The following is a 72,089-nucleotide window of genomic DNA, read 5'->3' on the forward strand; positions in this document are numbered from 1 at the left end:
TTGTGTGCATTTATGATGCATTTATGGTTAGGGTTATGGTTATGTTAGGGGTTAGTGTTAGTGTTAGGGTTATGGTGGTTATGTTGGGGGTTAGGGTTATAGGGGTTATGGTTAGGGTTAGGGTTAATGATTAGGTTAACTTTAGTATGAATAGTAGTTACTTGTCCAATTTATGCAAAATTTAGTTCATTTGTCCATTTGTGTTGGTTGGATGACATATATGGATTGATTATATTGTTTCCACTTTCTTAGATGCATAAGCTCGTAAATGTTCATTATTTGGACAAGTCGACATTTATGCTTGGAAATGACGATGAAGGGGAAGAGGCTATGTTTTTTGACACAAGTCCAAGCTTTGATGATCTTGTAGTTAAAGTGAGAAGCGTTTTACATTGGAATGACTCAAATGCCGTGGTTAAGCTTATTGGGAGGTATGACGTTGGATTGTGAGTAAAGTCCCGATTAAAGAGTATGCCCATCACCTCCCAATTACATTGGAATGTGTACAAGGAAAAAGTAGACGCATCACAAGACAAGTCTCTTGAGATCTTTGCCACAAAGGTTGATCCTCCTCCTCCTTTGCAAATTGATCTCAACCTCAATGCATCCTCCCCCATACATGATGATAGTGCCGAGGTGTATGTCCCCAATTGTTCTAGCCAACCACCAAGTAGCCAACCCAATGAAGATCATATCAATGCTAGCGCCATAGTACTCCGTCATGATGCTATTCCTCATGTTGAAGAAGATGCTATTCCTCATGTCGAAGAAGATGTTAGTGGTCATGTTGATGATGATGCTATTGTTGCTCAAGAGGATGCTTACTCGGAGAATGAAGAGATCCATTACAATCCAATTGGTAACTTGGATGTCATTGTGCGGCAACAAGACATGGACCGTTGATACGTCTCCAACATATCTATAATTTTTGATTGCTCCATGCTATATTATCTTCTGTTTTGGACATTATTGGGCTTTATTTTACACTTTTATATTATTTTTGGGACTAACTATCAACCAGAGGCCCAGCCCATAATTGCTGTTTTTTGCCTATTTCAGAGTTTCGCAGAAAAAGAATATCAAACGGAGTCCAAACGGAATGAAACCTTCGGGAACGTGATTTTTGGAACGAACATGATCCAGAGGACTTGGACCCTACGTCAAGAAATCAAACAGGAAGCCACGAGGTAGGGGGGCGCGCCTACCCCCAGGCGCGCCCTCCACCCTCATGGGCCCCATGTTGCTCCACCGACGTACTCCTTCCTCCTATATATACCTACGTACCCCCAAACGATCAGATATGGAGCCAAAAACCTAATTCCACCGCCGCAAACTTCTGTACCCACGAGATCCCATCTTGGGGCCTGTTCCGGAGCTCCGCCGGAGGGGGCATCGGTCACGGAGGGCTTCTACATCAACACCATAGCCCCTCCGATGAAGTGTGAGTAGTTTACCTCAGACCTTCGGGTCCATAGTTATTAGCTAGATGGCTTCTTCTCTCTTTTTGTATCTCAATACAATGTTCTCCCCCTCTCTCGTGGAGATCTATTCGATGTAATCTTCTTTTGCGGTGTGTTTGTTGAGACCGATGAATTGTGGGTTTATGATCAAGTTTATCTATGAACAATATTTGAATCTTCTGAATTCTTTTATGTATGATTGGTTATCTTTGCAAGTCTCTTCGAATTATCGGTTTGGTTTGGCCTACTAGATTGATCTTTCTTGCAATGGGAGAAGTGCTTAACTTTGGGTTCAATCTTGCGGTGTCCTTTCCCAGTGACAGTAGGGGCAGCAAGGCACGTATTGTATTGTTGCCATCGAGGATAACAAGATGGGGTTTTATCATATTGCATGAATTTATTCCTCTACATCATGTCATCTTGCTTATGGCGTTACTCTGCTCTTATGCACTTAATACTCTAGATGCATGCTGGATAGCGGTCGATGTGTGGAGTAATAGTAGTAGATGCAGGCAGGAGTCGGTCTACTTGTCTTGGACATGATGCCTATATACATGATCATACCTAGATATTCTCATAACTATGCTCAATTCTGTCAATTGATCAACAGTAATTTGTTCACCCACCGTAAAATACTTATGCTCTTGAGAGAAGCCACTAGTGAAACCTATGGCCCCCGGGTCTATCTCCATCATATTAATCTTCCAACACTTAGTTATTTCCGTTGCTTTTTTACTTGCTTTTATTTTACTTTGCATCTTTTTCATAAAAATACCAAAAATATTATCCTATCATATTCTATTAGATCTTACTCTCGTAAGTGACCGTGTAGGGATTGACAACCCCTTATCGCGTTGGTTGCGAGGATTTATTTGTTTTGTGTAGGTGCGAGGGACTCGCGCGTAGCCTCCTACTGGATTGATACCTTGGTTCTCAAAAACTGAGGGAAATACTTACGCTACTTTGCTGCATCACCCTTTCCTCTTCAAGGGAAAACCAACGCAGTGCTCAAGAGGTAGCAAGAAGGATTTCTGGCGCCGTTGCCGGGGAGTCTACGCAAAAGTCAACATACCAAGTACCCATCACAAACCCTTATCTCCTGCATTACTTTATTTGCCATTTGCCTCTTGTTTTCCTCTCCCCCACTTCACCCTTGCCGTTTTATTCGCCCTCTCTTTTTTCGTTCGCCTTCTTCCCGTATGTATCTTTGTTTGTGTTTCCATGTGCCTCCTATATGCTTGCATCTTCGCTTGCTGAAAATCTATTGATATGGATCCACTTAAAGTGTTCTACTTGGATCATCTTCGATCCTTATGCGCTCGTGCTGAAACCCCAACTAGCCTAGTTGATGGGAAATCTTTAGATGAGCATGCTCATTTTGTGCATCATCGTTTGTCTGAAAAAGGGAAGCTCTTATGGTATCATATAAATAGTTTGCTATGCTATGCTTTGTGTGATTTGGGTGCTAGTGTTTCCATGATTCCAAAAACTTTGTGCGATTTGCTAGGTTTCCGTGATTTTGATGATTGCTCTTTAAACTTGCACCTTGCGGATTCCACTATTAAGAAACCTATGGGAAGAATTAATGATGTTCTTATTATTGCAAATAGGAACTATGTGCCCGTAGATTTTATCGTTCTTGATATAGATTGCAATCCTTCATGTCCTATTATTCTTGGTAGACCTTTCCTTAGAACGATTGGTGCAATTATTGATATGAAGGAAGGGAATATTAGATTCCAAGTTCCATTAAAGAAAGGCATGGAACACTTCCCTAGGAAGAAAATAAAATTACCATATGAATATATTATGAGAGCCACTTATGGATTGCCCACCAAAGATGGCAATACCTAGATCTATCTTTGCTTTTATGCCTAGCTAGGGGCGTTAAACGATAGCGCTTGTTGGGAGGCAACCCAATTTTATTTTTAGTTTTTTTTGCTTTTTTACTTCTGTTTAGGAATAAATATTTAATCTATCCTCTGGTTAGATGTGTTTTTATGTTTTAATTAGTGTTTGTGCCAAGTTAAACCTATAGGATCTTCTTGGATGATAGTTATTTGATCTTGCTGTAATTTCCAGAAACTTTCTGTTCACGAAAATAATTGTTAAAAATCACCAGAACGTGATAAAATATTGATTCCAATTTCTGCTGATCAATAAACAAATTGTATAGGTCGTCCTATTTTGGCTGATTTTTTGGAGTTCCATAAGTTTGCGTTAGTTACAGATTACTACAGACTGTTCTGTTTTTGACAGATTCTGTTTTTCGTGTGTTGTTTGCTTATTTCGATGAATCTATGGCTAATAAAAGAGTTTATAAACCATAGAGAAGTTGGAATACAGTAGGTTTAACACCAATATAAATAAAGAATGAGTTCATTACAGTACCTTGAAGTGGTCTTTTGTTTTCTTTCGCTAACGGAGCTCACGAGATTTTCTGCTGAGTTTTGTGTTGTGAAATTTTCAAGTTTTGGGTGAAAGATTTGATGGATTATGGAACAAGGAGTGGCAAGAGCCTAAGCTTGGGGATGCCCATGGCGCCCCCAAGATAATCTAAGGACACCTAAAAGCCAAAGCTTGGGGATGCCCCGGAAGGCATCCCCTCTTTCGTCTACTTCCACCGGTAACTTTACTTGGAGCTATATTTTTATTCACCACATGATATGTGTTTTGCTTGGAGCGTCTTGTATGATTTGAATCTTTGCTTTTAGTTTGCCACAATCATCCTTGCTGTACACAACTTGTCGGGTGGTTGGTGCGACATATGCCAAAGGATGGCTTATCATTGTGGGAGCCAATAAAACGTCGCCGGTGCCTGGAAACGGGATGAGGCGAAGACATGCACGCCGGCGAATCTTACCCAGGTTCGGGGCTCTCCGAGGAGATAACACCCCTAGTCCTGCTCTGCGGGGTCTCCGCATGATCACTAGCTCGATAAAGAGTAGCTACAATCGCTCCTAGAGCTGTTGGGATCAAGGGAGAAGAAGAACAAGGCTAGCTCTTGCTTCTCTCTATCTATGGTGTGAGTGCGTGTGCTATGCTTGGAAGCCAAACATGCAGAGGTGCCAACTATGCTTGGGTGCGAACCCTTTGCATGGGTGCTCTGGGGGGTTTATATAGGCCTACCCCCCGGGGGTACAATGGTAATCCGACTGGGAACTGGCCCCAGCCGTCAGTGTCTACGCCTGCCGGCTTCTCCGCCGGCTGCTGGGTCCCGCCGGCCGGTGGGTCCCGCCGGCTGCCGGCTACTCGGTCGACAGGCCGGCCCCACCGCCTAGGGTCTTGTCGGCGGCTGCTTACTGTAGCCGCGCCTCTGATGATGAGGGCTTTGTCGAGGTAAGCGTGGCTACAGTGATCCACGTCGGGGGCTATCACTGTTGCCTCACCTCGTCTTGTCTCCTTAATGGGGCTCCTGCTTCGAGGAAGGGAGTCGCCGGCTTCTGGAGGCCGGCTATGCTCCTGGCCGACTAGGAAAAGCCGGGCCGCCTTCACGCCTCTCTCTGGTTAAAGGGGCCCGCGGTCCTTGGGCCGTACAGGAGGGGGTCGTGGATGACGTCGCGGCTGGCGTGGCTACAGTGCCGGGCCGCATGGGAGACATCCCTCCCGTACGGCCTCTTGTAACCATGCCTGCCTCGGGCTTCGGGGGTCGTGGGCCGCACTGTGGCCATGCCCCGTCAGGTCGTTGTTATGTAGGGGCGGTTGTGGTCTCGGCCGGCTTCTAGGAGTCGGCGTTCTTCTTGGCCGGCTTCTTGGAGTCGGTGAGGCTGGGTCGCCTTCCGGGAGTCGGCTTTAGTGGTAGCCGGCCCGGGAAGGCGGCCCAAATGCTTGGAGTGCTTGAAGGCCCAAAGGCCTGATAAATTTTCTGAAGAGCCAGGGGTAGCCGGTTTGGCTACCCGTGGCCACTTACTCCGACACAACTTTTGAGAGAGACACACATGATTCGGAAATTATTAGAATACTCTATGTGCTTCACTTATATCTTTTGAGTTATATAGTTTTGCTCTAGTACTTCACTTATATCTTTTAGAGCACGGTGGTGGATTTGTTTTATAGAAACTATTGATCTCTCATGCTTCACTTAGATTATTTTGAGAGTCTTAAATAGCATGGTAATTTGCTTAAATAATCCTAATATGCTAGGTATTCAAGATTAGTAAAAACTTTCTTATGAGTGTTTTGAATACTAAGGAAGTTTGATGCTTGATGATTGTTTTGAGATATGGAGGTAGTGATATTAAAGTTGTGCTAGTTGAGTAGTTGTGAATTTGAGAAATACTTGTGTTGAAGTTTGCAAGTCCCGTAGCATGCACGTATGGTAAACGTTATGTAACAAATTTGAAACATGAGGTGTTCTTTGATTGTCCTCCTTACGAGTGGCGGTCGGGGACGAGCGATGGTCTTTTCCTACCAATCTATCCCCCTAGGAGCATGCGCGTAGTGCTTGGTTTTTGATGACTTGTAGATTTTTGCAATAAGTACGTGAGTTCTTTATGACTAATATTGAGTCCATGGATTATACGCACTCTCACCTTTCCATCATTGCTAGCCTCTTCGGTACCGTGCATTGCCCTTTCTCACATTGAGAGTTGGTGCAAACTTCGCCGGTGCATCCAAACCCCGTGATATGATACGCTCTTTCACACATAAACCTCCTTATATCTTCCTCAAAACAGCCACCATACCTACCTATTATGGCATTTCCATAGCCATTCCGAGATATATTGCCATGCAACTTTCCACCGTTCCGTTTATCATGACATGTTCATCATTGTCATATTGCTTAGCATGATCATGTAGTTGACATAGTATTTGTGGCAAAGCCACCGTTCATAATTCTTCCATACATGTCACTCTTGGTTCATTGCATATCCCGGCACACCGCCGGAGGCATTCATATAGAGTCATACCCTGTTCTAGTATCGAGTTGTAATCATTGAGTTGTAAATAAATAGAAGTGTGATGATCATCATTTAATAGAGCATTGTCCCAAAAAAAGGCCAAAAAAAGAAGGCCCAAAAAAAGAGAAATAAAAAGGGACAATGCTACTATCCTTTTTACCACACTTGTGCTTCAAAGTAGCGCCATAATCTTCATGATAGAGAGTCACTTGTTTTGTCACTTTCATATACTAGTGGGAATTTTTCATTATAGAACTTGGCTTGTATATTCCAACAATGGGCCTCCTCAAGTGCCCTAGGTCTTCGTGAGCAAGCAAGTTGGATGCACACCCACTTAGTTTCTTTTGTTGAGCTTTCATACATTTATAGCTCTAGTGCATCCGTTGCATGGCAATCCCTACTCCTCGCATTAACATCAATCGATGGGCATCTCCATACCTCATTGATTAGCACCGTTGATGTGAGACTTTCTCCTTTTTTGTCTTCTCCACATAACCCCCATCATTATACTCTATTCTACCCATAGTGCTATATCCATGGCTCACGCTCATGTATTGCGTGAAGGTTTATAAAGTTTGAGATTACTAAAGTATGAAACAATTGCTTGGCTTGTCATCGGGGTTGTGCATGATGAGAGCATTCTTGTGTGACGAAAATGGAGCATGACTAAACTATATGATTTTGTAGGGATGAACTTTCTTTGGCCATGTTATTTTGAGAGGACATAATTGCTTAGTTAGTATGCTTGAAGTATTATTATTTTTATGTCAATATTGAACTTTTATCTTGAATCTTTCGGATCTGAATATTCATACCACAATTAAGAAGAATTACATTGAAATTATGCCAAGTAGCATTCCACATCAAAAATTCTGTTGTTATCATTTATCTACTCGAGGACGAGCAGGAATTAAGCTTGGGGATGCTTGATACGTCTCCAACGTATCTATAATTTTTTATTGCTCCATGCTATATTATCTTCTGTTTTGGACATTATTGGGCTTTATTTTACACTTTTATATTATTTTTGGGACTAACCTATTAACCGGAGGCCCAGCCCATAATTGCTGTTTTTTTGCCTATTTCAGAGTTTCGCAGAAAAAGAATATCAAACGGAGTCCAAACGGAATGAAACCTTCGGGAACGTGATTTTCGGAACGAACATGATCCAGAGGACTTGGACCCTACGTCAAGAAATCAAACAGGAAGCCACGAGGTAGGGGGCGCGCCTACCCCCCAGGCGTGCCCTCCACCCTCGTGGGCCCCATGTTGCTCCACCGACGTACTCATTCCTCCTATATATACCTACGTACCCCCAAACGATCAGATATGGAGCCAAAAACCTAATTCCACCGCCGCAACCTTCTGTACCCACGAGATCCCATCTTGGGGCCTGTTTCGGAGCTCCGCCGGAGGGGGCATCGATCATAGAGGGCTTCTACATCAACACCATAGCCCCTCCGATGAAGTGTGAGTAGTTTACCTCAGACCTTCGGGTCCATAGTTATTAGCTAGATGGCTTCTTCTCTCTTTTTGGATCTCAATACAATGTTCTCCCCCTTTCTCGTGGAGATCTATTCGATGTAATCTTCTTTTGCGGTGTGTTTGTTGAGACCGATGAATTGTGGGTTTATGATCAAGTTTATCTATGAACAATATTTGAATCTTCTGAATTCTTTTATGTATGATTGGTTATCTTTGCAAGTCTCTTCGAATTATCAGTTTGGTTTGGCCTACTAGATTGATCTTTCTTGCAATGGGAGAAGTGCTTAGCTTTGGGTTGAATCTTGCGGTGTCCTTTCCCAGTGACAGTAGGGGCAGCAAGGCACGTATTGTATTGTTGCCATCGAGGATAACAAGATGGGTTTTTTATCATATTGCATGAATTTATCCCTCTACATCATGTCATCTTGCTTAAGGCGTTACTCTGTTCTTATGAACTTAATACTCTAGATGCATGCTGGATAGCGGTCGATGTGTGGAGTAATAGTAGTAGATGCAGGCAGGAGTCGGTCTACTTGTCTTGGACATGATGCCTATATACATGATCATACCTAGATATTCTCATAACTATGCTCAATCCTTCTCTCCTCTTTTCCCCTCTGTTTTGCCCCATTTGTCGAATGTTAGCATAATATATCCAATTCTATCAAATATTAGAATGATCATCTCGCAAGCACATACATAACTCAATTCAACATAGTTCATTACATTCACGAATAACACATGTTCAAACTTATTAAAACATGACCCGGTTCGGATGACATCGGTTGAAACTAATAACTCATGCTCAACGGCACATTTTCTAAACAGGTAACATATTTCTCATACTTATCAGACATTCAATTTGATCGTCACGCGCTTGATTACGCTTCAGTTGAAATTCTGTGGATCTTGCCCAATGACCCAACACACCATTCGTTTCACGGAACCAAGCCCATGCAGCACGACGAGCGGGATTCTCTGACACGCCCTGTTTGATTGCCCATCCTATGACCTGGCCGGGTTTCCTCAAGTCCATCTCACGGAATTCTTCTTTGCTTGCAGTGAACGCAATCTCAACTGCCAAAGCGTGTCTGCAAGCATATTCCCGGTCTTGCAGCTCATCAAGCATCCTCTCTTTCTTCTTCACAAACTTTCGGAAAGCTTTTTTCTCCTTAGCATCAGAAGGTTCCTCGATAAAGTGATACTTGCTGAAATCCTTCATGGCTGCATTTGCCTCATCACAACTCTTCAACCATGCTTCACATTCCTTCTTCAAGCAACGGTGTCGCTCCGCCATGATCTTCTCACACGCTATGTTCATAGTCATGGATTGACTGTCCATCCTACATGAATATACGGGTCTTAGATGACATAAACCAAAACATAAAATAAATTCAGTAGAGTACAACACTTGGTTACTTGATATGACATACAACACCAAGTTCTTAATGAGTTCAAATGTTAAGGGTACAAGTCATAGTAGTTCAAATGACGACCAAGCATAGGGTGCATGTCATTACAGTCCAAATGAAAAAGATTACATAGCCTCATGCAATTCTATGCGGCGTACGGTCCCGGGTTGCAACAAATAACATCATTTCTTACTTTGACCCATGCCCAACGAGAAGCCCGGTTCTCGTCCGACGAGAATGGTTGGCGAACTAACCAATCAATGACCTGACCATGATTGCCCATGTCTATCTCAGCATATTCTCCCCTTGTCACACACAATGCAATTTGCATTGCAAGATCACGCCTACAATTTTTTTCCGCCGTCTTGAGCTTCTTCATCTGCCTCTCCTTTTTTGTTATAAAATTTCCGGAACGGTCTTTATTGAAATAATTATATGAAAAGGCCCAACACTCCGCATTCAACGCATCAATGGCTTCGATCCACACGTTCATCTTTTCCTCAATCAATTCGCGTTCACGGTTCGCCGCCGCCTCAGCAGAAGTTTCAAAGAAAACGAACGGTGCCATCCTACATTTCGAAAAGTTGCTATTAAAGTAACTTAGCTTTAATTGCTTTCTTAAGCCTAACCCAACCCCAATTATGTACATTAAGACTAGCACTAGATCTAGGTACACAAACTATTCTACAAGCAATTCTAAGCACATCATACATAAGGAAATCACAAACATAAACCTAAATGGATCATAGTAATTGATTTGACCACACCAAAATGATGAGCTAGGGTTTGCAATCAAATGAGCAAATGCAAAGTAAACAAAGATATCAACCAATCAAAATGAGGGGAAATGAGAGAGCCACCTTGAGTGATGAAAATGCTAAGAATCCACCGAAGAAATCTCAAACAAATGAGAGAGATTTGGGAGGCTCTTGTGCTTCAAAGAAAGAGGGGGGGGAGAGTTGAGCTCGGTGGAGAGGTGAAGTGGCCTGAATGAGTGGTTGAGGAGGGGGAGGAAATATCCAGCCCCTCCCCACCTTATCTACCACACAGGACCCTACCACCAGAGGGTCTGGCGGTAGGCTTCGGTAACCTACCGCCGTACCCGCTGGCGGTAGGCCCTTTTCCACGTCAGCGCCTGCCAACGGCCGTCAGTCGCCGTCAAAGGACCTACCGCCAGAGGGGACGGCGGTAGGACGTGCAAATCTACCGCCAGACCCCCTGGCGGTAGGCAAAAGGGTCAGATCCTGAAATATTTTCGAACGGGGGTCAGATCCTGATTTTGTTTGCAAAAAGGGTCAAAACACGAAATTTTGCCTCGTGGTGGTGCTACGCCACGGCGGTTCCTCCTTTGTTCTCTTCGTCCAAGGCTTGCTTCTCGGCGGCCCCATATCCTGACGGTCGTGGTGTCGCTCCTGGATGCCGGGGAGGAGGCCCTCGATGGTTAGGTTGCACAATGGCTTTGTGGCGGGCAGCGTGTCCGCGGTGGTGGCGTCTTCTTGGCTATGTGGGTAGCAAGGTGAGGGGTGGCCCTGGTGTCTTCGTGGCGACCCCTTGGTGTAGATCTGGAGGTCTGGCGCAGGCGGCCGCGCCCCCCTCATGGGCTGGGTCGAAAACCTTGAGTCCACGGGTGTCACTTGTGTGGGTCTGAGTGAAAGTTCTGCACTTCGGTGCCGGCAACGGCGGCACCTACAGTTGTGCTTCCCTCTGCAGGCGTTGCTAGGGGTCCCTTCACAGCGCCAGGGGTCCGGGAAGAAAACCCTAGTCTGTCTTTCAGGATCGACGCCGGTGGCGCCCGGCGTTATCACCCTCTTAAGGGCATCACCACCGACCCCTAGTCCGTCTTGGTTGTAGGTGGCCTATGGCGTCGGTTTTGCCTTTAACCTAGCGTAGTGCGTTCTCATCCCTAGCGTGGGGTGGATCCAGTGATCTCCTATCTTATAGACGTGTCCCCGTGGTTTCCATTATCGGTCCTTGCTATCTCTTGGCAGGAGCGACGCTCCACAGCCCTACGCGAGGGAGCTATCTCAACGGCGAGTCAGCCCTTTTCAGAGATGGCTCGGTGTCCGGTGCTTTCTCATGGTGGCACGGCTCCGTTCCTCTTGAGTAGTCATGGATGTAGTTTGTTAGGGGTGGCCACTCCTGTTTTTATGCTTGGTGTTGGGTTAGTGGCACTTGTGCCACTCGCCCAGTGTCGTTTTATTTTCTTTCGACCTGCTTGTATGAGAGTTTCCTCATCACTTTGTATCGGCTTGGCTGTTTGTGCCTTTATCTATAAAGGAGGCGAAAACCTGTTTCGTGATCAATGCAGACGCTGGTTTTTTTTTCCTCTCCAGAAAAAATGATGAGATCATCTAAGCATCCTTCCATTCTTATGCAAGATAATATAATAAACTTTATAGGTTGGAGGCCAATCAAATGAAGCTTCATCAGAGCATTGACCGTTCCACACATCACTATTTCTCTGAAAAATTATGTTCATGATAATTTTCAGTTAACCGTCCAGATAATATCTTGCACCGTCCTGCTGACACAGCGTCTATTTTGAAGTATATTTTCCCATGACAGTGCAGGACGGAGTGAAAGATCGAGATATCTTCTGCGTACATGAGGTTCGCAATTGTTCAGGAGTTGCTGAACACTAGAACTGACAAGGGGGTGATGAAACTAAAGAACATTTGTTTCTTTTATTATAAAACTTGAAGCACCTCCCCAGAGAAATCACAGACTTGAGCATTATTGTGACTACTCTAGTGCCCATGCTGTCAGAGATTGAAGGCATCAATCTGTTTAATAAGTTAAAATGATTGCAGAGTAAACAATTATGTTCTCTGTCCTAGTCTTCCGTTGGAAGAATAGCATATGAAATCGATCTTAGGCATCCATCATGTCAAGTAGTATAATGCCACAGAAAATTCATGCTGCATTTCACATCGTGGCTGCTGGAATCTCAGAGTAGGTTCAAGCCAAATTTGCTGAACTGTTTGACAACCATGACCAGTTTCAGTGTTGCTCACTGCAATTTGTTAGATTACTGTATAATGCGTAAGTCTACTCGACTGATGGCAGTGATTAGTACAGTCTACTGCTACTACTTGCATTTCCATATATGGCAATGACATGTTCTTGCCTTAAGCCTCAGGCAACGACGTGCTTCGGCGTGTTTCCCTTTCCACCAGAAGTCAATGGCACTAGTAACGAACAGATGGACAGTTCAGAAACATTGAGGCTGACACTTGATAAACAATCTCATTCTCATGATCTCATCTGCTCTCTCTAGTATGTATGCTGTATGCATTATTGAGTCTCCTCGTTGGGTAATACATCACTGTTCTGTCTCTAGTATCTAACTTGTCGACAAACCAGGGCACGTCTTCACCATATGGGTGGCAAGCAATACACTGACGATGCTTTTCCTTCCATTTCAACACCTAAAGCCTAATTTCTTGCAAGCCTTTGGCAGTGGCTGTGAATGATGGCAAATCAGAAGTCTGAATGGTACACTCATGTCAGTGCTTGACAATTGACATGAAAGAAAGCTCAGGTTAACTCTTTTCTGAAAGTGAATAAAGCAATATCTGCCTAGATACTTATCTTTAACTTTCGGCCTTTTTTTGCTGACTGACACATCCAAAGATCATAGCAAACGTCATCTGAAGCCACTGCCATTTAGCAGAAATTCCCGCTCTTGCTGCTGCTGAGATAAACCATGATTTGTTTTCGAGGTTAGACTAGTGATGGCCAGAATTTTGAACTATGCTTCAATGTTTTGCGTAAAGAAACACCAGGGAACCGTCTAATCTGGATGCCTAGAAACCAACAAAAATTAAGGCGAATCCATGGTAATCCTGAATGTATTATTCTGATGAGACTAACGTGAAGCTGAAATCAAGATGGAACAGGGCTGCTGGTGACTGGTCAGACACAAGTTGCAGTGTCCATGGTCACCATATGTCATGTAACCCAATCTTGTTTGGCTCTTCACTTTTGTAGGGTGCAGGGTCGGCTTTCTAGTCTTTCATGTACCTCACCTATGGTTTTTACTTTATGTGGCGCTGCTTAAACCGTGAACGCATCAAAATGGTTTTGCGTCAGTAAACGCTTCAAATTACAATGTAGTAATTCTTACGGAAATAAATAATATAAGTTTGGGTTTTAGTCAAGTACTGGTATGTGAACTCCACAGAATTGTCCTTGTAGTTCGTCAAATATTAGGATCATCAGAAAGGTTGTGAATCCTAAGAGTAAGAGTAGCCTCGCTCTCCAGTTCAACAGGGACAAGAAACTAGCCCATACGGTTCCAACAGAAGAAAAATCTCTAAGAACTTGATCAATAATCGGTAAAGCAGAAACATGAACCGAAGAATCAACAATCGGTGAAGTATTGCATGGATATGTTTGAAAGATTTCTGAAGCACTCTCCCTTCAACCAGCTTCATCTGGACTGTATCGCTGACAATGTGTTAGCCCATCTATAATTTTAGCGGATCCAGGCGGCTTTCCTCCAATGGAGCAAACCGTATGGAGCCCATATCCAGGCTTACTACAGCCAGTCAGGCATCTAAAGAAATCAAGCGAGTGGATTTCTGATGAGTAACATTGAATCTCTCCTAGTACCATATGCTGATCTGGTTTGGTTCGCGACCGCTTAGTTTGCTTCACTCCACCATCTCACTTGTTTTAAGTTGTTCACTACTATGTCACGGAGCCATAGAAAAGGGTGTAGTTTTGAAGGCAGGTGATGGGGACTGGGAGCGTATAAGTATCCAGTCCAATGCAAGTGGTTCATGGCTTCATGCATGATGGGTTTCAGTGCAGTCTTATTTCTTGTTTGGCACCAAAACAAATGAAGATGCGATGAGGGTGATGTGAACTAAAGTTTTGGAGACTCACACAGTTTTGTTAACTCTCCCTCTGTGTGCATACATTTTGGCTGCCCTCTTGGTTTGACTTGATCGACCCAAGTCACTCGGTAGAAATAAATGAACGTATGGAAAAGTTGTGGCTAAACATTGCACCCACGATGAACAATAAACTAAAAAAGTACTGAACAAAATCAAAAAAATCTGAAACTTTGTGGCTTCGATTATACCAAATGTTTTAGGTGCTTGCAAAATTTGGTGCCCAAGTGACACCTGAGAAGCTCCAAATAAAAAAGAACAAAATTTCTGCTCAGAAGGGCACAAAACTTTGAGTGGTAATTCTAGGTTATTTTTGTATGGAGGTACTTGGATGTCATTTGGCCACAAAATTTTGCAAGCTGTAATACACTTGGTCATCATTGAGGCCACAAAATTTTAGTTTTAAATATTTACTTTGCTAATTGTTTAGATTTTACTGTTACCATGGGTGCAATAAACCTGGGTTTAGAAAAACCTGTCTCATGAACATATTTGTTTGGATTTAATAACAAAAGATGGGATCTTGTTATTCGTAGAAATAATGGTCTTATTTCAAATGAAATACGCCACTTCTTTATATTTTCAAATTCATGAAGTTCTTAAAACCTGTGATATTTTTTTTTAGGTCCGCAAATGTTTTTGAAAGTATAATTTTTTAGATCTAGAAAAAGCTGGGAGGTTGATCTTTTCCTGAAACCAGCAGTTGCGGTTTTTCCCTGAACCAACGGCGAGCTAGAATGGTTTTTTTAGCGAGAATGCATGGTCATTGGTAGAACAAGCGTGCAACCGAGCGAGAGGCACTAACAAGCCGTAGCAGGTGTGCTCTATAGAGGCTTTTCTGTTGGGGAACGTAGTATTTCAAAATTTTGCCTACGATCACACAAGATCTATCTAGGAGAAGCATAGCAACGAGCAGGGAAGAGTATATCCACGTACCCTCGTAGACCGAAAGCGGAAGCGTTTAGTAACGCGGTTGATGTAGTCGAACGTCTTCGCGATCCAACCGATCAAGTACCGAACGCACGGCACCTCTGCGATCTGCACACGTTCAGCTCGATGACGTCCCTCGAACTCTTGATCCAGTTGAGGCCGAGGGAGAGTTCCGTCAGCACGGCGGCGTGGTGACGGTGATGATGAAGTTACCGGCGCACGGCTTCGCCTAAGCACTACAACGATATGACCGAGGTGTGAAACTGTGGAGGGGGGCACCGCACACGGCTAAAAGATCAACTTGTGTGTTCTAGGGTGCCCCCTTCCCCATGTATATAAAGGAGGGAGGGAGGAGGAGGCCGGCCAAGGGTGGCGTGCCCAAGGGGGGGTCCTACTCCAAGTAGGATTCGGCCCCACCCTTTCCTATTCCTACAAGGAGAAGGGGGAAAGAGGAGGAGGAGAGAAAGGAAAGGGGGCCGCCCCCCAACCCCTAGTCCAATTCGGTTTGGGTTTGAGGGGGCGCGCGCCTCCACATGGCTGCTGGCTCCTCTCTTCCACTAGGGCCCATGAAGGCCCATTAACCCCCCGGGGGGTTCCGGTAACCCTCCGATACTCCGAAAAATACCCGATACACTTCGGAACCATTTCGGTGTCCGAATATAACCTTCCAATATATCAATCTTTATGTCTCGACCATTTCGAGACTCCTCGTCATGTCCGTGATCTCATCCGGGACTCTGAACAACCTTCGGTACATCAAATCACATAACTCATAATACAAATTGTCATCGAACGTTAAGCATGCGGACCCTACGGGTTCGAAAACTATGTAGACATGACCGAGACACATTTCCGGTTAATAACCAATAGCGGAACCTGGATGCTCATATTGGCTCCTACATATTCTACGAAGATCTTTATCGGTCAAACCGCATAACAACATACGTTGTTCCCTTTGTCATCGGTATGTTACTTGCCCGAGATTCGATCGTCGGTATCATCATACCTAGTTCAATCTCGTTACCGGCAAGTCTCTTTACTCGTTCCGTAATGCATCATCCCGCAACTAACTCATTAGTCACATTGCTTGCAAGGCTTATAGTGATGTGCATTACCGAGAGGGCCCAGAGATACCTCTCCGACAATCGGAGTGACAAATCCTAATCTTGATCTATGCCAACTCAACAAACACCATCGGAGACACCTGTAGAGCATTTTTATAATCGCCTAGTTACGTTGTGACGTTTGATAGCACACTAAGTGTTCCTCCGGTATTCGGGAGTTGCATAATCTCATAGTCATAGGAACATGTATAAGTCATGAAAAAAGCAATAGCAATAAACCAAACGATCATTATGCTAAGCTAACGGATAGGTCTTGTCCATCACATCATTCTCTAATGATGTGATCCCGTTCATCAAATGACAACATATGTCTATGGTCAGGAAACTTAACCATCTTTGATTAACGAGCTAGTCAAGTAGAGGCATACTAGGGACTACTCACTGTTTGTCTATGTATTCACACATGTATTAAGTTTCCGGTTTATTACAATTCTAGCATGAATAATAAACATTTATCATGATATAAGGAAATATAAATAACAACTTTATTATTGCCTCTAGGGCATATTTCCTTCAGTCTCCCACTTGCACTAGAGTCATTAATCTAGTTCACATCGCCATGTGACTTAACACTAATAGTTCACATCTTATGTGATTAACACCCATAGTTCACATCGCCATGTGATCAATACTCAAAGGGTTTAGTAGAGTCAATAATCTAGTTCACATCGCTATGTGATTAACACCCAAAGAGTACTAAGGTGTGATCATGTTTTGCTTATGAGAGAAGTTTAGTCAACGGGTCTGCCACATTCAGATCCGTATGTATTTTTACAAATTTCTATGTCTACAATGCTCTGCACAGAGCTACTCTAGCTAATTGCTCCAACTTTCAATATGTATCCTGATTAAGACTCAGAGTCATCCAGATCGGTGTCAAAGCTTGCATCGACGTAACTCTTTACGTCGAACTTTTTGTCACCTCCATAACCGAGAAACATGTCCTTATTCCACTAAGGATAATTTTGACCACTGTCCAGTGATCCACTCCTGGATCACTATTGTACCCTCTTGCCAAACTCATGGTGAGGTACACAATAGGTATAGCATACTTTACAGAACCTATGGCTGAGGCATAGGGAACGACTTTTCATTCTTTTTCTATTTTCTGCCGTGGTCGGGTTTTGAGTCTTTACTCAACTTCACACCTTACAACTTAGGCAAGAACTCCTTCTTTGACTGATCCATTTTGAACTCCTTCAAAATCTTATCAAGGTATGTATTCATCAAAAGTCTTATCAAGCATCTTGATCTATCTTTATAGATTTTGATGCCCAATATGTAAGTAGCTTCACTGAGGTCTTTCATTGAAAAATTTCTTATTCAAGTATCCTTTTATGCTATCCAGAAATTATGTATTATTTACAATCAAAAATATGTCATCCACATATAATGTCGGAAATGCTACAGAGATCCCACTCACTTTCTTGTAAATACAGACTTCTCCAAAAGTCTGTATAAAACCATATACTTTGATCACACTATCAAAGCGTCCATTCCAACTCCGAGATGCTTGCACCCGTCCATAAATGGATCACTGGAGCTTACACACTTTGTTAGCACCTTTCGGATTGACAAAACCTTCTGGTTGCATCATATACAACTCTTATTTAATAAATCCATTAAGGAATGCAGTTTTGACATCCATTTGCCAGATTTCACAAAATGCGGCAATTGCTAACATGATTCGGACAGACTTAAGCATCGATACGAGTGATAAAATCTCATCGTATTCAACACTTTGAACTTGTCGAAAACCTTTTTGGACAATTCGAGCTTTGTAGATAGTAACACTACTATCAGCGTTCGTCTTCCTCTTGAAGATCCATTTATTCTCAATGGCTCACCGATCATCGGGCAAGTCAATCAAAGTCCATATTTTGTTCTCATACATGGATCCCATCTCAGATTTCATGGCCTCAAGCCATTTCGTGGAATCTGGGCTCATCATTGCTTCCTCATGGTTCGTAGGTTCGTCATGGTCTAGTAACATGACTTCCAGAACAGGATTACCGTACCACTCTGGTGCGGACCGTACTCTGGTTGACCTACGAGGTTCGGTAGTAACTTGATTTGAAGTTTCATGATCATCATCATTAGCTTCCTCACTGATTGGTGTAGGAATCACTGGAACTGATTTATGTGATAAACTACTTTCCAATTCGGGAGAAGGTACAATTACCTCATCAAGTTCTACTTTCCTCCCACTCACTTCTTTTGAGAGAAACTCCTTCTCTAGAAAGGATCCATTCTGAGCAACGAATATCTTGCCTTCGGATCTGTGATAGAAGGTGTACCCAACAGTCTCTTTTTGGGTATCTTATGAAGACACATTTCTCCGATTTGGGTTCGAGCTTATCAGGTTGAAACTTTTTCACATAAGCATCGCCACCCCAAACTTTAAGAAATGACAGCTTAGGTTTCTTGCCAAACCACAATTCATATGGTGTCGTCTCAACGGATTTAGATGGTGTCCTATTTACCGTGAATGCAATTGTCTCTAATGCATAACCCGAAAACGATAGTGGTAATTCGGTAAGAGACATCATAGATCACACCATATCTAATAAAGTATGGTTATGATCTTCAGACACACTGATGTCTACTACGCAACCTTCTCCTTGTAGACGTTGTTGGGCTTCCAAGTGCAGAGGTTTGTAGGACAGTAGCAAATTTCCCTCAAGTGGATGACCTAAGGTTTATCAATCCATGGGAGGCGTAGGATGAAGATGGTCTCTCTCAAACAACCCTGCAACCAAATAGCAAAGAGCCTCTTGTGTCCCCAACACACCCAATACAATGGTAAATTGTATAGGTGCACTAGTTCGACGAAGAGATGGTGATACGAGTGCAATATGGATGGTATATATAGGTTTTTGTAATCTGAAAATATAAAAACAACAAGGTAACTAATGATAAAAGTGAGCGTAAACAGTATTGCAATGCTAGGAAGCAAGGCCTAGGGTTCATACTTTCACTAGTGCAAGTTCTCTCAACAATAATAACATAATTGGATCATATAACTATCCCTCAACATGCAACAAAGAGTCACTTGAAAGCCACTAATAGCGGAGAACAAACGAAGAGATTATGGTAGGGTACGAAACCACCTCAAAGTTATTCTTTCGGATCAATCTATCATAGAGTTCATACTAGAATAACACCTTAAGACACAAATCAACCAAAACCCTAATGTCACCTAGATACTCCAATGTCACCTCAAGTATCCCTGGGTATGATTATACGATATGCATCACACAATCTCAGATTCATCTATTCAACCAACACAAAGTACTTCAAAGAGTGCCCCAAAGTTTCTACCGGAGAGTCAAGACGAAAACGTGTGCCAACCCCTATGCATAGGTTCATGGACAGAACCCGCAAGTTGATCACCAAAACATACATCAAGTGGATCACGTGAATATCCCATTGTCACCACAGATAAGCACGACAAGACATACATCAAGTGTTCTCAAATCCTTAAAGACTCAATCCGATAAGATAACTTCAAAGGGAAAACTCAATCCATTACAAGAGAGTAGAGGGGGAGAAGAAACATAAGATCCAACTATAACAGCAAAGCTCGCGATACATCAAGATCGTGCCAAATCAAGAACACGAGAGAGAGAGATCAAACACATAGCTACTGGTACATACCCTCAGCCCCGAGGGTGAACTACTCCCTCCTCGTCATGGAGAGCGCCGGGATGATGAAGATGGCCACCGGTGAGGGTTCCCCCCTCCGGCAGGGTGCCGCAACAGGGTCCCGATTGGTTTTTGGTGGCTACAGAGGCTTGCGGCGGCGGAACTCCCGATCTATTCTGTTCCCCGAAGGTTTTATGGTATATGGATATATATAGGAGGAAGAAGTACGTCAGGGGAGCCATGAGGGGCCCACGAGGGTGGAGGGCGCGCCTAGGGGGTGGGCACGCCCCCCTGCCTCGTGCCTTCCTCGTTGCTTTCTTGACGTGGACTCCAAGTCCCCCAGATTGCTTTGTTTCCAAAAATAACTTCTCCAGAAGGTTTCATTCCGTTTCGACTCCGTTTGATATTCGTTTTCTTCGAAACACTGAAACAAGGGAAAAACAGGAACTGGCACTGGGCTCTGGGTTAATAGGTTAGTCCCAAAAGTGATATAAAAGTGTTTAATAAAGCCCATAAACATCCAAGATGGATAATATAATAGCATGAATACTTCATAAATTATAGTTACGTTGGAGACGTATCAGCATCCCCAAGCTTAATTCCTGCTCGTCCTCGAGTAGGTAAATGATAAAAGAAAAAATTTATGAAGTGTGAATGCTAGCAGGTGCACAAATTTGATCAATGATAATTTCAATCACCTTTTCTAGCATCATTATATGTCATAACAGTAGCTCAACTCATAGAACTTTTCATGATCAAGTAACAAACTATTCACATGTTAAAGTATAGATCATAAACTTTCTTGAAAACTAACAAACCGTGTTATTAGTCATCAAACAATTACAATTCATCTTATTTTCAGGAAGAGTCTATGTCAGAGCTTTGATTCAGCAAACTTCACATACTCAACTGTCATTTAGTCTTCCACGATTGCTACCACTCAAAGCATATTTTTAGAACAAATAGTATTCATCGAACACAGAGAAAGATAGGGGCTTAATGTTTCGCCTCCCAACCTTTTACCTCAAGGGTAATGTCAACAATAATAATTCATGCTCAAATATATTTGAATGGCCATATATGCTTAGATCTTTCCATCACATGATGCTTGCCAACTAAAGTGTAGGTTGGAATGAGAAGGAATACTATTGACTCTTGCATAAAAGTAAAAGATAGGCCCTTCGCAGAGGGAAGCAGGGATTTGCAGAGGTGCCAGAGCTCGAAGCAAAAACAGAGATGAAAATAATTTTGAGAGGTATGCTTTCATTGTCAACATAACGACCAAGAGTTCTCAATACCTTCCATACTAGATACATTATAGGCGGTTCCCACGCAGAAAGGTAAATATTTTACTCCCCCTCCACCAACAATCACACTCCACGGCTTGTCCGAAACAACGGGTGCCGTCCAACTTTCAACAATCCTGGGGTAGTTTTGTTTAAATTACTTGCGAATTTATTTTTTATCTTTTGATCATAGGACTGGGCATCCTAGTTACCAGCCATTTTCTCGTGAATGATGAGCGGAGTCCACTCATCGTGAGAATAACCCACCTAGCATGGAAGATACTGCTAGCCCCTAGTCGCTACATGAGCGATTCGGGCATACAAAACAGATTATTATTTGAAGGTTTAGAGTTTGGCACATGCAAATTTACTTGGAACGACAGGTAAATACCGCATATAGGTAGATATGGTGGACACTCATGGAAGAAACTTGGTTCAAGGAATTTGGATGCACAAGCAGTATTCCCGCTTAGTACAGATATTTTGGCTAGCAAAGGATTCTAAATAGCAAGCACCACATGTTAGAGGATCCATAACAATATAACTTCTATACAAATATACCCAAGCATAACTCATTATGTTGTCTTCCTTGTCCAACTTCAATCAATTTGCTCAGGTTTGAAAATAATTAATGGGGCTCACAATCATAGAAGATGTCCAAGATAGTATATTATGTGAAATCTCTCTTCCTTCAATATTCTTTCATGAATTGTTCAAGTGACCAATACAAGGTTTGCTAACCTTCAAAAATTTTACCACCTCTACTTCTTATAAGTAAAGTCATTACTCCCCATGGGATAAGCATATGAAACATATATAATTTCAGATTTATGACATTCAAATCATTCAACCATTTACTCATAGGATATAAGTGAAGCACACGAGTAAATGACAAACTACTCCAAAAAGATATGAGTGAAGATCAATGAGTAGTTAAATAATTATGTAGCTAAGTGAAGACTCTCTCTCATTTAAGAATTTCAGATCTTGGTATTTTATTCAAATAGCAAGCAAGGCAAAATAAAATGACATTTCAAGGATGGCACACATCATGTGAAGAAGCAAAAACTTAGGTTCAACCGATACTAACCGATAATTGTTGAAGAAAAAAGGTGGGATGCCTACCGGGGCATCCCCAAGCTTAGATGCTTGAGACTTATTGAAATATTATCTTGGGGTGCCTTGGGCATCCCCAAGGTTGAGCTTTTGTGTCTCCTTAATTCCTCTCATATCACGGTTTCCTAAATCTCGAAAGCTTCATCCACACCAAACTCAACAAGAACTCATGAGATAAGTTAGTATAAACCAATGCAAAAACCTTATCATTTTCTACTGTAACAAATCACTAAAATTATGATTCAACATTTCATACTAAATGCCTCTGCATATTTAATTGTCCTATCCTCAAATAGAATCATTAAACAAGCAAACATATGCAAACAATGCAAACATAACAGCAATCTGCCAAAATAGTACAGTCTGTAAAGAATGCAAGATTCACCATACTTCCCTAGCTCCAAAAATTATGAAAGAAAATTCCCACTGTAGTAAATTTATCAGAGCTTATTATGCAAAAGGTTTCAACATTTTATCACATTCTGACTTTTCTAGGGAATTTTTACAACAGCGGTAAACTTTCTGTTTTGAAACAGCAACATGTATACTTGCAAAATAAGCATGGTAAAGGCTATCCTTGACATTTTTATTGAAAAATATAGATGCAAAACATTATTATAAATAAAATCAAGAAAAACTAAATAAAATAAATTGACGCTCCAAGCAAAACACATATCATGTGGTGAATAAAAATATAGCTCCAAGTAAAGTTACCGATGAACGAAGACGAAAGAGGGGATGCCTTCCGGGGCATCCCCAAGCTTAGGATCTTGGTCGTCCTTGAATATTACCTTGGGATGCCTTGGGCATCCCCAAGCTTAGGCTCTTGCCACTCCTTATTCCATAGTCCATCGAATCTTTACCCAAAACTTGAAAACTTCACAACACAAAACTTAACAGAAAACTCGTAAGCTCCGTTAGCGAAAGAAAACAAAACACCACTTCAAAGTACTGTCATGAACTCATTATTTATTTATATTGCTTTTAAACCTACTGTATTCCAACTCCTCTATGGTTTATAAACTATTTTACTAACCATAGATTCATCAAAATAAGCAAGCAACACAATGAAAATAGAATCTGTCAAAAACAGAACAGTCTGTAGTAATATGTATCAAACGTATACTTCTGGAACTCCAAAAATTCTGAAATAAATTGGTGGACCTGAGTAATTTGTCTAGTAATCATTTTCAAAAAGAATCAACTAAATATCACTCTCCAGTAAAAAAATTTAGCTAATCTCGTGAGCGCTAAAGTTTCTGTTTTTTTACAGCATGATCATAAAGACTTCACCCAAGTCTTCCCAAAGGTTCTACTTGGCACAAACACTAATTAAAACATAAAACCACATCTAACCAGAGGCTAGATGGATTATTTATTCCTAAACAGAACCAAAAAGCAAGAAACTAAAATAAAATTGGGTTGCCTCCCAACAAGCGCTAACGTTTAACGCCCCTAGCTAGGCATGATGATTTCAATGATGCTCACATAAAAGATAGGAATTGAAACATAAAGAGAGAATCATGAAGAATATGACTAGCACATTTAAGTCTAACCAACTTCCTATGCATAGGGATTTTGTGAGCAAACAACTTATGGGAACAAGAATCAACTTGCATAGGAAGGTAAAACAAGCATAACTTCAAGAGTTTAAGCACATAGAGAGGAAACTTGATATTATTGCAATATGTAGAAGCATATGATCCTTTCTCATAATAATTTTTAGTAGCATCATGAATGAATTCAACCATATAACCAGAACATAAAGCATTCTTTTCATGATCTACTAGCATAGAATTTTTATTACTCTCCACATAAGCAAATTTATTCTCATTCGGAATAGTGGGAGCAAATTCAAGAAAATAACTATCATGGGATTGAAAATTGAAATCAAGATGACAAGTTTCATGGTTATCATTATTCTTTATGGCATACGTGTCATCACAATAATCATCATACATAGGAGGCATGCTTTCATCATAGTAAATTTTCTCATCAAAGCTTGGGGTACAAAAAATATCATCTTCATCAAACATAGCTTCCCCAAGCTTGTGGCTTTGCATATCATTAGCATCATGGATATTCAAGGAATTCATACTAACAACATTGAAATCATGCTCATCATTCAAATATTTATTGCCAAACATTTTAATGCATTCTTCTTCTAACACCTTGGCACAATTTTCCTTCCCATCATACTCACGAAAGATATTAAAAAGATGAAGCGTATGAGGTAAACTCAATTCCATTTTTTTGTAGTTTTCTTTTATAAACTAAACTAGTGATAAAACAAGAAACTAAAAGATTTGATTGCAAGATCTAAAGATATACCTTCAAGCACTCACCTCCCCGGCAACAGCGCCAGAAAAGAGCTTAGTTGACGGGGTGTGAGTGCCGCTTACCTAGCCTCCCCGGCAACGGCGCCAGAAAAGAGCTTGATGTCTACTACGCAACCTTCTCCTTGTAGACGTTGTTGGGCCTCCAAGTGCAGAGGTTTGTAGGACAGTAGCAAATTTCCCTCAAGTGGATGACCTAAGGTTTATCAATCCGTGGGAGGCGTAGGATGAAGATGGTCTCTCTCAAACAACCCTGCAACCAAATAGCAAAGAGTCTCTTGTGTCCCCAACACACCCAATACAATGGTAAATTGTATAGGTGCACTAGTTCGGCGAAGAGATGGTGATGCAAGTGCAATATGGATGGTATATATAGGTTTTTGTAATCTGAAAATATAAAAACAGCAAGGTAACTAATGATAAAAGTGAGCGTAAACGGTATTGCAATGCTAGGAAACAAGGCCTAGGGTTCATACTTTCACTAGTGCAAGTTCTCTCAACAATAATAACATAATTGGATCATATAACTATCCCTCAACATGCAACAAAGAGTCACTCCAAAGCCACTAATAGCGGAGAACAAACGAAGAGATTATGGTAGGGTACGAAACCACCTCAAAGTTATTCTTTCGGATCAATCTATCATAGAGTTCGTACTAGAATAACACCTTAAGACACAAATCAACCAAAACCCTAATGTCACCTAGATACTCCAATGTCACCTCAAGTATCCGTGGGTATGATTATACGATATGCATCACACAATCTCAGATTCATCTATTCAACCAACACAAAGTACTTCAAAGAGTGCCCCAAAGTTTCTACCGGAGAGTCAAGATGAAAACGTGTGCCAACCCCTATGCATAGGTTCATGGGCGGAACCCGCAAGTTGATCACCAAAACATACATCAAGTGGATCACGTGAATATCCCATTGTCACCACATATAAGCACGGCAAGACATACATCAAGTGTTCTCAAATCCTTAAAGACTCAATCCGATAAGATAACTTCAAAGGGAAAACTCAATCCATTACAAGTGAATAGAGGGGGAGAAGAAACATAAGATCCAACTATCATAGCAAAGCTCGCGATACATCAAGATCGTGCCAAATCAAGAACACGAGAGAGAGAGAGAGAGATCAAACACATAGCTACTGGTACATACCCTCAGCCCCGAGGGTGAATTACTCCCTCCTCGTCATGGAGAGCGCCGGGATGATGAAGATGGCCACCGGTGAGGGTTCCCCCCTCCGGCAGGGTGCCGGAACAGGGTCCCGATTGGTTTTTGGTGGCTACAGAGGCTTGCGGCAGCGGAACTCCCGATCTATTCTGTTCCCCGAAGGTTTTAGGGTATATGGATATATATATATAGGAGGAAGAAGTACGTCAGGGGAGCCACGAGGGTGGAGGGCGCGCCCAGGGGGGTGGGCGCGCCTCCCTGCCTCGTGCCTTCCTCGTTGCTTTCTTGACGTGGACTTCAAGTCCCACGGATTGCTTTCTTTCCAAAAATAACTTCTCCAAAAGGTTTCATTCCGTTTTGACTCCGTTTGATATTCCTTTTCTTCGAAACACTGAAACAAGGGAAAAAACAGGAACTGGCACTGGGCTCTGGGTTAATAGGTTAGTCCCAAAAGTGATATAAAAGTGTTTAATAAAGCCCATAAACATCCAAGACGGATAATATAATAGCATGAATACTTCATAAATTATAGATACGTTGGAGACGTATCACACACCATTACGCTGTGGTGTTCCAGGTAGCGTGAGTTGTGAAACTATTCCATATTATTTTAAATGAAGACCAAACTCGTAACTCAAATATTCGTCTCCGCGATCAGATCGTAGAAACTTTATTTTCTTGTTACGATGATTTTCCACTTCACTCTGAAATTCTTTGAACTTTTCAAATGTTTCAGACTTATGTTTCATCAAGTAGATATACCCATATCTGCTCAAATCATCTGTGAAGGTTAGAAAATAATGATACCCGCCGCGAGCCTCAACACTCATCGGACCGCGTACATCGGTAAGTATTATTTCCAATAAGTCAGTGGCTCGTTCCATTGTTCCCGAGAACGGAGTCTTAGCCGTCTTGCCCATGAGGCATGGTTCGCAAGCATCAAGTGATTCCAAAAGCCCATCTGCATGGAGTTTCTTCATGCGTTTTACACCAATATGACCTAAACGACAATGCCACAAATATGTTGCATTATCATTATCAACTTTGCATCTTTTGGCATCAATATTATGAATATGTGTATCACTACTATCGAGATTCAAAAAACCATTCACCTTGGGTGTATGACCACAGAAGATTTTATTCATGTAAACAGAATAACAATTATTCTTTGACTTAAATGAATAACTGTATTGCAATAAACATGATCCAATCATATTATGCTCAACGCAAACACTAAATAACATTTATTTTAGGTTCAACACTAATCCCAAAGGTAAAGGGAGTGTGCGATTGTGATCTTATCAACCTTGGAATTACTTCCAACACACATCGTCACCTCGCCCTCAATTAGTCTCTGTTCATTTTGTAACTTCTGTTTCAAGTTACTAATCATAGCAACTGAACCAGTATCAAATACCCAGGGGCTACTATGAACACTAGTAGGTACACATCAATAACATGTATATCATATATACTTTTGTTCACTTTGCCATCCTTCTTATCCACCAAGTATTTGGGGCAGTTCCGCTTCCGGTAACCATTTCCTTTGCAGTAGAAGCACTCAGTTTCTGGCTTGGGTCTATCTTTGGGCTTCTTCATGGGAGTGGCAACTTGCTTGCCGTTCTTCTTGAAGTTCCCTTTCTTTCCCTTGCCCTTTTACTTGAAACTAGTGGTCCTGTCAACCATCAACACTTGATGCTTTTCTTGATTTCTACCTTCGCTGATTTCAGCATCGCGAAGAGCTTGGGAATAATTTTCGTCATCCCTTACATATTATAGTTCATCACGAAGTTCTAGTAACTTGGTGATAGTGACTAGAGAACTCTGTCAATCACTATCTTATCTGAAAGATTAACTCCCACTCGATTCAAGCGATTGTAGTACTCAGACATTCTGAGCACATGCTCACTAGTTGAGCTATTCTCCTCCATCTTGTAGGCAAAATACTTGTCAGGGGTCTCATACCTCTCAACTCGGGCATGAGTCTGAAATACAAATTTCAGCTCTTGGAACATCTTATATGTTCCGTGGCGTTCAAAACGTTTTTGAAGTCCCGGTTCTAAGCCGTAAAGCATGGTGCACTAAACTATCAAGTAGTCATCAACTTTGCCAAACGTTCATAACGTCTGCATCTGCTCCTGCAATAGGTCCGTCACCTAGCGGTGCATCAAGGACATAATTCTTCTGTGCATCAATGAGGATAATCCTCAGATCACGGACCTAATCCGCATCATTGCTACTATCATCTTTCAACTTATTTTTCTCTAGGAACATATCAAAAAATAAACGGGGAAGCTATACGCGAGCTTATTGATCTACAACACAGTTATGCAAATACTACCAGGACAAAGTTCATGATAAACTAAAGTTCAATTAATCATATTACTTAAGAACTCCCACTTAGATAGACATCCCTCTAATCATCTAAGTGATCACGTGATCCATATCAACTAAACCATGTCCGATCATCACGTGAGATGGAGTAGTTTTCAATGGTGAACATCACTATGTTGATCATATCTACTATATGAATCACGCTCGACCTTTCGGTCTCAATGTTCCGAGGCCATATCTGCATATGCTAGGCTCGTCAAGTTTAACCCGAGTATTCTGCGTGTGCAAAACTGGCTTGCACCCGTTGTATGTGAACGTAGAGCTTATCACACCCGATCATCACGTGGTGTCTCGGCATGACGAACTGTCGCAATGGTGCATACTCAGGGAGAACACTTGTACCTTGAAATTTAGTGAGATCTCATCTTATAATGCTACCGCCGTACTAAGCAAAATAAGATGCATAAAAAAGATAAACATCACATGCAATCAAATAAGTGATATGACATGGCCATCATCATCTTGTGCCTTTGATCTCCATCTCCAAAGCACCGTCATGATCACCATCGTCACCGGCTTAACACCTTGATCTCCATCGAAGCATCGTTGTCGTCTCGCCAACTATTGCTTCTATGACTATTCGCTACCGCATAGTGATAAAGTAAAGCAATTACATGGCGATTGCATTTCATACAATAAAGCGACAACCATATGGCTCCTGCCAGTTGCCGATAACTTTTACAAAACATGATCATCTCATACAACAATTTATATATCATCACGTCTGACCATATCACATCACAGCAAGCCCTGCAAAAACAAGTTAGACGTCCTCTACTTTGTTGTTGCAAGGTTTACGTGGCTGCTACGGGCTTCTAGTAAGAAACTCGATTCAACTAAAGCTGGAGAAACAGACACCCACTAGCCACCTGTGTGCGAAGCACGGCGGTAGAACCAGTCTCATGAACGCGGCCATGTAATGTCGGTCTGGGCCGCTTCATCCAACAATACCGCCGAATCAATGTATGACATGCTGGTAAGCAGTATGACTATTATCGCCCACAACACTTTGTGTTCTACTCATGCATATAACATCTACGCATAGACCTGGCTCGGATGCCACTGTTGGGGAACATAGTATTTCAAAATTTTGCCTACAATCACGCAAGATCTATCTAGGAGAAGCATAGCAACGAGCAGGGAAGAGTATGTCCACGTATCCTCGTAGACCGAAAGCGGAAGCGTTTAGTAACGCGGTTGATGTAGTCGAATGTCTTCGCGATCCAACCGATCAAGTACCAAACGCATGGCACCTCCACGATCTGCACACATTCAGCTCGGTGACGTCCCTCGAACTCTTGATCCAGTTGAGGCCGAGGGAGAGTTCCGTCAGCATGACGGCGTGGTGACGGTGATGATGAAGTTACCGGCGCAGGGCTTCGCCTAAGCACTAAGACGATATGACCGAGGTGTGAAACTGTGGAGGGGGCACCGCACACGGCTAAAAGATCAACTTGTGTGTTCTAGGGTGCCCCTTCCCCACGTATATAAAGGAGGGAGGGAGGAGGAGGCCGGCCAAGGGTGGCGCGCCCAAGGGGGGGGGAGTCCTACTCCAAGTAGGATTCGCCCCCCCCTTTCCTATTCCTACAAGGAGAAGGGGGAAAGACGAGGAGGATAGAAAGGAAAGGGGGGCCGCCCCCAACCCCTAGTCCAATTCGGTTTGGGCTTGGGGGGCGCGCGCCTCCACCTGGCTGTTGCCTCCTCTCTTCCACTAGGTCCCATGAAGGCCCATTAACCCCCCGGGGGGTTCCGGTAACCCGTTGGTACTCCATAAAATACCCGATACACTTCGGAACCATTCCGGTGTCCGAATATAACCTTGCAATATATCAATCTTTATGTATCGACCATTTCGAGACTCCTCGTCATGTCCGTGATCTCATCCGGGACTCCGAACAACCTTCAGTACATCAAATCACATAACTCATAATACAAATCGTCATCGAACGTTAAGCGTGCGAACCCTACGGGTTCGAGAACTATGTAGACATGACCGAGACACATCTCCGGTTAATAACCAATAGCAGAACCTGGATGCTCATATTGGATCCTACATATTCTACGAAGATCTTTATCGGTCAAACCACATAACAACATACGTTGTTCCCTTTGTCATCGGTATGTTACTTGCCCAAGATTCGATCGTCGGTATCATCATACCTAGTTCAATCTCGTTACCGGCAAGTCTCTTTACTCGTTCCGTAATACATTATCCCGGCCGCAACTAACTCATTAGTCACATTGCTTGCAAGGCTTATAGTGATGTGCATTAACGAGAGGGCCCAGAGATATCTCTCCGACAATCGGAGTGACAAATCCTAATCTTGATCTATGCCAACTCAACAAACACCATCAGAGACACCTGTAGAGCATCTTTATAATCACCCAGTTACGTTGTGACGTTTGATAGCATACTAAGTGTTCCTCCGGTATTCAGGAGTTGCATAATCTCATAGTCATAGGAACATATATAAGTCATGAAGAAAGCAATAGCAATAAACTAAACGATCATTATGCTAAGCTAACGGATGGGTCTTGTCCATCACATCATTCTATAATGATGTGATCCCGTTCATCAAATGACAACACATGTCTATGGTCAGGAAACTTAACCATCTTTCATTAACGAGCTAGTCAAGTAGAGGCATACTAGGGACTACTCTCTGTTTGTCTATGTATTCACACATGTACTAAGTTTCTGGTTTAATACAATTCTAGCATGAATAATAAACATTTATCATGATATAAGGAAATATAAATAACAACTTTATTATTGCCTCTAGGGCATATTTCCTTCATTTTCTACTATAGGAGCTAGCCGCCGAGAGAAAGAAGGCCGCGGAAGCTATGTCTCCCCTATTGTGAGATGGTAGCTCATCTCGTCTTTGGCGCGAGCGCTTGCTGGCCGACCCATAACATGTGTTCACTCTTGGCCACTGGAGTGCCCGATCTACGGGTAACATTTGTTAACAGTTGCTACTGGCCAATGAAATCATCTTGCGGCTTGATCAAAGGCAGGAGGACAGGAATCTTAATCCCCAGGAGCGATGGCTTGCTGAAATTTGGGGTGGGCTTTAGCCCATCTAGCAATTTCTGAAAAATCTCTAAGGGACCATGTGGGTTATTGGCACTAAGTGGAGTGGGAAGTTTAGTCCCACCCCGCTAGTGGAGAAGGAGTTGGACCTCTTTATAAGGGATTGTCTTCCACATGGTATTGGAGCTTCAGAATAGAAGAGGCCCTCGCGCACTCCTCCTCCGCCGCCCGCCTCACCACGCCTCGCCACGCCGCGGGTTGTGAGAATGAGCCGAGCCGAGCTCCACGACCCACGTCTGAGTCCGCGACAGCCCACGATCCGCCCACATCTCTCCACGCGGCTGCACCTATATAAGTGTGCGGTGTCTCCTAACCCTAGCTGCCACGACCAGATCGCATCTTCTCCACGCGCACGCCCACTGTCGTTTTTTTGCTGCTGCCGCCGGTGACTCCATCCCGTCCACCGCGTACACGGTCGATGGGAGAGCAGGTCTCTGAAACCCCGCCCCTCTGGTTCCTGTATGAGAGAGGGGCGAATAGGTTTTTGGGCAGCGACTACGCGACTGCTCGCTTCCGATCCGCTACTTCATCTACGTCTGTGTCGTCTTCGTCATCACGATGTCGCAGTCCGGCGCCAATCGTCTTGCCGCCGAGAAGCTCGAGGCCGCTGAGGCCACCACTGCTACCACCACCGCCGCGGCGGACTCTGCATGGCCTACTGGAGGGTATAACTCGTTTATCCCGCTCCTACTCTTTTCCGTTATAGTTGTGCTAGCGTTATATGTAGATGTATCTGCCATTAGCGTAGCATGTGCTTGCGTGATTCAATATCAGCATGTTGTTAATTTCTGTCAATGCCATGCTAGTGATTTATCTATGGATTAAATTAGTCGAAAAATTGCCTATTTACTCAGCAATCCAAAAACCTATTATGTGTAGGAATTTTTTGTCAAGTGGCTTTGCCGCTGCACTGAAACCAGATAAGTTTACCGGTACGTACTTTAAGTGTTGGCAGACTAAGACCACTTTATGGCTCACGGCTATGAACGTGTTCTGGGTCACCGGTGTCTCCACGGGAATGATTGCTCCTGAACAGAAGAAGGCGTTCAGGGAGGCCACCGTTGTGTTTCTCAGACCAGTTCTTAGCGTGATCGGAGATAAATTGGTCGACGCATATTTTACATGTGCATGTCGCCAAGGACTTGTGGGAGGCGCTCGAATCTAAATTCGGGGCCATCGATGCCGAGAGCGAGATGTATATTATAGAGCAGTTCCACGATTACAAGGTGGTTGAAAACCATCCTGTATTGGAGCAGGCTCATGAGATAATATGCATCATGCCAACAGAAATTGCCCGCTGTAGAAGTTCCTGGATCGATTTCCCGGCGTGGTCGAATTACACTTGTGCCTCCTAATAACGCCAAAGTGATTGCAAGGTACTGCATTTTCCACAGAAATGGAACCATCCAAATTAACAAGTTCTCGCTTGTCGTGGCAATGCATCCATATTGGAAAATTGGAGACACTGTTCTACTCATGCTCTACCAAGGCACAAGAGGGCTCTTCCTTTTCATTGACGAGACGCCGAGTCGCCGTGATCAAGCTGCTTCCAGCGGATAGTTGTGGTTGTTGGCCCTCAGCGTCTTAAAATGTGCTAGCTGTTGCTATGTTAAGTATGTAGATATGGACCATATGGTTGTTGGCCCTTAGCCTCTTAAAATGTGATAGTTGTGTGTGTGTGTGTTACTCAAATGCTGTTACCCAAGTTCTTAAATTTTCATGGAAAGTATTAGTATCGTACACAGTTCATTGATTTTAAGCGTGTGCCCAATGTCCAGAAGGCATACTAACTGTCTATATTGCAAATTCACACACATGTTAACCTAAGGAAACGTATGTGTAACTTACTAATCATCGCACATGAATACTTGCAGACGCATCATGTGCGATACTCCTAGCCACCACAAGCAACTAGTTTGCATTTTTCAAAGTTTTTTGTACACACAGAATCACACACGAACTAACTGTATTAACCATCTGTGTTGTAATTTCTCGTCGCAAACAGTTCATCCGAGTCGGCTGTTTGCCATGTATCACACACATCTTGTTTACACGACTCACTTGTGTTCTTTTGGCTCATCGCAAACAGTTCATCCATGTGAACTGTATGCCGCATATCACACACATCTTGTTAAGTTGAACCGTTTCTGTTGTATTCAATAATCGGAAACAGTTCGTCCGAGTGAACCGTATGCCGTATATCGCACACACATTGATATATCTGCCTGTTTCTGTTGTTCTACCTATTGTAAACAGTTCGAATGGATTAACCGTGTGCCCTGCATCGCACACGCAACTAAAATCTGAACCGTGTTTGATGGCTCCGCCATCGCAAACGTTTTGCACCTTTTTTGACGGTCTTTTACACCACCGTTTACGATTATTGCATCACACATAGTCTCGTTAAAGGGTCTCTGATCGTAGTGTCGCGTTAGCAGTATCCTGCAGTAGTGCCTGGGTGCCGTCGCAGGATTTTTTTTTGCTTGGCTCGTTGCAAAGAACAGATGTTGGGCTTCGGGCCGTCTTGCGGCAAGAGGGTTGCCGCACCAGTCGTGTTGCCCGACATGCTTGCAAGAGCTGAAAAGATGGATCACTTATTGGTGCAATGCTCATTTGCGCAGGTCATTTGATTTGATGTGATGCGGGTTAAAGTTTGGGAGAGCTTCACACCAACGCCTCAAGCTAAAATAGTGGATTGGTGGACGACGACAAGCGAGGTGGTGCCAGAGGTATCAAGGAGGGAGGAACACCCTAATCATCATAGTCTTGCACTCCATTTGAAAGGAGAGGAATCGTAGAGTGTTCGACAACGTGGCCATGACTAGGAACAGGCTGACGTTGCTTATCTGGGATGAATGGAGGGTGTGGTAGTTCGCGCGACGACACAAACTTGTTGGGCGTGGTACGGTGGGCTTTGGGGAGTAGTAAGCTTGCAATATAACCGATGTTGTGTGGTGCCTGGAGACCTCATAGGTCTTGGGCGCGCCATTGTAATATTTCAACTCTTTCTCTCTTAATGAATCGACACACAATTCTCATGCGCGTTCCACACAAAAAATTAGGTTTTGGGAGCAGTTTTGGAAAGCTTTTATGGGTCAGTTTTACAAGCTTCCACCCCTTCGCTCGACTGCTCATACGTAAAGGGCAACTAGCTGCTAGGTTTTGTTTACCTCCCGCCGCTGCCGGCGCCGGTCTGTCTCGTCTCTGTAGTCTTATGGCCATGGAGGCACGGTGGATCTTTGCCCTTGCCGGTGGGAGGGCCCCTTTTTATGTCTTTTTGAGTTTTGTTAGGGTTTTTGCTCTACTTAGAGAGGCGAGGCGACATCGGCTCTTTAAAGATGGAATAAGGTTCTCCCTGCCTAGCCCTCGTCCCGACGGTGTTTCTAGCATCGCCGGAGGGCATGTGAAGGTTTGTGTGCTGCGGATCTCGCGGGATTTGGCCGGTTTTGTCTTTGGTGGATCCATGTGGATCTAGTCTTTGTTTGCCTGTGTTCGTGTGTCTACAAGTTGGATCTTTCCAATCTACGCTTCTCTTTGTCGGCAACTGTTGTTGTTTTGATTTGCTGGTCCTGAAGGTCCTTAGTACGATGACTTCTTGACGGTCTACTAGAACAAGGTTTGCCCGGCTCTGATGAGGGAGGGGCGATGACGGTAACGAGCCTTTGGCTCGCTCCAGTGATTGTATCCGTTGCTAGGTGGTCTACGACCTAGATGTAATTTTTAGTTCTGGTGTTCTTTGCACTACCTTCATAGTTGGTGAATAGATCGGAAGTCCCCTCTCCCCCCTCCAGTCAAAAGCTTCCGCCTGGGGGGTTTTCTGTGTGTTTTATGTATCGGTTTTCATCAATTTTTTCTTTTTTCTTTTTTTTTTCTTTTTTTCCTTTTCCCTATTTTCATTTCTTCTTCTTTTTCAAATACACGCTGAGCATTTTTCATACAGGTTGAACATTTTTTTATACATATTGAACATCTGTCATATGCATATTAAACATTTTTTAATACATAGTGAACATTTTCAACACAGGTGGAACATTATTAATAAATGGCATGACATTTGTTTAAAATGCTCAAATATTTGTTAAGTGTTAAAACATTTTGTTTAATTTCATGAACATTTTTGAATGGTACAAAAAAAACTTAAAGTGCGTGTTTCTACATTGTATACACATTTGCTAAAAATATCACGTACATATTTTTGAAACGCGTGAATTTTTATTCACATGTTATGAGAAAAATAACATCGCATGAATATTTTCTAAACTACCACGGACATTTTTCTCATAACACGAGAACAAAATTTAACACTCACCAAACATTTTTAGCGATTTTTTAATACAAGTAAGAAAAATGAAAACAATTAAGGAAAAAAATCTCGCACTGGAAAAAATAAAAGAGAAAAAAAATCCTGCAGCGGGGCGGCCTACCACATGATGCCCTAGAGCCGAGCAGTTCGTCTATCTCGCATGAGGCGAGACATTTTTTTTAGAGAAACGAGGAAGAGCAACTAACAAAAGGTTATCCCCTTGCACTAGTAAGGGACACTTTTGTGGGCTCAGAGCATGTCAAATGGCGAATTTAGCCATCGTCATGTGTCATGTGCTAGGCGCTCCATTTGTGTTTCTTTTTTATACTTTTTTATACGCGTTTCCGGGTTTTGGATGAGTTTGTTCTGTTTTTTTTTTTTTTGACTTTTGTCTGGTTTTTCCTAGATTTTGGAGATTTTTTTCTAAAGTATGTGTGCTTCTCTTAAAAAAAATCTTTGCTTCCATGAGAAGCACATATTTACTTCCACGAGAAAAAAAGTATGCTTCCACGAGAAGCATAAACTTTCATGCTCGGGGAAAAAAAATCTGCTTTGTGAAAGGGAAAGGTGAAAAACCACAACCGTGCTTTGGTTTTTTCTTCTGGTGTTTGTTTTTTGTGTTTTTTCCTGAATTTCGTTTGTAAATATTTTTTTATTTTCGGTGTTTTCCTGGAAAAAGTTCGTTGCACGAGATTTAATTTCAAAAATCTCGATACGAGAAATCCAACTATAAAAACAGTTTAAAATTTAGACGTAGGGTTCAAAATATAGAATATTTTGAATAATCGATTTTGCACGCCAACACGTCGTATAGGACAAATGGCGTGCAGACAAAGCGCCATTTTTCAGCGCCTGATAAGTTAGGTGACCTATGCAAGGGGTATCCTTACCTTAACTAGTGACTATGGGAAATGAGGCGAGACGTACACGCGCCCGAAAGAAGGCCCTCTTTCTTGGGCTGGAGGTATGGCTTGTTAATTCGGCCTAGCCAGAGAGAGGCGGAGCCCAACTGGTTGTGAAACTTGGGCACGGCTTTGTCTTGCCCGTGGCGAGAGGATCCTATTGGGCGCGTGGGGCGCTGGCCAACGTGCCAGCGCGCACGCCCCTCATGGCCGGCCCATAAGCAGGGTTGGGCACCCTAGTATTTTTTATTCCGTTTGCCTCAAAAAAAGTTTTTATTTTTTGCCTGTCTTTTCTTCTTTAAAATAATTGGAATATCAAAAAGTTCAAAATTCAAGGATAAAATGAATTTCGGGAAAATGTTCCAGAAATCATAACATGTTTGTGTTTAAAAAAAAATTCACAATTTAATAAAAAATGTCTGCATATTGCAAAATGTTCGTGAATGCAAAAAATGTTAATAAATTTAAAAAATGATCACAAATTCAAAATTCGATGAACATTTTTTGAACTTGGTGAAAAAAAATTGTACTCAAGAACATTGTCTTTTGAAAAATGGATGAACAAATTTTGAAATCAGTGAACTTTTTTGAAGAATCAATGAACAGATTTTGAATTTGATGTTTTTTGGAAACAAAGACAAAGAAATTTTGAATTTGATGAACATTTTTTTATTCTGATGAATTTGTTTTGAGTTTATGAACAATTTTTAAATTCTATGAAGAAAATTTTAATTCGATGAACATTTTTTGAATCTGATGAACAAAACAATGTTCGCGAATTATCAAATAATATTAGTAAAAAAATGAAAAAATAAAGAAGAAGAGAGAGAAAATAACCAAACAGAAGAAAAAAACAGGGAAAAAAACGAAATCCCGGTTCAGTACACAAAACCGATTGATGGTGAATTCCGAAATATGGGCCGGCCCATAGAAATTCCACCGTGCGGAGACCTACGTAGATGTTGTTCTAAAAAATCGATTTTTGTTTTTACTTTTATTTATATTTCAAAAATTCTATATTACTATATATAGGTTCACGCTGTTTATCACACTGAGTGACGAAGAGTTATTCTTCACCCCTCTCTTATTTGATCACTGCATCATATTTTTTATGTCCCGTAAATTTAGTCCTACGTCAGAGGTGAAAATAGAAGTTAACAGAAATGAATGTCGGTTAAAAAAATTCAGATGACGTAAAATTACGAACATAAATATATAGTATAAAATACACATATAAATGTTAAATTTCCGGTTTTATGATTTATATCTTACTTTTCCTATACTGATTTTTGTGTACTGAATCAATATAGACATAATTATTAATATACCAAACGTAAATTATAAAAGTAACAACGTAAAAATATCTCAAGTGTAAAATAACTCATTATGCACACTGGGTGATGAACAACATTACTCTATAATGGTACTGCACATTAAAAAATGTATGTGCTTATATATTTCAAAAAGATACTTACCCATTTAAAAAAATGTTCACTACACATTTAAAAGCATTTAGACAACGAAAAACATGTTTGCACAGCTTTGTAAAATGTTAATATCGTTAAAAAAATGTCCATGGCGTTTAAAAAAACATTACACATCTAAAAAAATGCCATGTAATTTAGAAAACTGTTTATACAATGTAAGAAATGTTCGCGTAATTTATTAAAAAAATCATACCATTGAGAAAAAAGATTGTGTCATTTAAAAAATATCACGCATTTATAAATAGTATGTTCATACATTTTTATAAAAAAATATATAATTTAGAAAAATGTTCTGGTAGGTTTTCTAAAAAAGTTTTGTGTGATTGAAAGTGACATTTTATAAAAATGTTCACTCGTTTCGAAATATGTACTAGACTTAAAAAAAAGCCTTATACAATGTAGATTTGTTTGTGAATAATCGAAAAACAATGTTTTGTACCATTCAAATAATGTTGGACATATATTTGCAAAATGTTTAACATGGAAAAGATAAATCTTCAAACATGTATTTGATAAAATGTTCATGATGTATTTGAAATTTGTTCAACGTGTATCAAGAAAATGGTTTGTTTTATACAAAAAATGTACAATGTGTGGTAAAAAAAGGCAAGCGTCAGGCCATGCCAGTTTTCCTCAGGGCAGCAACAAACTGGCATGGCCTCGCGCTTGCCTAGAATCTACATGTGCTCTGTTTGGTTTGCATCATCCATGATTCATGCTAGGCTCGTGTGCAAAGTCTTAAAGTGCCATTTGCCTTGTCTAAAATTGGAGATAGTCCTTAGCATGGCTCCGACAACCCAAATCGTCCTGAAGACGCCTGGTTGCATGTTGGCATGCTAATTCATTGTCCTATTCAAACATGAGAAGTCAGACATGGTATAATATATTGGATGTGACTAGTGAGCGGCCATGCGCTCCCTAACAGTCCTGAGTAGACCCCCGGATGATAGTGTCACGCTCCCGTACTACTACTCCACACTTGGTTTCAAATATGGGGCCAACTATTCCCATCACGTGGTGTGTAGAAAACTGCATGCAAAAAGGAATGCATGATGTGCAATTAATTCAGTTTTGATTTTTTTAGAAAGTACAATTTCCAAACCGAGCGTCAAAATTAAGTTATTTTTTCACCGTTGGGTTTCTTGTGATGAGTCAAACTAGATGCCATACGAGTATGTTTCGACAAACTTTTTTATGAGCAACTTTGGTGCTACGTGGGCCAACTTTCATGCTACCAGAAAGCAAGTTTGTGTCTAGATTGCCTATCATGACTACATATCTACCAAAGCTCTTATAAATTGACTACCATAACTGCTAAGTTGCCTAACATCACCTTTAAAGTAGTCTACCATAACTGCTTATCAATCCCATGTCCCCTAAGCTGACGATCATGACTGTTAAGTTGCATAACATCACCTCTAAATTTTCTATCATGACTGGTGAGTATTCTACCATTATCCTAAGTTTTCCTACAAAAAAATTCAATGTCGTAGGCAACTTTGGTCCCTTGGTGGAGAACTTAGCAACCATAATAGGTAACTTTCATGGTATTGTAGGCAGTTGAGCATCAACCATAGGCAACTTCATAGCATTGTGGAGAATTTAGTTTTTCAAGGTAAGCAACTTTCATAGCATGATAGGCAACTAAACTTTGTAAAACTTATTTTTCAATGGATGTAACTTAACTTCACTACCGCCATCAACTAGTTAGGACACGTGTAGGCATCTTACCCGTGATGCCTTTTGTTGCCTATTGTACTACTATCTATACCACCATCAACTTGCTTGGCGATGCTCAGTTGCCGATTGTACTATTAAAATTTCCTATCATATAGTGTTATTGTAGTACGAACTCTATGGCTGTTTGTGACACTTATAGGGATGGTTCAATACATCGAAAAGATAACTTTGAGGTGGTTTGCTACCTACAACAATTTCATCTTATGTTCTCCATTATTGATAAGAACTTTGGAGTGATTCTTTGTCGCACGTTGAGGGATTGCTATATGATTTAATTATGTTAGTACTGTTGAGAGATTGCACTAGTGAAAATATGAACCCTAGGCCTTGTTTTTAAGCATTGATATACCGTTTTGCTCACTGTTTGCTACTTGTTACCTTGTTGTTTTTATTATTTCAGATTACAAAAACTTATATCTACCATCCATACTACACTTGTAACACCATCTATTTGTCGAACTAGTGCATCTATACAATTTAACATTGTATTGGGTGTGTTGGGGACACAAAGATTTCTTGTATTTGATTGCAGGGTTGTTTGAGAGACACCATCTTCATCCTACACCTCCCACAGACTGATAAACCTAAGGTCATCCACTTATGGGAAATTCGCCGATGTCCTACAAAACTCTGAGCTTGGAGGCCCAACAGAGTCTACAAGAAGAAAAGTTGTGTAGTAGACATCAGACTAGATGAAGGAGTCAACACCAAACCCAAGGTAAGTATAACACATTGGAAAAGCTTAGCTCAAAGACATGAGTTAAAACAACCCAACATGATGAACACATTGAAATGATTAAACAAAAAATGGTAACCCCATTTTGAGCTTAAACGATGAGTATGACCTATGGTCAAGTGTCCTCACTTGACTCCTAAGTCAATATACTCTAACATAGGTGACCTAGTCGCCAACCATTTCCTAGATGAAGTTCTCTAGTGTTTCTTTAGTTTGCTTGCCTTTTCTTTTTGTTTAGTTAGCTTGTTTCCCCTTTAAAAAACTTGATCTAGTTTCCCTTGTCTTTTGTTTTTCTTTATCTTAGATAGTCTGTTAATTCATTGCAAATCGTATTCGAATTCATTGAAAATATTTGTGAGATATTATTGTAAAGTGAGCTGAGTTGACAAAATTTTCTCTCTGCCTTGAGTTCGATATCTCCGATCCCAAATACATTGGTGCCACCAAGTCGCAAGTTTCATTGCACCTTTGTTCATCGGTACAACTGAAGTGGGCAGACTCGGATACATTGATGTGATCAATGAGTGACAATTCCATCTTGGACTCACCGACTGATACTACTCGAAGACACTGATTTCGCTGCATAAAGAATTTTTTGCCAAAATTTCCTTAGTCTTTAATCTCCAGCTCCGCTCAATGATTCTTTACCCTCTGATTGCATCTAAAGACCAATATCAACTAGTTGTGCCTCTCAAGGACCATACCTATTTGACCAAAAACCTTGAAGCTCAACCCTTCTTGGAAATTGATGTCAAAGGGGAAGAGAGATGCACATCAAAGCTCATCTACAAATTCTCATCTATAAGAAGAGAAATTCTAAAGAGAGAGGTGCACTTTATAAGAGGAGAGAATCCTATATGTTTCTAAGAGGGGAGAAACACATTATATTTGGTGATTATTTTATATGATCCTTTTACTCTGATTTTGTCTCACCCTACCTACTTCCAGTATCAAACTCTAAGATTCAGGAGGAGAGGAAGCTCAAGTTTAGGGGAGAAAAATCCTTGGAGTCCTATTGCAAATCTGTGGTTTATCTTTTGGGGGCATGTTTGCACTTAAGGAAGTATTCACCTAGTGATACTATCTCCTATACATGCATCCCAATCCTGGCATTCTTGATGTCCTTATTCATTTTCCCTTGAAGAAATTCCTTGTGTTATCTAACCATGTTTTCTCAAGCTTGTTTCTTTAGGAAAGTGCTCAAGCATATCAAGGTAAGTATATGCATCACGTTTATGTACATGATGATCACTTGCTTATTGCACATATTGTTTGCAAGAAGAAATCATGAACATGAAGGTATTTCATTCTCATTATTGCTCTGATGCATAGCCAAGATACATGTAACACGTTAAGTGGCCTTCCTATTATGCATGAGCATTCCAAAAGCAATTACCTTTTAAAAGGGTGCACATTTGTAGGGGGGGGGGGGGCTTATGTGTGTTACATGTTTCTCAAAGCTCTCATACATTTCTTGTTACATCTTTATTTGAAGCTTTGATGTATGTTGTCATCAATTACCAAAAAGTGGGAGATTGAAAGCACATATGCTCCCTTTGTGGTTTTGGTAATTCATGTCAACATACATGTTTTGGACTAACACTTTTATCTAGTATATTTAATTTCAGGAAAAGTTCAACATTGGCATGTCAAGGACATGTGGATGTGAACCCTTCAAAATGCTACGGAAACATATTGGCATGATAGCCCACAAGTATAGGGGATCGCAACAGTTTTTAAGGGTAGAGTATTCAACCCAAATTTATTGATTCGACACAAGGGGAGCCAAAGAACATTTGAAAGTATTAGCAGCTGAGTCGTCAATTCAACCACACCTAGAGATTAAATATCTCCAGCAAAGTGATTAGTAGCACAGTAATATGATAGTTTGATAGTGATAGCAATAGAAGTAACAGCAACAGTAATGGTAACAGCAGTAGTAGTAATTTTGTAGCAGATGTAACAATAGCAATAGTAATAGTAACGCAACAAGAACAATATGTGAAAAGCTCGTAGGCATTGGATCGGTGATTTCGTTGGATAATATTCATCATATAATAGTCATAACCTAGGGCGACACAGAACTAGCTCCAATTCATCAATATAATGTAGGCATGTATCCCGTAAATAGTCATACGTGCTTATGGAAAAGAACTTGCATGACATCTTTTGTCCTACACTCCCATGGCAGCGAGGTCCATAAGGAAACTAAGGGATATTAAGGCCTCCTTTTAATAGAGAACCCGGACAAAGCATTAACACATAGTGAATACATGAACTCCTCAAATTATGGTAATCACTGAAAAGAATTCCAATTATTGTCACCTTGGGGTATGCGGATCATAACACGTAATAGGTGCATATAACTTGCAAGATCGGATCAAGAACATATATATAATGGTGAAAACATAAACGGTTCAGAGCTAAAATCATGGCACTCAGGCCCTAGTGACAAGCATTAAGCAAAGCAAAGTCATAGCAACGTCAATCTCAGAACATAATGGATGCTAGGGATCAAGCCCTAACAAAACTAACTCTATTACACGATGAATCTCATTCAGCCCATCACTGTCCAGCAAGCTTACGAAGGAATTACTCACTCCCGGCGGTGAGCATCATGAAATTGGTGATGGAGGATGGTTGGTGATGACGAAGACCGAAGATTCCCCTCTCCGAAGCCCCGAACGGACTCCAGATCTGACCTCCCGATGAAGAACTAGAGGTGGCGGCGTCTCCGTATCATGAAACACGATGAAACTTCCTCTCCTATTTTTTCTCCAAAAATAGGATTTTATAGAGTTGGAATTAGGGTCAGCGGAGCCTCGTGGGCCCCACTACCCACTAGGGCGCGCCAGAGGGGGGGGGGGTGGCGCCGTGGTGCCTAGTGGGCAGCTGCCCCCCTCCAGTGGGTCTTGGTTCCAGTAATTTATATATATTCCAAATAATTCTCCAAAAAGTTTCGTCCAATTCCGAGAACTTTTATTTCTGCACAAAAACAACACCATGGTAGTTTTGGCCGAAAACAACATCAGTTCGGGTTAGTTTCATTCAGATCATGCAAATTAGAGTCCAAAACAAGAGCAAACGCGTTAGGAAAAGTAAATGCGACAGAGATGTATCAACTCCCCCAAGCTTAACCCATTGCTTGTCCTCAAGCAATTCAGTTGACAAACTTAAAGTGATAAAGAAAACTTTTATGAACTCTTTTGTTCTTGTGTCCATATATATGCTTAAATAGCACCCAGGTTTTTAGCAAAGGTCATGACTAACCATGCAAGCAATTCTCAGAAATTATATTCACTCATATCAATGGCATAATCAACTAGCGAGCAATAATAAAATATTTCAAATGCCAACACTTTGTCAGAACAATCATGATATAATATGACAATAGTGGTATCTCGCTAGCCCTTTCTGAGACCGCAAAACATAAATGCAGAGCACCTCCAAAGTTCAAGCAGCGACTAAAGATTGTAATTCGTGGTAGAAGAGATCCAGTCATGATGCACACAATATTAACTAGACACAATGCATGAGGATGACAATAGTGCTCTCAGGACTAGTGCTTATTTGTGAAGGTGATGACTCAACAATAAAAGTAAAATGACATAAAAGTAAATAGATATGCCTTTTGCAGAGGGAGGCAGGGATCTGTAGAGGTGCTAGAGCTCAAAGTTTAAATCAGATATAAATATAATTTTGGGAGGTATACCTTTCCTGTCAACGTTACGACCAAGAGTTTTCAATATCTTCCATGCTAAACAAATTAGCGGCGGTTCCCAAGCGGTAAAAGTAAAGTTTACTCCCCCTCCACCAACAAACACAAGCCATGGCTAGCCGAATCCTCGGGTGCCCTCCATACCAACAACAGTCCGATGGAGTTTTGTTTAATTATTTGCAATTTTTTATCGTGGGACTGGGCATCCTGATTACCAGCCCCTCTCGTGCAAGGATGAGTGAATAAACACTCATCATGAGAATAAACCGCTTAGCATGGAAGATACTGACCACGCCCTGTCGCTCCATGAGCGGTACGGGCACACAAAATAGATGTTCATTTGAATATTTAGAGGTGGCCCATGCAAATTTACTTGGAACGACAGGGTAATACCGCATATAGGTAGATATAGTGGACTCGTCTGGAATAACTTTGGTTTAAGGATTTTGATGCACAAGCAGTATTCCCGCTTAGTACAGGCGAAGGCTAGCAATTAGGTTGAGAAGCGACCAACTAGAGAGCAAAAACTGTCATGATCATGCATTATGAATAATTAACATTGAGTACTAGCATGAGTAGGATATAAACACCATGAACATAAATATCGTGGAGGCTATGTTGGTTTTGAATCAACTACATGAGTGAACATGTGCCAAGTCAAGCCACTTGAAATGTTCAAAGGAGGATACCATATCATCATACTACATCACAATCATTTTAATGCATGTTTACACTCAAGATAAATCATTATCCACTCCTAGCTACTTAAGCATGGCATGTGCAACTATAATCTCTAATTGTCATTGCAAACATGTTTAATCATAATATGCTGAATCATGGATACTGAGTTAAACATATTTACAAAAACAAAAGCAAGTTGAGTTCATACCCGCTTTTCCTGCCACAGTCACTTCATCATATATCATCATTATTGCCTTTCACTTGCACGACCGAATGATATGAAAATAATAATAGTGCAAGAGTGCCTTGGACTAAGCTGGAATCTGCAACAGTTTATTCAGAGGAGAAGACAGAATAACATGGGCTCTTTGTTAGATCAACAATAATGCATATGAGAGCCACTCAACATTTTCATCGTGGTCTTCCCCTTGGTACGACTCAACAAAAAGAAAAGAATTTCAGAGAAACACACTGAAATATTTTTGGAGTTTTTAGTTTTTCTTGAAAGAAGTAATTTAAAGAAAGAAAAACAAGAACGAGAAAAACTATTTACACGGGAAAGCTCCCAACGAGCAAAAGAGGAAATGAGAAATATTTTTGGATTTTCTTAAACTAGGAAGAAAAAACTGAAAAGGAGAAATATTTTTGGATTTTTATAAAATTTCTCAAACACACAAGAAGAGAGCGAGAAAAATAAAACTAACATGGATGATATAATGAAAAAGTGTGGACACCGACAACTGAAATGAAATGTGTGAACATGAATGTCATGTCGGTGGAAATACGTACTCCCCCAAGTTTAGGCTTTTGGCCTAACTTGGTAATCACCATCCGTAGTAGCCGTCTAGTCCCATTTAAAAGTGTTGCGACGGCGGCACCTGAGCATCCCACTCCTGGGGCTCCTCCTCCATCTATGCCTGGGCGTTCCAGTAAGCAACAATGTCCGCTGGTAGGACGGTGTATCCGTTCCTGGCATGAGAATCAAACAAAGCAGGTGCAGGCAACAGAATAATGTCACGGGTATTCTCACTGAATACCAAGTTATAGCGAAGAGGGTTTAGTGGCTTAGTGGAATCAAGAAAGTCCTGGTGGTCCACCATTAACTAGCGATCTAAATAGACTCTATGCAACGGAAAGTCCTGGTGGCGTATCTGAACATTAAAATGTCTCGCTAAGCAAGTGGCATAAATACCACCATAGATTTTACCCTTAGTTCTGTTAGTGTGTAGACGACGTGAGATAAGAGCCCCTAGGTTATAGGTGTGGTCATTGTGAAGTGCATGGCATAAAATGGTGAGGTTAGGGGCACTAAGTATACTGCCCTTCTCTCTAGCAGTCAAACACTTTGTAATAAATAAAGCAAAGTAATGCATAGAAGGAAATTGTAGACTGGTGGTTGTGGCTTTCGACACGCCTCTTTCCTCGCCCACTGTTAAAGTGAGGAGAAAGTCCTCGAACTCTGCCGGTCTAGGCTCTCTTAATTCCCCATCAGAGGCAATTAGACACATATCACAAAATTCAGTGAGCGGTATCTGATGGGTTTCAGTATATAAATTAAACCGCACGGTAGGAGGTTCAAGCCTATTTAGGAAATAATTTTTTTGCACAAATGAATTCATGAGGGTGTGGTGTTGGTCACACTCATCTGCGAGGAAGTTGGTAAGTCCAGCATTTGCAATGAATTGCGAGAACTCTTGGTGGAATCCGGCTTCTTCCATGAAGGCAATGTGCGGCCATTCGCACGGCAAGACCTCCGTCCATCACGGAGTGTTGATGTCACCGTCTGATGATTCACCGGTGACTCCCTTGGCATTCTTCTTAGATGAACTCCTTCGAAAATGGTCCATCTTCCTAAGAACAAATTTCTGAAATTTTGGGCCACAAAATTTTATCAACAAAACTTCACAAGATTGATAGCAACTATTCATATGGATGTCTAGAGGCTATATCAACATTCAAACTACTTGGAACTCAAAGAATTCAACATGCAAGCTCATTTACAATAGCACCAAGAGTAGATAATTACTGAAAATATAAACCACTAGAACAAAAACTAATTGGAGCAATGGAGGAGTCACATACCAAGTAGCAATCCCCCAAAATAGTTTCGGAAATGGAGCTTCGAGCAAAGAGATCGAAATCCGTGGGTTTGTGAGCAAGAACACGCGCGAGAGAGAGAGAGCTAGAGAGATTTTTTCTAGAGGTAGGTGATGAAGTGAGCTAAAGGGACAAGTGAGGGGGCCTTGTGGGGCCCACTACCCGCCAGGGCGCGCCAGGTGGGTGTGGCGCGCCCTGGTGCCTAGTGGGCACAGGGGCACCCCCTGTGATGTTTTCAGTGCCAGAAATTCTTAAATATTCAGAAAAATCCTATTAAAATTTCATAGCATTCTGAGCAGTTTTATTTTCGGGCACTTTTTAATGCACGGATAATTCAGGAAACAAGATAAACATGGCACTTTATTGTATTTAACTAAAAAGTGTCAAAAAACAAAAAGTAGGGGCAGAAGGTTGTGCTTACTAAATTCATCGACCACATGTCTTTCGGCAATAATCCATTAATAAGGTTGATCAAGTCTTATTAACAACCACTTTCGATTAGCATGAACCTGAAGAACTTTCGCAAAACACTAAGTTACCTCAACGGGAATATGCATATCCCCAACAATAAATATTTCATATTTTTTTGGCAGTAGGTAGAGGGAGTTGAAAACTTCCAATAGTAATTGTCGGAGCCTTTTCAATAACATTAATACCATTCACGTGAAATTGTTTCTTCGGAAAGTGCATCGTATGTTCATTACCATTGATATGAAAAGTGACTTTGCTTTTATTGCAATCAATAACATCCCCTACAGTGTTCAAAAAGGGTCTACCAAGGATAATCGACATGTTGTCATCCTCGGGCATATCAAGTATAACAAAGTCTATTAAGATAGTAACATTTGCAACAACAACGGGCACATCCTCACAAATATTGATAGATATGGCAGTTGATTTGTCAGCCATTTGGAATGATATTTCAGTAGGTGTGAGTTTATTCAAATTAAGTCTTTTGTATAAAGAGAGAGGCATAACACCGGCTCCCAAATCACACAAGACAGTTTTGACATAACTTCTTTTAATGGAGCATGGTATAGTTGGTATTCCTGGATCTCCTAGTTGTTGCGCAACGTAGTAATTTCAAAAACTTCCTACGCACACGCAAGATCATGGTGATGCATAGCAACGAGAGGGGAGAGTGTTATCTACGTACCCTTGTAGACCGAAAGCGGAAGCGTTATGAAAACGCGGTTGATGTAGTCGTACGTCTTCATGATCCGACCGATCCTAGTACCAAAAGTACGGCACCTCCGCGAGCTGCACACGTTCAGCTCGGTGACGTCCCACGAACTCTCGATCCAGCTGAATGTCGAGGGAGAGCTTCGTCAGCACGACGGCGTGATGACGGTGATGATGAAGCTACCGGTGCAGGGCTTCGCCTAAGCACTGCAACGATATGACCGAGGTGGATTATGGTGGAGGGGGGCACCGCACACGGCTAAGACAATGTCTGTTGTTTTTTTCTAAGGTGCCCCCTTGCCCCCGTATATAAAGGAGCAAGGGGGAGGCCGGCCGGCCCTTGGGGCGCGCCAAGGAGGGGAGGAGTCCTCCTCCTAGTAGGAGTAGGACCCCCCCTTTACTAGTCCAACCAGGAGGAGGAAGGGGGAAGGAAGGAGAAGGAGAGAGGGAGGGAAAGAGGGGGCGCCGCCCCCCTCCTTGTCCAATTCGGACTCCCAAGGGGGGGGGGGCGCGGCCAGCCCTATGCCCCCTCTCTCTCTCTCACAAGGCCCATGTTGGCCCATTAGTCCCCCCGGGGGTTCCGATAACCCCCCGGCACTCCGTTAATTTTCCGGTGACCCCCGGAACTCATCTGGTGTCCGAATATAGTCATCCAATATATCAATCTTTATGTCTCGAACATTTCGAGACTCCTCGTCATATCCACGATCACATCCGGGACTCCGAACTATCTTCGGTACATCAAAAACACAAAAACTCATAATACCGATCGTTAAGCGTGCGGACCCTAGGGTTCGAGAACTATGTAGACATAACCGAGACACGTCTCCGGTCAATAACCAATAGCGGAACCTAGATGTTCATATTGGCTCCCACATATTCTATGAAGATCTTTATCGGTCAAACCGCATAACGATATACGTTGTTCCCTTTGTCATCAGTATGTTACTTGCCCGAGATTCGATCGTCGGTATCTCAATACCTAGTTCAATCTCGTTACCGGCAAGTCTCTTTACTCGTTCCGTAATGCATCATCCCGCAACTAACTCATTAGTCACATTGCTTGCAAGGCTTATAGTGATGTGCATTACCGAGAGGGCCCAGAGATACCTCTCGACAATCGGAGTGACAAATCCTAATCTCGATCTATGCCAACTCAACAAGTACCATCGGAGACACCTGTAGAGCACCTTTATAATCACCCAGTTACGTTGTGATGTTTGGTAGCACACTAAGTGTTCCTACGGTATTCCGGAGTTGCATAATCTCATAATCATAGGAACATGTATAAGTCATGAAGAAAGCAATAGCAACATACTAAACGATCAAGTGCTAAGCTAACGGAATGGGTCAAGTCAATCACATCATTCTCTAATGATGTGATCCCGTTAATCAAATGAAAACTCATGTCTATGGCTAGGAAACTTAACCATCTTTGATTCAACGAGCTAGTCAAGTAGAGGCATACTAGTGACACTCTGTTTGTCTATGTATTCACACATGTACTAAGTTTCCGGTTAATACAATTATAGCATGAATAATTAACATTTATCATGATATAAGGAAATACAAATAGCAACTTTATTATTGCCTCTAGGGCATATTTCCTTCAGTCTCCCACTTGCACTAGAGTCAATAATCTAGATTACACAGTAATGATTCTAACACCCATGGAGTCTTGGTGCTGATCATGTTTTGCTCGTGAGAGAGGCTTAGTCAATGGGTCTGCAACATTCAGATCCGTATGTACTTTGAAAATCTCTATGTCTCCCTCCTTGACTTGATCACGTATGGAATTGAAGCATCTCTTGATGTGCTTGGTTCTCTTGTGAAATTTGGATTCCTTTGCCAAGGCAATTGCACCAGTATTGTCACAAAAGATTTTCATTGGACCCGATGCACTAGGTATGACACCTAGATCGGATATGAACTCCTTCATCTAGACTCCTTCATTTGTTGTTTCCGAAGCATCTATGTACTCTGCTTCACACGCAGATCCCACCACGACGCTTTGCTTAGAACTGCACCAACTTACAGCTCCACCATTCAATATAAATATGTATCCGGTTTGTGACTTAGAGTCATCCAGATCAGTGTCAAAGCTTGCATCGACGTCACCATTTACGACGAGCTCTTTGTCACCTCCATAAACGAGAAACATATCCTTAGTCCTTTTCAGGTATTTTAGGATGTTCTTGACCACTGTCCAGTGATCCATTCCTGGATTACTTTGGTACCTCCCTGCTAAACTAATAGCAAGGCACACATCAGGTCTGGTACATAGCATTGCATACATGATAGAACCTATGGCCGAAGCATAGGGAATGACTTTCATTTTCTCTATATCTTCTGCAGTGGTCGGGCATTGAGTCTAACTCAACTTCACACCTTGTAACACATGCAAGAACCCTTTCTTTGCTTGATCCATTTTGAACTTCTTCAAAACTTTGTCAAGGTATGTGCTATGTGAAAGTCCAATTAAGCATCTTGATCTATCTCTATAGATCTTAATGCCCAATATATAAGCAGCTTCACTGAGGTCTTTCATTGAAAAACTCTTATTCAAGTATCCTTTTATGCTATCCAGAAATTCTATATCATTTCCAATCAACAATATGTCATCCACATATAATATTAGAAATGCTACAGAGCTCCCACTCACTTTCTTGTAAATACAGGCTTCTCCAAAAGTCTGTATAAAACCATATGCTTTGATCAAACTATCAAAACGTTTATTCCAACTCCGAGATGCTTGCACCAGTCCATAAATGGATCGCTGGAGCTTGCACACTTTGGTAGCATCCTTTGGATCGATAAAACCTTCAGGTTGCATCATATACAACTCTTCTTCCAGAAATCCATTCAGGAATGCAGTCTTTACATCCATTTGCCAAATTTCATAATCATAAAATGCGGAAATTGCTAACATGATTCAGACGAACTTAAGCATCACTACGGGTGAGAATGTCTCATTGTATTCAACTCCTTGAACTTGTCGAAAACCTTTCGCAACAAGTTGAGCTTTGTAGACAGTAACATTACCGTCAGCGTCAGTCTTCTTCTTGAAGATCCATTTATTCTCGATGGCTTGCCGATCATCGGGCAAGTCAACCAAAGTGTTCATGGTCTCAAGCCATTTTGTGGAAGACTGCATTCCTGAATGGATTTCATGGTCTCAAGCCATTTTGCGGAATCTGGGCTCATCATCGCTTCCTCATAGTTCATAGGTTCGTCATGGTCAAGTAACATGACTTCCAAAACAGGATTACCGTACCACTCTGGTGCGGATCTTACTCTGATTGACCTACGAGGTTCGGTAGTAACTTGATCTGAAGTTACATGATCATCATCATTAACTTCCTCACTAATTGGTGTAGGAGTCACAGGAACAGATTTCTGTGATGAACTACTTTCCAATAGGGGAGCAGGTACAGTTACCTCATCAAGTTCTACTTTCCTCCCACTCACTTCTTTCGAGAGAAACTCCTTCTCTAGAAAGGATCCATTCTTAGCAACGAATGTCTTGTCTTCGGATCTGTGATAGAAGGTGTACCCAACAGTCTCCTTTGGGTATTCTATGAAGACACATTTCACCGATTTGGGTTCGAGCTTATCAGGTTGAAGCTTTTTCACATAAGCATTGCAGCCCCAAATTTTAAGAAACGACAACTTGGGTTTCTTGCCAAACCATACTTCACAAGGTGTCGTCTCAACGGATTTAGATGGTGCCCTGTTTAACGTGAATGCAGTCGTCTCTAAAGCATAACCCCAAAACGATAGCGGTAAATCGGTAAGAGACATCATAGATCGCACCATATCCAGTAAAGTACGATTACGACGTTCGGACACACCATTACGTTGTGGTGTTCCGGTTGGCGTGAGTTGCGAAACTATTCCGCATTCTTTCAAATGAAGACCAAACTCGTAATTCAAATATTCTCCTCCACGATCAGATCGTAGAAACTTTATTTTCTTGGTATGATGATTTTCTACTTCACTCTGAAATTCTTTGAACTTTTCAAATGTTTCAGACTTATGTTTCATCAAGTAGATATACCCATATCTGCTCAAATCATCTGTGAAGGTGAGAAAATAACGATACCCGCCGCGAGCCTCAATATTCATCGGACCACATACATCAGTATGTATGATTTCCAACAAATCTGTTGCTCGCTCCATTGTTCCGGAGAATGGCGTTTTAGCCATCTTGCCCATGAGGCATGGTTCACAAGTACCAAGTGATTCTCAATCAAGTGATTCCAAAAGTCCATCAGAATGGAGTTTCTTCATGCGCTTTACACCAATATGACCCAAACGGCAGTGCCACAAATAAGTTGCACTATCATTATCAACTCTGCATCTTTTGGCTTCAATATTATGAATATGTGTATCACTACTATCGAGATTCAATAAAAATAGACCACTCTTCAAGGGTGCATGACCATAAAAGATATTACTCATATAAATAGAACAACCATTATTCTCTGATTTAAGTGAATAACCGTCTCGCATCAAACAAGATCCAGATATAATGTTCTTGCTTAAAGCTGGCACCAAATAACAATTATTCAGGTCTAAAACTAATCCCGAAGGTAGATGTAGAGGTAGCGTGCCGACGGCGATCACATCGACTTTGGAACCCTTTCCCACGCGCATCGTCACCTCGTCCGTAGCCAATCTTCGCTTAATCCGTAGTCCATGTTCCGAGTTGCAAATATTAGCAACAGAACCAGTATCAAATACCCAGGTGCTACTACGAGCATTAGTAAGGTACACATAAATAACATGTATATCACATATACCTTTGTTCACCTTGCCATCCTTCTTATAAGCCAAATACTTGGGGCAGTTCCGCTTCCAGTGACCAGTCCCTTTGCAGTAGAAGCACTCAGTCTCAAGCTTAGGTCCAAACTTGGGCTTCTTCACTTGAGCAGCAACTTGCTTGCCGTTCTTCTTGAAGTTCCCCTTCTTTCCTTTACCCTTTTTCTTGAAACTGGTGGTCTTGTTGACCATCAACACTTGATGCTCTTTCTTGATTTCTACCTCCACAACCTTTAGCATTGCGAAGAGCTCAGGAATTGTCTTATCCATTCCTTGCATATTATAGTTCATCACGAAGCTCTTGTAGCTTGGTGGCAGTGATTGAAGAATTCTGTCAATGACACTATCATCAGGAAGATTAACTCCCAATTGAATCAAGTGATTATTATACCCAGACATTTTGAGTATATGTTCACTGGCAGAACTATTCTCCTCCATCTTGCAACTATAGAACTTATTGGAGACTTCATATCTCTCAATTCAGGCATTTGCTTGAAATATTAACTTCAACTCCTGGAACATCTCATATGCTCCATGACGTTCAAAACGTCGTTGAAGTCCCGGTTCTAAGCCGTAAAGCATGGCACACTGAACTATCGAGTAGTCATCAGCTTTGCTCTGCCAGACGTTCATAACATCTGGTGTTGCTCCTGCAGCAGGTTTGGCACCTAGCGGTGCTTCCAGGACGTAATTCTTCTATGCAGCAATGAGGATAATCCTCAAGTTACGGACCTAGTCCGTGTAGTTGCTACCATCATCTTTCAACTTAGCTTTCTCTAGGAACGCATTAAAATTCAACGGAACAACAACACAGGCCATCTATCTACAACAACATAGACATGCAAAATACTATCAGGTACTAAGTTCATGATAAATTAAAGTTCAATTAATCAAATTACTCAAGAACTCCCACTTAGACAGACATCCCTCTAATCACCCAAGTGATCACGTGATCCAAATCAAATAAACCATGTCCGATCATCACGTGAGATGGAGTAGTTTTCAATGGTGAACATCACTATGTTGATCATATCTACTATATGATTCACACTCAACCTTTCGATCTCAGTGTTCCGAGGCCATATCTGCATATGCTAGGCTCGTCAAGTTTAACCCGAGTATTCTGCGTGTGCAAAACTGGCTTGCACCCATTGTATGTGAATGTAGAGCTTATCACACCCGATCATCACGTGGTGTCTCGGCAGGACGAACTTTCGCAACGGTGCATACTCAGGGAGAACACTTGTACCTTGAAATTTAGTGAGAGATCATCTTATAATGCTATCGTCGAACTAAGCAAAATAAGATGCATAAAGGATAAACATCACATGCAATCAATATAAGTGATATGATATGGCCATCATCATCTTGTGCCTTTGATCTCCATCTCCAAAGCACCGTCATGATCACCATCGTCACCGGCGTGACACCTTGATCTCCATCGTAGCATCGTTGTCGTATCGCCAACTATTGCTTCTATGACTATCGCTACCGCTTAGTGATAAAGTAAAGCAATTAAATGGCGATTGCATTTCATACAATAAAGCGATAACCATATGGCTCCTGCCAGTTGCCGATAACTCTGTTAGAAAACATGATCATCTCATACAATAAAATTTAGCATCATGTCTTGACCATATCACATCACAACATGCCCTGCAAAACAAGTTAGACGTCCTCTACTTTGTTGTTGCAAGTTTTACGTGGCTGCTACGGGCTGAGCAAGAACCGTTCTTACCTAAGCATCAAAACCACAACGACTTTTCGTCAAGTATGTGCTGTTTTAACCTTCAACAAGGACCGGGAGTAGCCACACTCGATTCAACTAAAGTTGGAGAAACTGACACCCGCCAGCCACCTGTGTGCGAAGCACGTTAGTAGAACCAGTCTCGCGTAAGCGTACGCGTAATGTCAGTCCGGGCTGCTTCATCCAACAATACCGCCGAATCAAAGTATGACATGCTGGTAAGCAGTATGACTATTATCACCCACAACTCACTTGTGTTCTACTCGTGCATATAACATCTACGCATAAACCTGGCTCTGATTCCACTGTTGGGGAACGTAGTAATTTCAAAAAAATTCCTACGCACACACAAGATCATGGTGATGCATAGCAACAAGAGGGGAGAGTGTTATCTACATACCCTCGTAGACCGAAAGTGGAAGCGTTATGACAACGCGGTTGATGTAGTCGTACGTCTTCATGATCCGACCGATCCTAGTACCGAAAGTACGGCACCTCCTTGATCTGCACACGTTCAGCTCGGTGACGTCCCACGAACTCTCGATCCAGTTGAGTGTCGAGGGAGAGCTTCGTCAGCATGACGGTGTGATGACGGTGATGGTGAAGCTACCGTCGCAGGGCTTCGCCTAAGCACAGCAACGATATGACCGAGGTGGATTATGGTGGAGGGGGGCACCGCACACGGCTAAGACAATGTCTGTTGTTTTGTTCTAGGGTGCCCCCTGCCCCCGTATATAAAGGAGCAAGGGGGGAGGCCGGCCGGCCCTTGGGGCGCGCCAAGGAGGGGAGGAGTCCTCCTCCTAGTAGGAGTAGGACTCCCCCTTTCCTAGTCCAACTAGGAGGAGGAAGGGGGAAGGAAGGAGAGGGAGAGAGGGAGGGAAAGAGGGGGCGCCCCCCCTCCTTGTCCAATTCGGACTCCCAAGGGGGGGGAGCGGCCAGCCCTATGGCCCCCTCCTCTATCTCTCACAAGGCCCATGTTGGCCCATTAGTCCCACCCGGGGGTTCCGATAACCCCCCGACACTCCGCTAATTATCTGGTGACCCCCGGAACTCATTCGGTGTCCGAATATAGTCATCCAATATATCAATCTTTATGTCTCAACCATTTCGAGACTCCTCATCATGTCTGTGATCACATCTGGGACTCCGAACTATCTTCGGTACATCAAAAACACATCAACTGATAATACCGATCGTCACCGAACATTAAGCGTGCGGACCCTACGGGTTCGAGAACTACGTAGACATGACCGAGACACATCTCCGGTCAATAACCAATAGCGGAACCTGGATCTTCATATTGGCTCCCACATATTCTACGAAGATCTTTATCGGTCAAACCGCATAACGATATACGTTGTTCCCTTTGTCATCGGTATGTTACTTGCCCGAGATTCGATCGTCGGTATCTCAATACCTAGTTCAATCTCGTTACGGGCAAGTCTCTTTACTCATTCCGTAATGCATCATCCCGCAACTAACTCATTAGTCACATTGCTTGCAAGGCTTATAGTGATGTGCATTACCGAGAGGGCCCAGATATACCTCTCCGAAAATCGGAGTGACAAATCCTAATCTCGATCTATGCCAACTCAACAAGTACCAACGGAGACACCTGTAGAGCACCTTTATAATCACCCAGTTACGTTGTGACGTTTGGTAGCACACTAAGTGTTCCTCCGGTATTCGGGAGTTGCATAATCTCATAGTCATAGGAATATGTATAAGTCATGAAGAAAGCAATAGCAACATACTAAACGATCAAGTGCTAAGCTAACGGAATGGGTCAAGTCAATCACATCATTCTCTAATGATGTGATCCCGTTAATCAAATGACAACTCATGTCTATGGCTAGGAAACTTAACCATCTTTGATTCAACGAGCTAGTCAAGTAGAGGCATACTAGTGACACTCTGTTTGTCTATGTATTCACACATGTACTAAGTTTCCGGTTAATACAATTCTAGCATGAATAATAAACATTTATCATGATATAAGGAAATATAAATAACAACTTTATTACTGCCTCTAGGGCATATTTCCTTCACTAGTTTCTTAGGTACTCCATCCTTAAAGGAATAATTAGCAAGCATGGTGGAGATTTCAGCCTCAGATATTTTTCTTTTATTAGTGACAATATCCTTCATGTATTTATCGTAAGGGGCCATCTTTAAAATATTAGTCAAACGAGTACGCAAAAGACTGGCCTAAGCAGTTCAGCAAAGCGTTCAAACTCTTCCTCATCTTTTTTCTTACATGGTTTAGGTGGAAAGGGCATGGGTGTCGCGGGAAACCGCGGCCACCTATGGGACCAAGGGCCCCTTTCTGGTTCGGCAGGGGGATGTCACGTTGCACAAAGAGCGGAGAGACGTCGCACAACACGACAGAGATCACACGGGCAGATTTTACCCAGGTTCGGGCCGCCATGAGGTGTAAAACCCTACTCCTGCTTTGGTGGATTGATTGAGGATGATGGTGGTGAGCACAACACACTCGCCCGGCAGGGTTGCCTCGGGGCGAAATGGCTACGCGCGTATGGGTGTGTGTGAGGGTGGATTAGCCAACCCTTTCTACGGTTGCCATGGGCCTCCTTTTATAGATTAAGGGGTCACCATAGTGGCAAACTAGTCTTTATGCACTGATATGATAGAGAATAGTGATATCATACCTAATTCTGCAGGCTGACAGGCGCATTAAATGCACCACTTAACGTCACATCACAGCTTGCCCGGCAGGCTCTGCCGGGCTAATTTGCCAGCTTCGCGCCTGCTCGCTGGACACGTCTCAAGACGGGTGTCACCTGGAGGCATGTTCTGTAGGAAGTGGCTGCCATGTGGCAAATGGCAGCCACTTAGTCACTTTGTGGCTTGACACCGCACTGATGAATGACTTGGGTCGTTCGTGAGGTGGAGCTGTGGCGTGGTTTGCCTCCGCTAGTCCCAACAGGCCTACCGGGATGATTCAGTAGCTTGCTTCCGGGGCGAAACCTAACCTTGCCGTGCTCGCCTGCCCGAGGCTCTTTCCTTAGTGATATCTTGCTCCTCTGGCTCACCTTGGTCTTCTTGACTTGTGCTTGGATCCTTCAAAGAATTGATCTCGTATGCTGCAACTTGCCCTTGGCGCTTGTAATGTTGTCTTTTAGGCCTGTGCACAGTCTGGGCACAGACCCAGGGTTTGTTGTACCGACAGTAGCCCCCGAGTCTAGCATGAACGCGCTGCCGGGCATCGTCGGGGCAGGCCCTAACCAGTGCACAGGTGAAGGCGCATAGAGGTTGCTGGCCCCTTGAGATATTCTTTGCTTCTCCATTAACTCGGGCTTGAGTCAGTTTCCGCTTCTCCTACGCGTCGTGTGGGTCGTTAAGGGGGAATCCAAACCACGACCCGCGGTTTACCCACGTCTCACTATCACGGGGTAGAAACTGCCATTCCACTTGCTCCTGCCTCGAATGCTTCCGCCAAGTGTACCGCATGCATTGCGTGGGGTTGGTGGCGGACGCGGAGGGCATGGGAATGGATGCCATGGAAGAAAGCGAGGTGTCATGGATTGGCATAGAGGGCCGGCCTTGATTCCTCAAGCCATTTGTGGGCATAGTGGTGCTTGATTGGAGGAGTGGGGCGACCGTCTTCTGGGTGAGAGGCCAGCCCCTCGCCTTGCTCCCTTATAAAAGGGGGTAGGAGCGGTGTGTTCGTTCACACACTCCTTTTCTCTTCTTCTTCTTCGAGCATCCTTTCTCCACCTTGGTGAGAGGGCGCAGACGTGGTGGTACTCCGGTAGAGGCGACGAGAGCTTCTGCTCGACAATGCCTCCCTCTCCTATTGAGAGCGTGGGGGCGCAACCCGCTGTGAGAGGAGGCGGGAGAGGACGAGGCTGTGGTCGTCGGGGCGCCCGGGGAGGAGGAGGACGAGGCGGCGCCCCGACCACGCTTCCGCCGGAGGCTCCTCCTCCGATGGAAGGCCATGTCGGAGACCAACCCCTGGAGTTCGTCATCAGGCTGTACAAGCCCCCGTGCGGTCACCTCCGCCTCCCTACTCCATTCGCAAGGGTGATGGAGCTCGAACAGCCGCGTGCGTTGAGGTTGCACATGAGGGATTGTGGGAATGGTGGCATGTGGGTGGATGTTGACTTCCCTACTCCTCATGTAATGTACCTCCACCGTGGCTGGAATACCTTCGCTCGAGCCCATAGGTTGCCGGAGGGGCACGTTCTCCAGTTTAAATTAATTGAGAGCGGCCTGCTTTCCGTCAAGATCTTTGGGCGCTCAGGAATTCGCTTAGGGTGCTGCGCGGAGAGCTCGATCGACGATGAAAGCTCCTCCTCGAGCGAAAGCGACGAGGAGGACAGTGACGGTGATGACGACGGTAGCGACTGGGAGGGCGACGACTCTGACACCGGCTGAGCGTCGCCCGCACCATATTCATCAGGTGGCAGCACCATCATCTGCACCTGGATCTCCTTCCCGGCAAGGTGATTTGCCGGGGAGTTGGATGCAGAGGTGGGGATGGTGCCTCCCGGCTTTCTCCAGCAGCCTTCCAGCTGGACCCCGGCTGGCTTCCTCGCGGGCTGCAGCTCCGTTAGCCCTGCCGTGTCCTGCTGGCCCTAGTGGTGGCGGTTGACGGGTCGCCTCCGCCGTGCTCTCCATCGACGCGTTCGCCGGTGCCCTCCCGTTCCTGCCAGGCTACCTCTCTTGGAGCCCGACAGGGTCAGGCTGGGCTTCTGCCCAGGCGTTCCTTTTGCCTTCTTCACCTCCTGCCACAGTGCTTGGGAGGAGAGGGACAAGAAAGGGAATTACGGGGCAGTTATATTTTTTTCAATCTTAAATCTGTAGGCACTTGCCAAATTTTAGTTCAAATAATGTAATCCCTTGTACCCATGTCTGTGTTCTGTAAGGTTTGTACTTGTTTGAAGCATATTAATGAAAAAGATGAACCTTACCGAGGAATCGTGCATATATATATATGTCCATGCAGAGGTGGGATGCCTCTATACTGTTAAATAAAAAAGTTTCCCTGGCAGGCTATCCTGCCAGTACCCTTTGCTATATTGCCGGGGAGTTAAGCCTACCGGGCACAAGTCGCAAGAAGGGACCAGCCCCCTGCCTGTCCTTTTTCCACAAAGGCCACTGCGACCACCCTGACTGAAGCAACGTTCGAGTCAAAGGGTGGGAGCACCTAAGTTTCAAAAAGGCAACAAGGTTTTCTCATGCACAAGACCTTACTTACAGAACACATATGGATAAAAGAAAAAAAACTTATCCGTTTGGCTTGTCGGAGACCGCAGTGCTAGCTTGTCTTCTCATCTCCTCTTGGGGAATGAATCCACGGCAGGAGCCTGCAATTTATGCAGATGGAAAATGATGCCAAATGCAATCTATCTACATGCTCATGCAATCTATCTACATGAATCATGCGATGCTCATGATATGCTTATGCATGCATGCAACTTGTCGGGGGCCCCCAATGCTTCATTTATTTCTCTGTTGCTTAGGGTCTGCGCCTGCTTTGTACAAGGGGTTACAGGCAACTGAGGCAAGACCTGTACAAAAGGGTGGCTGCCAGGCAGGGCCCGACAGTCGTGCCTTATGGGTAGAACTTGCGGAGATGCTCAATATTCCATGAGTTTTGCAATTTAATGCCATCTCCGGTCTCCAGACGGACTGCGCCCGGTCTGGTGACTCGAACTACCCGGTAAGGGCCTTCCCACTTCAGTGTCAACTTGTTTGTACCCTTGGCGGACTGAACGCGCCTAAGGAGAAGGTCTCCTTCATAAAAACACCGGGCATGAACCATGTGGTTGTGATAGCGACGCAGGGCTTGCTGGTAGGGTGCAGCACGCGTAGCAGCCCGGAGACGGTTATCCTCGAGAACCAGAGTGTCGTCACGCCGGTGCTGTTCCTGCGCTACCTCATGTAGGCAAGTACTCGAGGTGACCCATAAATGAGTTGTGTGGGGATAACTGCTTCTGCCCCATAGACTAGGGAGAAGGGAGTCTGTCCGGTAGCTCGATTTGGTGTCATTCTGAGAGACCAAAGAACCACCGGCAGCTCATCGATCCATCGCCTGCCGCACTTCTGCAACTTATCAAATGTTCTTGTCTTGAGGCCTTGCATCACTTCAGTGTTCGCCCTCTCAGCTTGCCCATTGCTTCTGGGATGTGCAACAGAGGCAAATGAGATCTTGCTTCCGAGGGCATGAACATATTGCATGAAGGCGCGTCTCGTGAATTGGGTGCCGTTATAAGTGATGATCCGTGCAGGAACTCTGAAACGGCACACCAATCCTTTCAAGAACTTGATAGCTGACTCAGCAGTTGATAACCCACTAGTACAGGGGATCACAACAGTTTTCGAGGGTAGAGTATTCAACCCAAATTTATTGATTCGACACAAGGGGAGCCAAAGAATATTCTCAAGTATTAGCAGTTGAGTTGTCAATTCAACCACACCTGAAAGACTTAATATCTGCAGCAAAGTATTTAGTAGCAAAGTAGTATGGAAGTAACGGTAACGGTGGCAAAAGTAACAGTAGAAGTTTTTGTAGCAATCGTAACAGTGGCAACGGAAAAGTAACTAAGCAAAGATCAATATGTGAAAAGCTCGTAGGCAATCAATCAATAATGGATAATTATGTCGGATGCGATTCCTCATGCAACAGTTATAACATAGGGTGACACAGACCTAGCTCCAGTTCATCAATGTAATGTAGGCATGTATTCCGAATATAGTCATACGTGCTTATGGAAAAGAACTTGCATGACATCTTTTGTCCTACCCTCTCAGGATCAGGCTCTAGGACTTGTGTCAGCCTCCAGTATGCATAAATGGCCTCTGGCAAGATGAGGTACGTGCCTGAAAGTATGTTAAACAAAGAGGGTGCAGGCAAGGTAATAATCTCACAGTGAGTTTTATCAAATATCAAATTATACTTAAGCATCTTCTTCTTATTTTTAACAATAAATTCATGTGCTACCATACTCTTATAATCTAGAAAAACAGGGGGGGCAGCAACTTTTCCTCTTTCTCATAATGCCTAATTGGTATCTCAAAGTGTTCAGCAAGGCGAGAGGCGAAGATGCCTCCGAAGATGGGGCCCTTTGTACGGTTCAGACTTAATCGTTTAGCAATAATAGCGCCTAGGTTGAAAGTTGTATCACGAAACAAAGCATGGCGCAAAATGACAAGATCTGGAGCACTAAGATTTCCACTGTTCCCGTGACCAATTAAGCATCTACTAGCAAATATCGCAAAGTAACGTAGAACAAGAAAACGAATACTAGTAATTCTTGCATCGGAAACTTTCCTCGTTTCTCCTACAACAATTCTATCAATAAATCCATCCACATCACTACGGTGTGGTTCCTCGATGCTGCCCACAAAGGGTATCTTGCAGAACCGACAAAAATCATGGAGTGACATCTCCTTAACCTCATCATATAAGTGAAACTCCACTGCAAGTGGTGATTTCTTAGCATGGAAATAAAAATTTTGGCACGAAAATATTAGTGAGTAGGAGATACTGTTCGCGCTGGTCGTGGAGGAAGTCGGCGAGGCCTGCATTCTCAGCCAAGTAATAAAAGTCAACATAAATTCCGGTGGCTCTCAAGAACGCGTCACAAGGCCATTCGCACGGCCGAACCTCCGCAGTGCAAGGAAGATTGTATTTGGGCTTTTTATTCTCCTCATTCTGCTTATCCTTCGAGCTTCGGCTCGAAGAGCCTCTCAACAATCTCTTCAACATTTTCTCCATCTGAAAAATTTCTAAAATTTTAGTGACTCAAAATAAAAGTGAGCCAAACTCAACAAGATTGATAGCAACTACTCTCACAAGTTCCTAGAGGCTATATCATGCATTAAAACTACTTTGGACCATATAAATTTGACATGCAAGCTCAAGAACAGGGTCATCTTAGCAGCAAAAATTTGCAATAAATAAAGCACTAGAACAAAAACTAATTGGACCATTGGAGGAGTCACATACCGAAGAACAATCTCCCCAAATAGTTTTGTGAATGGAGCTTTGAGCAAAGAGATCGAAAATGGCAGCAAGATGAGCTAGAACACGGGTTTGAGCTATGGGAGGATTTTTCTGGAGGAAGACGAAGTGAGTGGGTGCTGGAATAAGTGGAGGGGGTCCACGTGGGGTCCACAAGGCAGGGGCGCGCCCCAGGGGTGTGGGCGCGCCCTGTGCCCTCATGGCCAAATGGTGGGCCCCCCTAGTGTGTTCTCAGTGCCAGAAATTCTTAAATATTCTATAAAAAATCATATTTGATTTTCAGGACATATGGAGAACTTTTATTTTCGGGGTATTTTTTATTGCAAGGATAATTCAGAAAACAACAGAAAATACTATTTTTGCTTTATTTAATCTAAATAACAGAAAGCAAAAGGAGGGTACAGAGAGTTGTGCTTTCTAACTTCATCCATCTCGTGCTCATCAAAAGGAATCCACTAACAAGGTTGATCAAGTCTTGTTAACAAACTCTTTTTGAATCGCATGAAACTGGAGAATTTTCGAATAACACTAGGTTACCTCAACGGGGATATGCATGTCCCCAACAATAAGAATGTCATATTTCTTCTTGACAGTAGGAAGAGGGAATTCAAAACCTCCAATAGTAATCGTTGAAATTTTTCCAATAGAATTGATACTGTGGACTTGAGGTTGTTTCCTCGGAAAGTGTACCGTATGCTCATTACCATTAACATGAAAAGTGACATTGCCTTTGTTGCAATCAATAACAGCCCCTGCAGTATTCAAAAAGGGTCTACCAAGGATAATAGACATACTATCGTCCTCGGGAATATCAAGAATAACAAAGTCCGTTAAAATAGTAACGTTTGCAACCACAACAGGCACATCCTCACAAATACCGACAGGTATAGCAGTTGATTTATCGGCCATTTGCAAAGATATTTCAGTAGGTGTCAACTTATTCAAATCGAGTCTACGATATAAAGAGAGAGGCATAACACTAACACCGGCTCCAAGATCACATAAAGCAGTTTTTAACATAGTTTCTTTTAATGGAGCATGGTATAGTTGGTACTCCTGGATCTCCTAGTTTCTTAGGTATTCCACCTTTAAAAGTATAATTGGCAAGCATGGTGGAAATTTCAGCTTCCGGTATCTTTCTTTTATTTGTAACAATATCTTTCATATACTTAGCATAACGATTCATTTTAAGCATATCAGTCAAACGCATACGCAAAAAGGTAGGTCTAATCATTTCAGCAAAGCGCTCAAAATCCTCATCATCCTTTTACTTGGATGGTTTAGGAGGAAAAGGCATGGGTTTCTGAACCCATGGTTCTCTTTCTTTACCGTGCTTCCTAGCAACAAAGTCTCTCTTATCATAACGTTGATTCTTTGATTGTGGGTTATCAAGATCAACAGCAGGTTCAATCTCTACATCATTGTTATTGCTAGGTTGAGCATCAATATGAACATCATCATTAACATTATCACTAAGTTCATGTTCATTACCAGATTGTGTTTCAGTATAAGAAATAGAAATATCATTGGGATTCTCAGGTGTGTCAATAATAGGTTCACTAGAAGCATGCAAAGTCCTATCATTTTTCTTTTTCTTCTTCTTAGAAGGACTAGGTGTATCAACATTAGTTCTCTGAGAATCTTGCTCAACTCTCTTAGGGTGGCCCTCAGGATAAAAAGATTCCTGAGTCATTCTACCCCCTCTAGTCATAACTCTAACAACATTATCATTTTTCTTATTATTTAATTCATTGAGCAAATCATCTTGTGCTTTAAGCACTTGTTCCACCTGAGTGGTAACCATAGAAGCATGTTTACTAATAAGTTTAAGGTCACCTTTAACTCTAGACATATAATCACTCAAGTGTTCAACCATATAAGCATTACGTTCAATTGTCTACCAACATAAGCATTGAAGTTTTATTGTTTAACAATAAAATTATCAAACTCATCCAAGCATTGGCTAGGAGACTTATTACGAGGAATATCACCTTCATCAAATCTATAGAGAGAAATTACCTTTACTACCTGTGTTGGGTTATTAAGACCATGTATTTCTTCAATAGGTGGTAAATTGTTAACATCTTCAGCTTTAATACCCTTTTCTTTCATAGATTTCTTTGCCTCTTGCATATCTTCAGGACTGAGAAATAGAATACCCCTTTTCTTCGGAGTTGGCTTAGGAGTTGGTTCACGAAGTGTCCAATCATTATCATTACTCAATATATTATTCAATAGCAATTGAGCTTGCTCAACAGTTCTTTCCCTGAAAACACAACCAACACAACTATCTAGGTGGTCTCTGGAAGCATCGGTTAGTCCAATATAAAATATATCAAGTATTTGATTTTTCTTGAGAGGATGATCAGGCAAAGCATTAAGTAATTGGAGAAGCCTCCCCCAAGCTTGTGGGAGACTCTCTTCTTCAATTTGCACAAAATTATATATTTCCCTTAAGGCAACTTGTTTCTTATGAGCGGGGAAATATTTAGCGGAGAAGTAATAAATCATATCCTGGGGACTACGCACACAACCAGGAGCTAGAGAATTAAACCATGTTTTAGCATCACCCTTTAATGAGAATGGAAATAACTTGTGAATATGGTAGTAATGAATTTTTTTCCTCATGAGTGAATAGGGTGGCTATATCATTCAATTTAGTAAGATGTGCCACAACAGTTTCAGATTCATAGCCATAAAAAGGATCAGATTCAACCAAAGTAATTAACTCAGGATCAACAGAGAAATCGTAATCCTTATCAGAAATATAGAAAGGTGAAGTAGCAAAAGCAGGGCCATATTTCATTCTAGCATTCAAAGAATTTTCTTTCAGCTTAGCTAACAGTTTCTTTAGATCATATCTATCTTTGCAAGCAAAAAGGTCTCTAGTAGTTTCTTCATCCATAACATAACCCTCAGGCACATCAGGCAATTCATATCTAGGGGGAGAATCTTCATCATCACTTTCATCAATATTATCTGTTTCAATAATTTCATTCTCTCTAATCCTAGCAAGTTGTTCATCAAGAAATTCACCTAATGGCACAGTATTATCAAGCATAGAAGTAGTTTCATCATAAGCATCATGCATAGAAGAAGTGGCATCATCAATAACATGCGACGTATCAGAATCAATAACAGGTGTAGGTGTCGCAAATTTACTCATAACAGAAGGTGAATCAAGTGCAGAGCTAGATGGCAGTTCCTTACCTCCCCTCGTAGTTGAGGGAAAAATCTTGGTTCTTTCATCTTTGAAGTTCCTCACAGTGATCAATAGATATAAATCCCAAGTGACTCAAAGAATAGAGCTATGCTCCCCGGCAACGGCACCAGAAAATAGTCTTGATAACCCACAAGTATAGGGGATCGCAACAGTTTTCGAGGGTAGAATATTCAACCCAAATGTATTGATTCAACACAAGGGGAGCCAAAGAATATTCTCAAGTATTAGCAGTTGAGTTGTCAATTCAACCACACCTGAAAGACTTAATATCTGCAGCAAAGTATTTAGTAGCAAAGTAGTATGGAAGTAACGGTAACGGTGGCAAAAGTAACAGTAGAAGTTTTTGTAGCAATCGTAACAGTGGCAACGGAAAAGTAACTAAGCAAAGAACAATATGTGAAAATCTCGTAGGCAATGGATCAATGATGGATTATGTCGGATGCGATTCCTCATGCAATAGTTATAACATAGGGTGACACAGAACTAGCTCCAGTTCATCAATGTAATGTAGGCATGTATTCCGAATATAGTCATACGTGCTTATGGAAAAGAACTTGCATGACATCTTTTGTCCTACCCTCCCGTGGCAGCGGGGTCCTATTGGAAACTAAGGGATATTAAGGCCTCCTTTTAATAGAGTACCGGACCAAAGCATTAACACTTAGTGAATACATGAACTCCTCAAACTACGGTCATCACCGGGAGTGGTCCCGATTATTGTCACTCCGGGGTTGCCGGATCATAACACATAGTAGGTGACTATTGAATTGCAAGATAGGATCAAGAACTCACATATATTCATGAAAACATAATAGGTTCAGATCTGAAATCATGGCACTCGGGCCCTAGTGACAAGCATTAAGCACAACAAAGTCATAGCAACATCAATCTTAGAACATAATGGATACTAGGGATCAAACCGTAACAAAACTAACTCGATTACATGGTAAATCTCATCCAACCCATCACCGTCCAGCAAGCCTACGATGGGATTACTCACACACGGCAGTGAGCATCATGAAATTGGTGATGGAGGATGGTTGATGATGACGACGGCGACAGATTCCCCTCTTCGGAGTCCCGAACGGACTCCAGATCAGCCCTCCCGAGGAAGATTAGGGCTTGGCGGCGGCTCTGTACCGTAAAACGTGATGAATCCTTCTCTTTGATTTTTTTTCTCCCCGAACATGAATATATGGAGTTGGGGTTGTGGTCGGTGGAGTCCTAGGGGGCCCACGAGGCAGGGGGCGCGCCCTGCACCCTCGTGGATAGGGTGTGGGCCCCCTAATACTGATTCTTTCGCCAGTATTTTTCATTAATTCCAAAATATGTCTCCGTGGATTTTCAGGTCATTCCAAGAACTTTTATTTCTGCACAAAAATAACACCTTGGTAGTTCTGCTAAAAACAGCGTCAGTCCGGGTTAGTTCCATTCAAATCATGCAAGTTAGAGTCCAAAACAAGGGCAAAAGTGTTTGGAAAAGTAGATACGTTGGAGACGTATCAGCAGTCACCTATTTCACGACATCTACTTTCGACCACTTTGTAAACTTGTCAATGGCAACGAACAAGAATTCAAAGCCCACAGTAGCTCGGGGGAGAGGGCCGAGGATATCGAGCCCCCAGACCAAAAACGGCCATGACAAAGGGATTGTCTGAAGAGCTTGTCCAGACAGATGGATGTTCTTGGAATGGAACTGGCAGGCTTCACACTTGGTGACTAGCTCGACCGCATCTTGGAGGGCTGTGGGCCAATAGAATCCTTGCCGGAATGCTTTCCCAACTAATGCCCTTGATCCAATATGGGAGTGTCGGGTGGTTGGTGCGACATATGCCAAGGGATGGCTTATCATTGTGGGAGCCAATAAAACGTCGCCGGTGCCTGGAAACGGGATGAGGCGAAGACATGCACGCCGGCGAATCTTACCCAGGTTCGGGGCTCTCCGGGGAGATAACACCCCTAGTCCTGCTCTGCGGGGTCTCCGCATGATCACTAGATCGATAAGGGGTAGCTACAATCGCTCCTAGAGCTGTTGGAATCAAGGGAGAAGAAGAACAAGGCTAGCTCTTGCTTCTCTCTATCTATGGTGTGTGTGTGTGCTATGCTTGGAAGCCAAACATGCAGAGATGCGAACCCTTTGCATGGGTGCTCCGGGGGGTTTATATAGGCCTACCCCCGGGGGTACAATGGTAATCCGACTGGGAACTGGTCCCAGCCGTCAGTGTCTACGCCTGCCGGCTTTTCCGCCGGCTGCTGGGTCCCGCCGGCTAGTGGGTCCCGCCGGCTGCCGGCTACTTGGTCGACAGGCCGGCCCCACCGCCTAGGGTCTTGTCGGCGGTTGCTTACTGTAGCCGCGCCTCTGATGATGAGGGCTTTGTCGAGGTAAGCGTGGCTACAGTCATCCGCGTCGGGGGCCATCACTGTAGCCTCACCTCGTCTTGTCTCCTTAATGGGGCTCCTGCTTCGAGGAAGGGAGTGGCCGGCTTCTGGAGGCCGGCTATACTCTTGGCCGACTGGGAAGAGCCAGGCCGCCTTCACGCCTCTCTCTGGCTGAAGGGGCCCGCAGTCCTTGGGCCGTACAGGAGTGAGTCGTGGATGACGTCGTAGCTGGCGTGGCTACAGTGCCGGGCCGCACGGGAGACATCCCCCCGTACGGCCTCCTGTAGCCATGCCCGCCTCGGGCTTAGGGGGTCGTGGGCCGCACTGTGGCCATGCCCCGTCAAGTCGTCGTTATGTAGGAGTGGTTGTGGTCTTGGCCGTCTCCTAGGAGTCGGCGGCCTTCTTGGTCGGCTTCTGGGAGTCGGCCACCCCGTGGTCGTCCTGGGGAGGAGTCGGTGAGGCCGGGTCGCCTTTCGGGAGTCGGCTTTAGTGGTAGCCGGCCACGGAAGGCGGCCCGAACGCTTGGAGTGCTTGAAGGCCCAAAGGCCTGATAAATTTCTTGAAGAGCCAGGGGTGGCCGGTTAGGCTACCCGTGGCCATTTACCCCGACAGGGAGCCACACATACCTTTGTGTATTTCTGCCAGCAGTTCCTTTCCTTCTTCCTGGCAAATGCACTTCAATTTTACATCGTTGGGCCTTCTTCTGTATAGAATGTCATCGACAAACTGATACATACTGGCCCTCCGGGCTACTCTTTTAGCCTCTTCTTGCTCATCGGGAAGTTCTCCAGTTTGGAGGAAATGGACTATGTGTCTTGCCCAAGTTGGAGCCTGGGGCTTGGCAACGAGGACTAGCGGCACCTCCTCATTTGTGGGCGCGTGTCTCTCGACCGCGGGGGCCAGTGGCCCGGCAGGAGGGTGCGGCCCGACAATTGAAAGGGAGTTGTTTCTGGCAGGGTCCCTGCCAGGAGCCCCGGAAGGTTCTACCGGGAGAGGCTTACCGGAGTCCAGTTTCCTCCTCTTTGTGGCCATTGTTTCTGGGGATACGGAGGGTTGAGTAAGGTGGAGAACAAAAGTTCCAGGTTCCATAGGAGGCTTTTGCGCAACACACTTTGAGAGATGATCAACAATGCTGTTTTCCGCACGGGGTACGTGCTCTGTTTGCAATCCATCAAAGTGCTCCTCCAATCTTCTCACTTCCTCAACGTATGCCTCCATCAATGGACTTTGATAATCCTTGTTGACTTGTCTCACCACAAGCTGTGAATATCCGCGAATGATCAGCCTCTTGATTCCCAATTCTATGTCAATACTAAGCCCGGCAAGGAGCTCTTCATACTTTGCTATATTGTTGGTTGCCTTCTCCCGAGGAAAATGCATCTGGACGACGTACTTCAAGTGTTCCCTTATGGGAGCAACAAGAAGCACGCCAGCCCCTCCACCTTGTAGGGAGAAGGCACCATCAAAACACATGATCCATTCTTGGGGCGCTTCCTTGTTGGGGGTGACTATTTCCATCACTTCTCATCAGGGGTTGGCGTCCATTCTACAATAAACTCTGCCGGTGCCCTGCTCTGAATGGTTGCTGTGCTCTCAAATTTCAGGCCAAAGTTGGATAACTCCAAAGCCCACTCCACTATTCTCCCGGTAGCCTCAGGGTTTCGGAGTATCCTTTGCAACGGAAAGCGGGTGATGATCATAATCTCGTGGGCTTGGAAGTAGTGGCGCAGTTTCCTTGAGGCCATGACAAGACCAAAGATCAACTTTTGCACACCAGAGTACCTCGATCTAGCCCCTGTAACAGGGAGCTGACGAAGTACACTGGGCGCTGCACCACTTTCTTCCTTACCGCGTCCTTAGGGTCGCCTTTGCTGCCGTGCTTATCTTTGTCCTGATCCATATCTGACCCTGCCGGGCTTTGCTCCCTCTCTGTCTCCTTTACTTCTCGATGTGCCACTAGGGCTGCACTAACCACTTGATTAGTTGCCGCTAGCTATAGCAGCAACGGTTCATGTGGTTTGGGAGCAACCAAAGTGGGCACAGAATATAAGTAGGCCTTCAAATCTTGCAATGTTGCGTCTGCTTCTGGGGTCCACTTCAGGGGTCCTGCCTTCTTCAGAATTTTGAAGAACGGCAAGGCGCGGTCGCGGCAGAGTTGGAGATGAATCTGCTAAGCGCGGCAACGCACCATGTCAGGCGCCTCACATCCTTAACTGTCTTGGTTGCCTGGATCTGCTCGATAGCCTTGATCTTATCGGGGTTGGCCTTGATCCTGCGGTGGGACACGAAGAAACCAAGTAGCTTGGCGGAGGGAACGCCAAACACACACTTCTCTGGGTTCAACTTTAAGTTGATCTTGCGCATATTGGCAAATGTTTCTTCCAAATCCTAAATGAGGGTTGATCTGTCCTTGGTCTTGACCACAATATCATCCATATAAGCCTCAATGTTCCTGTGCAACTATGGCTCAAAAGCAATCTGGACTGCTCTTGCAAAGGTGGACCCAACACTCTTCAACCCGAAAGGCATGCACACAAAGCAGTATGTGCTGCATGGGGTGATGAATGAGGTCTTCTCTTCGTCTTCCTTGGACATGAAGATCTGATGATATCCAGAGTATGCATCCAAAAAAGAGAGCAGATCACAACCTGAAGTGGAGTCCACAATTTGATCGATGCGCGACAAGGGAAGCTCGACCAGCTTCCTATCGTGACGAGCCGGCAGCTGGGAGCCGGCCTTGGTCTGGCGCGCCGCCTTAGGCGAACTCTTCTGGAGTCGGGGGGCGGGAACCCGCAGGCTCGTGCACCGGGCCGCGGGCCGACCTCGGGCCGTTGGCGTGCCACGTGGCCGGAAAGCCTGCCAGCCCACGCGCGTGACGGGACGTCGCCGCAGGGAGGGGGCCCGCCACGTCCGCGCCCCGGCCTAGGCGCGGATCCTTTGAATCCCGAAACCGCCCGCACGTTCCGTGCGGCAGTTTCGGCTCGTACTTATGCGTAATAAACGCGAGACGTGGGGGGAGTGGGCGTAGTTAATCCCACGTCTCCCCCCCACGTCCGGCCTCTTCGGCCGCGCGAGGCTATAAGTTGGGGGAGGTGGAGGGCGGCAGACCCTCGCACGCTCCTCCTACTCCCTTTGTCTTCTCGCCTTGCTTGTTCTTGCGATAGTGCTTCGCCGCCGCGCTCTTCCTTCGCACGCTCCTCCGCCGCCGTGCTAGCTTCCGCTATGCCTCCCCACGTAGAGCAGCTTGGCGGGGATTGGGATGGCTCCATCGTCCACAACGACCACATCGACTTCCTCCGCGGACAAAGTGGAGGTCCGCCTCGCGCCGGAGAAGGAAATCAGGCCGGCGCCGCGGGACGGCGAGCGGGTAGTCTTCCGCTCGCACTTCCTGCGCGGCTTCGGCCTGCCAGTGAGCGCCTTCTTCCGCTCCTGGCTGGACTTTTATCAGCTCCAGCCGCACCACCTCACCCCCAATGCGGTGGTGCTGCTGTCGGCCTTCGTCACCCTGTGCGAGGGCTATCTCGGCGTCCTCCCCACCCTCGAGCTCTGGGGGGAGTTCTTCCAGTCGAAGCTGGGTACGCGCAGCAAGGGCGTGCCGGCCCACACTGGCGCCTTCATCGCGTCGCGGAGATCGGGCGCCGACAACCCCTTCCCCATCATCACGCTGATCCAATCGGTGAAGAAGTGGCAGAAGTCATACTTCTACGTGCGGAACATCGCTCCACGGGGCGACTACATCAACCTGCCGGCTTACGTAGCCGGCCCACCGGCGGGGAGGCTGCCCCAGTGGTCCTTCCGGGCGGTGACGCTGTCGCAGGGA

This window comes from Aegilops tauschii, chromosome 5 (genome assembly GCF_002575655.3).
Source record: "Aegilops tauschii subsp. strangulata cultivar AL8/78 chromosome 5, Aet v6.0, whole genome shotgun sequence".
In the NCBI taxonomy this organism is placed as follows: domain Eukaryota; kingdom Viridiplantae; phylum Streptophyta; class Magnoliopsida; order Poales; family Poaceae; genus Aegilops; species Aegilops tauschii.